Here is a 72,089-nt window from a genome sequence, read left to right on the forward strand (position 1 = left end):
GGTCCCAGGAGCAGAGAGTGAAAAGAGAAGAGTGTGGCCCTGAATCACAAACTGTTGGATGCTGTTCAGAATCAGAATCCCCTCAGCCTCTTTAGTGTTCCTGTCTCACACACCTCTGCAGGAAGAGGAGCAGAGAGGAAGCCGTCTTCTGCTTGGTGGCTGCCTTCTGCTTTTTAACTGAGTGTCCTTGGTACACTGCTCAACCACTCAATCAGTTTTCTCTTCCATGAAAGAGAGCCAATTATGCAGCATCTCATGGAGGCCCTGGGAGAACTAAGAACACGAAGTGGGAGCTGCCCTTTGTGTTTTTAGCACCTAGCTCAATGCCTTATGGGCTTGGCTGTTAACATCTGACCAGTCTGGCAGTGGTTCTAGAAATGCTGTGGGCTGCTCTGCAGTCCACAATGAACAGCTTCTCAGACATGAGGCTACCTCCTAAGACTTAAGCCCTGGAGATGCATTACCAATTAATTCTTGTTCTCCTAGGATTCTCTGAGGTCAGGCCTTTTGTTTTCATCCATTTAAGTGTCTAATGCCTGTTGTTGGACACGCTTTCATTTTATTTAGCTTTTACCTATATTCAGTTCAACTCAAACACTACACATTTTGGTACAATGTGAATATATTAGCTGTATGCTTCCTCCACTGCCCTATTTTCACCAGGAAATCCTCTCTTAGAATGACATGAATTACAAGGTATCGTTTAACGTGAACACAGGATTGTCTTGAAGCCCTTGCATGTCACCCAGAGGAACAATGGAACTGCACATGTGCAGGACAGATCAATGCACTGTGGGGCTGTCTGTACAGAGTTCCCATTGTCAGCTCTGCCTGAAGCACTGAGGTAGAAGTCCATTATTTTAACATTAAAGCAGATATACTGAAGAAGTAGAATATAACAACCCTGTAATTAAAAAAAAACCCCGAACTTCAAAGGATACAAGCACGTGTGCATTTGCAACTAGTCCCTTCTCTCTGTTGCAAGGTGAGTTTCACTCGCTGGAAGGGTAGGTAAGAGTCTAGCGGGCTTGGCAGTGGGGCAAGCCATCTCTGTTTTAGGGAACTTTACAACTGAGAGATGCTATGTGTCCAGCTCCAAGTCAAGCTCACTGCAGCTCCCAGGAAGTTCCACTCCTAATTAACAGTATCTGTCCTTGCATAGAGGTAGCAACACAGGCACCATTATGGCTAACATTTTACTAAGCAACAGTCTTGATTTCCCAGTACTCTATAATGTGGGGAGGCATCAGTAAACATCCACTCACATAATTTTTTTCAAGCATTAAAATAGTTTTGAAGTTCCATAATAGAATTTTGATCAAGTTGCTTCTGTTTTTAGATTGGATAAAAATAGCTTACAACTGCCACAAACCTTATAGAACACAGAACATTCTCTTAGCAGTTCTTGCCAAGTCCTGGCATTCTCTCTGACCCTTAGCCTTCCCCAGTCAGCTGAGACAACATGTCTGGAGAACGTTCTGTTGTGACCAAAGGGCAGAGGAGGTTAAGCAGACACCCTCACCTGACAGCATGTGAAGAAATGCAGAGAGATGGGTGCAGAGACCAGTGAAGACCATGGGAATGAAGCAATACTGAAATTACATATCATTGTAAATTGAAGCAATACTGAATTTACATATGAAAATGAAACAATACTGAATTTACATATCATTTCCAAATAAAAGCTCTTCAAATATTTTCATGAGAAATTTGATCTGGCGCCCATGAATGTAATTTTTAAACTATCAGATATTATGCTTAAAATGGTTACACTCAGTTCTTGATGAAGACTATTAACTAACGCTCTCATCTAGCTCTTGATGGTCATCCACGAAAAAAAGTTCATTTTAATTAAAAAATTTCTATTAATTGAGGTTCTAGCTTAGCAGTCCATTATTTTTCCTATGGACATACACACTATCGATGATTATGAAAGTGTGAGTGGCATTGAACCGTAAAGATTTTTTACAAGCAAAGTCCTTTTTTAGTGGTAGGAAAACCCAAGGTGGTCTCCCTCTAGGCAAGTTGGAGGTCACAACAAATACAGATGGACAGATGTCTCCAATCAGTGTGAAGATAGGACCAGACAGCCCAGCCTCCGGGGTCTCCCAGTCCTTCCTGACTCAACCTCAGCACAGCGCCATCCCTGCCTGGATTTCTGCTGACCTGGGACCACAGGAACTAGAAGTAGGCTGACAGTTTTCCTGAAAATTTGTGACTCCGTATTAAAATTTGTGACATTTTTACAAAACTTACAACTAATCATATTTAAAATAAAGGTAATAAAACTATCAAAACTTACCACAGGCTGATTATTCCACTATGGGATGGTAAACTATGCTTTAGTTTATCTCCATCTATTGTGTCTGTGTGATAAAAATGCCACGTAGTAGTATATTCCTGCCTCTGCCCAACTCTAGTGTGGAATGGCACTGAAGGCAGCATCCAGAATCCAGCAAACCCGCAAATAAGGACTTGATCTGCTTCTCTTCTTCCCCCATTACCTCACCTCAGCAGTGGTCAAATATCTGTAATTACATTGCTGGATAAGCTTCTGGGAACAAACACCTAGAGGCTCAAGCTGCCCCAAAGGTGAAGGGATGTGTACATGCTGGTGGCTGTCACTGGGAACCTCTAGAACTTCACAGAACACGTTGGGCCTTTTTGATTTTCCTCACCAGGCCCAGTGAGCCTTATGGACACAAAACTCTCATTTCACTTACAGTAATTCATCTCCATCAACAACAGAGCTAGCAGAAGGCTGAGCACCTTCTCCACACACTCGGGCTTGCCTGAAGTCACACAACGCATGAGTGCACAACCTCTGATTGAGCAACTTTCAGTCTTGTTCAAGTCATCTAATCCAAATCCAATCTCTAGTTGTTCTTGTAGGATTCCCATGGCCTGGGAGATCATGGAGAATGCTGAAGGTGCTAAGAGATAAGAGCCACAGTCACCCAACCTGAGACTCCGGAAAGAAAGGAAAAGGTTGATTGCTGATAAATAGAAAGGTTCCACACATACAAAATTTTTAAGGTGAAAAAACGAAGCATTACTGAAGCTCTGCTTTGAGCACAGTTTGGGGGATGAAAGACAAGAGTCAAATTCCCCCTGAATTCTTCCCCCAGAGCCTAGTCAGGGAGGAAAGGCTGCAGGCTCTGACACCAGGCTGCTGGGAGCTCGTGATTTTCATGGCCTTTTGCTTATCACTACAAACCTTCCAGGTATCTGATACCATCAACTCTTAGAGAGAGCAGCAAGCTGAAGCACAAAATTTTGCTGTTAACTTAGTATGCTTCTCATGAATAACTATAATGCTTCTTAGGATCAAGTATGTGCTAACGAATTCACATATATGAATCAAGTGTGTTCCAGTGAAGAGTCCTAAGCTCCCCCAGCCATTCCAGTACTGAGTGCATGTTTTAACGCTAGCTCCCACTAATAGACACCCAAGCCTATTAGTCCTCACAGTGTGTATTGCAGCCCAGCACTTGTGGAGTTAAACACAATGGGGTTGTTTCTCCCTGGGACTGTGATGGAGGCACCAAACTCACTAGGGGGTAGAGTTCCAGGAGTGACCCCAAGGCAGACGGCTTTTAGGTGAATCCTTTTCACCTAGATAGAGAAAATTAAAAATTAAAGGTTCTCAAACACCCTACTGCAAATAGACCTAACCTCTCTAGAAAAAAGATGGTAAGTATGGACATGATTAATTTGGTTCCACTCCTACCTCTATGGGGCCCTGAGGGCCTCCCTGGCAACCACAGGCCACCTCCCAAGGGGTGCTTGGAGTCAGGCCAAAGGCAATCCAGATTCCTTAGGAACACATAACTGAAACCAGTGTTTCTCAGTTTTTTTAAACTTTTGCCCACTCTTATAAAACAAAAAACAAGCTCTCTTTATTTGACATTTCAAAATAAATCATGACTGAGAATCTACCAAAAAATCTGAGAATGTATTCCACACCTCAGCCTCACCCTGACATTGTTAAGTATCACTTTTAGAACAGTAGCTAAGGGCTTAAGGGGTTATTGCAGCGGAGGGTTAGTACAAGCCAGAGAAGGCAGCCTGAGCCTGCCCTTGAGACAAGGCCCTGTCCCAGTTCACAGGCAGGCCTCGGGGGTGAGGCAAGTCTACAGGAACAGGACAACACCGCAGCACAGTCACCAACACTTCACTGGAACTAAAAAAGGCATTCCTGAGACAAATGTCTCACTTCTTCATGTTGACTGCTCATTTTAAAACACACATGTTCATCTTTTAGGAGTGATAACAGGTATGGAGTTTTGTAAGAAAATATCTGTATGTTTTAGAAAGTATGTCGAAGTAAGGGTGAAATTATATGGTACTTAGGATTATGTTTAACAATGCAACAAAGGGATAGAGGAAGCAAACATGGCAAAAATCTTGACAATGGTTAAATGTGGATGATAGGGTTTTGCTGTGTAACAACTGAAAAAAAAAAGTAAAACAGTAAATTAAGGCAAGCAGCTTTCTTCAGCTGCTTCTGGAATTTTTGCAGATAATTACTTCAGTCACCTTTTGTAACAACAAATGCTTGCTGTTCACAAATAATAATCACACATTGGTTTTCAAGCTTGGAAAAGTCACTTCCTCAATTTCATCTCTATTTTGTCAACAACAACCTTTAAGGATTTTCAGAAAGGAGGAAGGGAAAGTAGAAAGAAAAATACAAGTAAAAAAGGAAGGAAGCAGTCAATACTGTTTTGGAGTGGAGATCAGATGCTCCCCAAGGGACAGAGCAACCTCCCGATTGGTTATCTTTACTCAGGAGTGTGGCACATGGCCCGTCTCTACACACCACCTCTAGAACAGAGGCTCTTACACTGTGATGCAAGGATCTGTGATACAGTTTGAAATGTGTAGGTCAGTTTTCTAGAGAACATTTGGCTTTCCTTGGATTCTCATTCATGTACCAAAAAGTTAGGAACCTCTGCTCTTAATGAAAGAGACTCTGAAAGTAAACTGGTAAGACCGAAGCTCTAGCTACACATTATTACAAGAAAAGATTTTTATTTAAGAACATCTGATACTTTTGGAAATGGTCCTGCTCAATTCTAAAAACCTGATTGACACTCCATCTCCACCATCCACAAACAGAGCAGACTAAGTGCTGCAGACAGTACAACTTCTGTCTACAACTAGTCCTACTTCCACCACCCCACACCTTCATCCAGTGGCAGGGTGCTTAGTCACACTGACCCCAAACCAATTTCACAGATACAGGGCGAATGGGATCCTCCACTCTCAGGTCAACACCCCTGTTGGGAGCTGCTAACAGTAACACAGATGAAACAATAATGTAGACACAAACATTTATTGTGACTGTGACCAAAGTCAGAGAAAGACATTAGAATCGGTGTCCTGCAGTCTTCCCAGACTCAACAACAAAACAGCGATGGCTGGGAATGGCTGGCAATTCGTTATGTTATCACTTCGTAATCTCTCATGTCCAGGAAGGACAGTGCCTCTTGGGCACTACATGAATCTGTATAGCATTTTCCTGTCCTTTAAATAAGGATGAATTCTCTCTCACCAAGAATATCAGCTAAGATATTTTTTCTTACAAACTGTCAGGAGGAAGAAGGACTGGAGCATCTTTTAGTTATCTGCGGAGTCGCAAGATGTGGGATCAAAAGCCTCTCCAAAAAGGACAGAGGGCCCCTCACAACTCTTTCCACGGCACACTGACTTTTCCATCACAGCTGAAGGTCTGAATGAATGTCTGGTCTAACCCACCGTGAAACAGATAACTGCCTTTAGGTTGGTCTATATGAAGAATGTTCTCTAAGAGCACATGCTCTTCTCCATGAAGAGCTGCACTCTCCTCAGCGGCGGAGCCTCAGAAAGAATGCATGTTTACACTCTGTACTCTCCAGGGGGTAATATTTATCATAAAAATCTAAAACATATTCTTCAGTCTTGAATCCAAACTTCTGGTACAGCAGCATTGCGGGATTGCTTGCTGAGACGTGAAGGGTCACATCCTTGCCCATGCAGGTCTGCCAAAAGGGTGGAAAAATACAAGATAAAAATGAAAAAGCCTGAGGGAAAATGAGTAGGTGAGGGAACTCTTTTAAGTATAGGTAGTTAGCTATGGATACCAGAGAAACCAGAGACTGCAGCTGAGACATTGCAACACCTAGCAACAACTGGAAACAGAATGATTTCTTTTGGCTGATCAAAACATTCAAGAAAACATTCATCAAAACTAAAAAAAAAAAAAAAAAAGGTAGTAATCTGGGTGTTGGTTTTTCTTCTCTCTGAAGCAAAGGCCATGGGAGATATTTTATTGTGTACTTTATCGATTTATAACTCAATCACACTAACGCTGTCAAATATATCAAAATCAAACACTATGATAATCTTGAAGAAATAAAGAACAGGATGAGAAGTTCTGCTTTTTAAAGCTAAATGTTACCTTGTATCCTCATACTTGTAAAATTTAGATCTGCTAAAAACCATGCTAAATTATGTGGCCAGATGTGAAATATTGACTTTCTTTTAATTATAGCACCTGAAGATCTTGCACAGACCTTCTGAATCCCAAAGACCACTCTTCCAGGCCTTTTAACCTAATACAATTAGTTTCTCAGAACTAATATATTTAGAATATAAATTCCTATATTTAGCTCAACTTAGGGGAAAAGAGTAATAATCACTCCATAAGTACAAACCCTTAAATTCTTTAATCAGTACACAATACCTGAAAGTCATATAAATTAAAAACTTGCTTTTTTAATAAGGAACTATTAAAATGCTTAAGTGGATACTGTCCTTGACATTTTATAACTCATAACACAAGGCCTCTAAGAATTCCTCTGTGAAAGCTATTACCTTCTTTCTCCATTTAACTACACTCTGCATACAGGCATTTTTGGGACAAGAAAGCACTACCAGTATATAGACGACAAAGTGTTATGTTACAGCGTAGACAAGAATCTTGAGAGATGATATTACTGTTCTTCACACTAAATATACACATGGTCTAACCATGGCAACCACCGAGTACTGCTGACTGAAGAGAACTGTGTCTGGGCCTGGGGTTTATGATCTGCCTGGGGGCCAAGCACCCATATACTATACAAAGATAACACTCCTCTGCCCAACCAGTAAAAGTTCAGTAAGGACTGACTGCCAGGCTGCATGTTGGGTAGTCACATCAAAATGTCACCCCTGCCCTGCCCTCGGGCCCTTGCTGAGGAAAGAGAAGGCAGGCATCCTGTAAATGTTCTGCAAGGATGAAAGGATGATCAGAGTAGAGGCTCACTCTTTGACTGGGGAGTGTAGAAAAAGAACTAACTGAAGTCTCAATTAAAGATAATGTGACAAGGGAACACATATTAACTACCAAGTAGAGAGAAGAAAGCAATTATTAGGAAGATCATTCTAAGGTTCCTACCAAATGTGGGAATTACTAAGTCATTTTCACTGAAGCTCGAAAAACACAACTTTATCATCTCCATTCTCTATTTAAAAGGAATCTTGCCTATATAATGCACAAAAACCTATATACCAAAAGGTTTCTGAATAAAAGTTACCACGGAAATTCTGGAAGGAAAAACCCTTGCATATTTTTTGGATGTTATTTTGTTTCAAAGGAGTTAAAATATATAGAAACACAACTTGTAATTCAATATTTAAATCAAGTCTCAGAAGATTCATACCTGATCATACAGGTATGAGGACCCTGTATGATCCTGGTGGTGGTGACCTAAGAGCAGTGCTGGTGCCCAGCAGGTCAGTGTGAGCTTGTTCAGCTCTTACTCTCGGTGTTTTTCATTTAATTAGCAATACATGGTCATAACATGGCTTCTTTGAAACTGGGTCTAAATAACAGTCTTGTTTTAGAGGTGAAGATTTTTGTCTGTGTTTTAATAATTTCTGGAATAAGTGTGATAGGCTTTCTTTCATTTGATTTTCAAGGCAACCATTCCACTGGGCCTTGAACCAGTTTCATCCTGTCTTCAAGGCTTTCAAGGCAGCTCAGAGCAAGCCAGCAGATCAGTATAGGAAACTCACCTGAATCAGATGATAGATCATGAAAGTCGCAATTCCTGCTCTTCTCCATTCAGGATGAACAAAGAGAAATGAAATGTAAGCTTCATTGTACTTCACATCAGGAACCATGAAGCCAAAGGCAATAATGACTTTTTTATACAGGACAACAACACTGAAGTCTGGATACTGCAAGCACTCAGACAGGTCAATGCCTAAGGAAGAGATTGGAGATTCAAACTGTGCTTTTTAGGCACCATATATTTAGAAGTAATGAACAAACATCAAACTGGTTGGTCTGTACTTACAGCTACACCCCGGGGTGCTACACAAGTAACAACAACAAAATAGACACAAAGTGACATATACAGACTACTGATCTGCCACTGTGGGAGAGGGAAACCTACCAGGCCAGAAAAACTCCTGACACATAGAGTTTATCGTTGGAATGTGATTTGGCCGAACGTAGCAGTAATCAAGAGGTGCATCAGGCTCTGGTGTCCAGTGAGGGTCACTCCGGTGCTGGTGGGAACGAATCTGTGACAGGAGCTGCAGTTTGGGTGGTTTTGTTTCATAGTCACGCCTCCAGTACCACAGAAAATAAATAAATTCATGTCAAGAAAATATCCAATATTATCCCTAGCTTTTTGATTCTTACAAACTCTGTGGTCTGCTTGAAATTTTAATTAATTTGTGCTACTTTATATGGCAGCCAATTTTGTAACAGCTATAATACTTTTCTGGGATATAACTGAGAATTCACTCTATTAAGAGTCATTGAACAACTGACTATACCTGCCAGGAGCTCTACAAGGAGTGGTGACTCTTTACTGATCAAAGGGAGGAAATGCAAACAGCATCCTCACTTGACTCTGAGTTCTCCAATCCAGGACGAGGCCGGAGAAAGGGAAATGTAAATCTACGAATGTGAAGTCTAATAAACTTAACATATTCTCATCCCAGGGCAGCTGAGGAGCACTACAGACAAGAGAGCCTGGAGCAGGCTGACACACTGCCTGCCCAGGAAGGCAGTCTGGTCAAGGAGGCCCATGGATTAGTACTGCTCACCAGCATGTTCTCTCAATCACAGTGTGAAATAGACAAGGGGCATCTCTAGTCCCTCAGCATCCACAGTACTACTCAGACTAAAAGGCTCATCAGCTATAAGCCCAAATAAACCATCTCTCTCATTTTTTTAAATTGTACAAACTACTATATAGATCCATCCATCCTTAAAATCTAAAACAACACATATGATAATCACCATGACATCTAACAAATGGAGGATGAGAGTGGACACGGAACACAGACTTGATCCTGGCCAATACTTATGCACAAGTTTTGATCTTTGTTCACTCCTGTAGGGGAGGGGGCACAGTATTTCTCATGGCATACTCGCCATCACAGCTCTGTTCCATGTACCTGATATAAGGTTTCAAGATCCGAGATGTATAAGGGCTGACAATACTTTGGTCCACAGCCATATCTTCAGATCCCACCAAACGATACAAAAACTTAGTGGTCTGGTGCCTAAATCCTTTCCTGGATGGCAAGGCAGTCTATGAGAAAGAAACACTGGTCATACAAAAAGAAAGTTACTCCAAGGATTGGTTTGATTCCCACAGGTAACTCATAACATTCTCATGCATCAGAACATTCGTCATTTTACATTATTTACTTGGTAAGTTCAAGTTTCAACAGAAACTTCATAGGTATCTTTGTATAAAATTCCCTATGAAAGACTAACTCCAATTTCAAAAGCTTAAAAATCAAAATAATTTTTTAAAACTTTATTTAAAATACTTTAAATCCTTGAATGAAATTTCAGATTGAACACTAGATTTACAACTTTTCTAGTTTCTGTTTGTCTATACTATGCCTTTACTCCATTCCCTAGTATCAAACGTGTAACAAATCCATTGGTCTCTGTTAACCACAGAGCTTCAGGGGCCAGATGTTAGACCTACATATGGGTTTAGTAAAATTAGTTTAGTTTAGTTTCTATTCCAATGAGTAAATATAAGTAGGATTGATGTAGATTATCAACATTCAAACAAATCACCATTGCAGAGAGGCAGTGCCAGAGGTTCAATGATGTGTCTTCTTAGGAGGGCCCTAATATATTGAGAGCCCAATGGAGGTGTCTGAGTGCTGGTCATGTAGTAACAGAGCACATGCAATTAAGGTTTTATAGCGAAGAACTCAGATGAAAGATTAAAAGGCACATTTATAGAGTGGTTTGCATCAGGGGTTTGATGAAGTTTAGAAACTCAAGTTGTTTTGTAGAATCAGTTTGCTCTTATCCTAGAAAATAACTTTGGTGGAAAAGAGTCAGAATTCCTGCTTTTATAATATGCTCTCCTTACTTTCCCAAACTGAACACCAAAACTTTCAAAGGCCAATTCTGAAATTCTTCCAGGAATTTAAAATAAATTTCAAGTGAAATTCAAAGCTGTGGTATATATTTTCCAAATACAGCAACCAATACTTCCTCCCCTGTCTATAGGTTCAAACGGCTCCTCATGTCAAAAGGCAGAATCAACTTACTGTCCCTACCTTTGAATCTGGTTAGGCATTGTGATAGGCTCTGGCTAATCAGAATGTGGCAGAAGTTTTTCATTCAGAAACAACCGAGCCAGGCCTTAAGAACACTGGTGGCTTCCATTTCTCCCTTCCCAATTCTGACTACTCTGGTGTCCACACTGAACTACCAAATGATGAGAGACCACATGAAGACAGGTTCTGCAGGGAGACCCAGGTCCTAGCTAGGAACTGAAGGCAGCCACATGTGTGACCACTGCATTCAGCACTAAGTAGAAGAACCACCCTGGCCAACCCACAGAATTGGAAGAAATATTAAACTGTTATTGTTTCAAGTCACTAAGTTTTGGGGTGTTTGTAACAGTGACAGATAACTCAAATACTACTGACCCACTAGCCCATGATATACTATCTGGCTAATGTTTCCAGGTTCAACTTCTGTGGAGTTCCACGGATACTACACAGTACCCCAACTTCTTTTTCATCTCCACTGCTTTTAAGGCACCCTCACCTTCTGCTTGAAGGTGTCATCCTACTATTACTCTGATCCTATCATCCATTCTCCACACAAAGCAGATTCACTTCCATTGATCAAAATTCCTGCACAGCCTCTGTAATGTGCAGAGTATAACTCAGCCTCTTCATCAATGGGATCTGGCCCCATTACCTAGTGGGCCTTAGCTCCCACAACCCCCTTCCTTTATCATCAGTGTTCCATCTCCATAAGCCAAACTAGCTCCTGCCTTAGGACCCAACCTGGGCTTTCTGCCCTGAACTTTCTTCAATCTGAGTCACCCGCGGATCAGGATTGGTTTGGCATTACCTCCACAGAAAGGTGGCTCAAAGTGTGCCCTCTACTTCTTTCTCCACCACACCACTGCTCTCACAGGAAGGGATTCTGTGGTTTAAGGAGTCAGTCTGTCACGTGCTTCATAAGGACAGAGACCTTTTCTGTCTTAATTCACTGCAGTATTCCTAACTAGAATAGTGCTTGGAACATACAAAGTACCCAACTTATAGAACTTATGTTTGTTAAATGGCAAATGCTGGAGGACAGGAGGGAAGAGTTGGGGAGAAAGTATACCAAAATGAAACAAGTTTGGAAAATATAAAATGAATTTATTCAAACTACTAATTCTAAGCAAAATGGGTAGATTCCTGGATCCTTCACCTAAACCCAATTTGGAAGATGCCACAAAAAAGGAAGATGGAACACAAAGGCCATGAGAAATCCCATCAAAGGTGACTGGGTACAGGTCAGGGCAAACTGCTGCCTAGAGCAGACAGGCTCTGCACCACTGTATAGGGGACTAGAGGAGGGGAGGAGAGGACTGTCCAGGTTAGGCAGAGAGGCAATGATGCTAGAGCAGCACCGGGGCTTTCCAGAGGTGGAGGGTAGATGCCATTGGACAGCTCCTGAGCAATTAAAAATCTCAAGCAGTAACCAAAGAGGGAAGTAAAAAGGAGATATCCTGGGAGCTTCCCTGAGAGGTAAGGTTGCCTAATTGTGGAGAAAGAAGATGCGACTGGCTGAGCCCAGCGACCCTTTTCTTATAAAACCTGCTAAGAGAGTAACCAGCTGGGAACCAGGCTTTTGCTCTTTTCCTAGCTATTGTACCATCAGCAAAGGCAACTGTTAATACCAAGGGAATATCCATTCACAGGAAAAAACTTCAAGACATGTAAATGGAATGCAATACAACAAAAGAAAGATAACAAACTAAACAAACTGAATGGAAAAGGTAGAATTAGTTTACCAAAGATTTTATTTTTAAAGATTTATTTATTTGTGCATACAGAACTGGGGTACAGGCCAGAGGCTCAGGGGTGGCGAGAGGCTTCACCAGAGACAGAGTGAGGAGCAGAACAGGCAGATTGACAAAGTACACTGCTGAGGGGAGCAGCAGGCAGGTCAGGAGAGGTCTGCCACACCATGTGGTCAACTCCGGGGCAGGCGGGAATCGAACTCATGCGGAAGTGGCTTCAACTTCTTAGTACAGTGCTTTAACCCACTGAGCCACCATGGAGGGCCAACAGACAAAGGTTTTTAAAAAGCACAACAGACATCCAGGAACTGCTAACCAAGACTACAATGAAATGGATACCTACTAAGATGGATATAATAAAAAAGACAGGTAATAATAAGTATTGGTAAGAATATATGGAGACACCAGAATTTTTATACACTGCAGGGAGAATATACAATGGTACAGTCATTTTGGAAAGAAATCTGACACTTCTTCAATAAGTTAAACATCATGTTACTAGATCCATCCCTAGAGAATGAGGACCCAAGAGAAATGAAAACATGTCCACACAACAACTTGAACACAACTGTCCATAGCAGCATTATTCATCACAGCCAAAGGTGGTAACACCTCAAATGTCCATCAACTGATGAATGGCTTAACGCTGTGGTATAGTCATACAATTGAATATTATTTAGCTATATGAAAAAAATGAAGTAGGGGACTCTCCAGTGGCCTAGGAGTTAAGTCTCAGTGCTATCACCACAGCAGCTGAAGTTTGATACCTTTTCAGGGAGGCAACCCACATGGCACAGCAGACCTTTCCCATCTTGCCTGCTGCTCCCCTTAGCAGTGTATTTCAGTAGATCTGCCTTTTCTGCTCACCAGTGTTTCTGGCTAATCCTCTCACCACCCCCACTTCCAACTCACACCTCTGGCCTGGCACCCTAGTTCTTCTAAGTGAAAATAAATAAATAAAACCTTTTTAAAAAATTGTCCTCTTGGGCCCTCCTTGGTGGCGCAGCAGGCTAAAGAACAGCACTATGAAGCTAAAACCACTTCAGCATGAGTTCGATCTCCGCCCTGGAGGTGACCCACATGGGGCAGCAGACCACTCCTGACCTGCCCATTGCTCCCCTCAGCAGTGTACTTTGTCAATCAGCCTGTTCGGCTCCCCACTCTGTCTCTGGTGAATCTTCTCACTGCCCCTGCACCTCTGGCCTGTACCCAGTTCTGTATACATAACTAAATATTTTTTGAAAAATTGTCCTCTCTTCCTTTATAAAAAAATTAAGTACAGCACAGATAAATCTTAAAAACATCATGCTAAGTGAAAGAAGGCAGTCAGAAAGAACATATCTTTTATGATTCCACTAACAAAATATGTGTAGAACAGGCAAATTTACAGAGAAACTATATAAATGGGGGAGATCTTGAGGGAGGGCTTAACAACAGCAAAGGGCTTAAGGGTTCTTTTTAGGGTAATAAATGTTCTAAAACTGACTGTGGTGATGGTCACAGAGCTCTGACTATCTGAGGAACCACTGAAACCTTAACAATTTAAATGAACAACATGGCATATGAATCTCTATTGATATTTTTAAAAATCACAGTAAGTAGGCCCAGAGGTAATTAAAAAAGTAGAAACAGAATGAGTAGTTATGAAGCATAGCTTTACTCACTACATACTTAATACATGATTGAAATAAAGCACTCAACAGCACTCAACCCTACTGAAAAGGCAATGAAAGAGGTTCATTCATTCATCCAACATCCGTATTTGGAGTTCAGAAGGGGAGTGGAATATAATTAAAGAACTGATGGTGAGGAATTTCACAAACTAAAGAAGCATAAGAGGACAGCAGGTTTCCAGCCCAGCATGTTAGGAGTTTGGAAAGCATCACTCTATCCTAACAATTGTTCTTAGATCAGCAGAGAAGTAAAGTCACAAAGCAAACCACTGTCCTCCAAAGTGTTAAGAACAAGCGGGTACAAAGAGCCACAACTTATTAGATTAGAAACCTTAGGAAGCAGAGGGCAGGCAAACCTAAACTGCAATGGATGAGCTGCTGGAGGGCTCCGTGTGGACAAATCTGAGAAACAAACCTGTGGGATGCAGGGAGAGCGGTGCACAGGAGCTCTACCAGGTTCTCACAGTAAAGAGCAAAGACAAACCTCTCTTGCTTCTGCATGGGAAGGGAGAAAGCAGGCATTTTGAAATATGCCAGACCATTCTGTTATTCTTAACAAGATCTTGCCCTCAGTGGAAACTATTTTGCTAGAATCTAATCTATTGGGATTCTAGCAGAACCTAATCAACCAATGGGAAGGAAAATAAGCAACCCAGCTTCTTCTGGCCATCCCTTTTCACCTAATTGGGGAGAAAAAAACGCAAAGTACTAACTAGTCAAGTTCACAGACCAGCAACACAGGCTCACAAAGGCGGAGAAGTTATGATAGGATTGTAGAATCCTGTGTGTGTTTCTCACCCTGTAACTTACCACATCACTAATGGTGTGTTTTCCACATTTCCTTTCACCCAGTACAAATTTAGCTTTCAAGAAAGTATTGCAAGGCATATTAAAAGGCAAAAGAAAAAAAAGTTAGACAAAGCAAGCAAATGAACCAGATATAGATGTGGCAGAGATGCTGGAATTACTGCACTGGGAATTTAAAATAATGATTTATATGTAAAGAGCTCTAAAGGACAAAAACAAACAATATATAAAAATAGGTGGATAATTTACGAGGGAAGTAAAGAGAGATCAAAACTCTGTAATAGTAATGAATTATCACACTGGTGATAGCAAAGAAAAGAATCACTGAGCTTAAGGATATGTCAACAGAAAACACTAAAACTGAAAAGCAAAGAAAATAATGACTGGAAAAAAAATGGAATAGAACAGAATATCAAAAACTGCAGCACAACTACAAAAGGTAGAACCTATGCATAGTGAATATACTAGAAAGAAACAAAATATTTGAAGTAATAATCGTTAGAGGTTTTTTTTTTTTGGCTTTATTGATACAACAAAAGGGCTTTGGAGGGAAACCGAGCTTTGTGGGAAACCAATCAAAGCTCGTGGTGGAATACTTATTGTGGCTTACCCAATAGGAGAGGGGTGGCAGCTGCCCTGAGCCCACTCTTGAGCAGAGAGCAGCGGCTGTCCTCCTTTTACAGGGTTGATCACCAGCGTAGAGAAAAGGAGAAGCAGGGACAGTGGCTAGCCAAGGTTTTGAGGTTTTCAAAACAAACAAGGACCAGATTCCAGAGGTTCTGTATCAAAATGACTGAGCATTTCCCTAAACTAATGAAGACACCAAAGCACAACCATACGTGTAGAAAATGCAGAGAACACAGGATAAATGTCAAGAAGCATGTGAGACTCCTCTGACTGGAAGAATAGAGTTGTCAAATAAGCTAAACATGACTAAAAATACTTAAAATCAAACACTGTATTTAAAGAACAAAAACAAAGAGAAAAAGGAGGCCACCTACACAAAAATGAGACTGACATGAGGCACTCAGGGGCATCATATGCAAGATGATAGACATGTAATTTCAAATGTAAAGAAAAAACAAAGTTACAATTTTCTATTCAATTACGGTATTATTTAAATGCAGGAGTGAAAGGAAAATTTTTTAGGTAGATATGTTTTCAAAATTAGCCCCCCAAAGACCATATTTTTTTTTAAAGATTTATTTATGCATACAGAACTGGGGTACAGGCCAGAGATGCAGAGGGTGAGAGGATTCACCAGGGACAGAGTGGAGAGCAGAACAGGCAGATGGACAAAGTACACTGCTGAGGGGAGCAGTGGGCGGGTCAGGAGAGGTCTGCCGCGCCATGTGGTCACCTCCAGGGCAGGCGGGATCGAACTCATGTGGAAGTGGCTTTAGCTTCTTAGTGCAGTGCTTTAACCTGCTGCGCCACCAGGGAGGGCCCCCAAAGACCATATTTTAAAGAACTATTAGAGAAAGTAGTCTAGCATGAAATTAAGGAACAATGGGAAGAATGAATAGACAATTTAGTAAGATTTACTGTTATCTTAAACAAGCAAGACAAAAGAAGAAAAGATGAATGAAAGCATGCAAAGTTTTTATTGTTTGAGGAGAAAAGCACATGCTAATTTTGTTTTATTAATAGAGAGAAAAAGTTGTCTTAAATTAGAAACTGTAATAAGAACAGAAATAGAATATATAACTTTCTTTACAGCAAGAATCAATAGTAGATAGACTATTTCTCTAACGATAATATACACTAAGTTAATTACTGATAGAATCTTAGGAATTTCCATATATCTGAAAAACAACACTGGATCACTCTTGGGTAAAAGAGGAAATACAAAATGAAAAAATGCTACAAATGAAGAAAAATCCCACCATTTCAAATACACAAATCATAGCTAAAAAGCATATTATAGGAGTTTACAGCTTTGAATATATTTATCAGACAACAAGGAGTAGTATGACTTGAACAGATGCATTAAGTGCTCCCCTATGTAACTGCACTAAAAGGATACTAAAACTCCAGGGTAAAACGGGGGGATCACTTCCTCTTCCACTAAAACTACTGAAACAGACTTAATGGGAGGTGGGGTGGGTGGGTGGGGAATGATAAACAACACAAGAACAGAAAGGCCAGCAGAAGAAACAACAGTAACTGGAAATCACGTGCACAAAATAGTAACTGATTTAAAGCACAAATCCCTAACTAGTTTTGGGAAAGGTGAGAAAGAGCCCAAACCAGTCTGCAGAAATCTAAAGCCCAGCTGTTAGCACCAGATTCTTCTGAAACTAGGAATCAATGACACGGTAAAATAAGGGCCAGGATAAAGTTGTGTGTAGAGAGCAAGACCTCCAAAGCCCACCTCAACTCCTTGCAGTCAGGTGGCTGTACTCCCCACAGTTTAGAGGCCACACCACTACAAAAGGTGTAGTGGGAGCTCTGAAGAGGGATGCTCTGGGGTATGTGCAAGTTAAGGCTAGAGATTCCCCTTCCCCTACATGTCACCAAAGGTTCTGAGACCTGGACATTCTATGGGGACTCTGAGTAGTCAAAGAGAAAAGACCTCAAGGAAAATACATGGGTCCTCAAGAGAGTAGGGCTTGCCTAGATAAGCAGGCTATGGACAAACTTTCACATTCAAATTCATTCCCTCATAATCTGCTCCAATGTCTGCTTGATTGCATTATTGCTGATGAGTTGGCTTTCAGCTTTACACAGTGGTGATTTGCGATTTTTGTTTCAGTGCAAGGTCTTTTCTTGCATGTATGTTTAAATTTTACTTCCCATACAGCTTTCCTCAGAAACCCAGTTTACAATTGTGCCACTAAAACAAGGGAGTAAACCAAAAAAAAAAAAAAAAAAAAAAAAAGTAGACATGAAGCACAGGAAACAGAAGATTCAATAAGGAAAGAGGAACATGAAGGGCCAGTGAGGCAAGATCTCAGGACCCCTGCTATGAATCACACAAAACAAAAGGTAGTAGAGAATGACAGTGTGAATAAAGGGGCAGACAGACTGAGGCTATCATCACTAAAATATCTTTCAAATCTAAGGAATCTGGTACAGAATCTCATGTGTGCTCCACCTGACTTCCCCACACACTTCAAGGTTCCTCCTCCTTTTTCCTCTGCTCCCTGGGTAGCAGAAGACACTCATCCCTACAAGTAAGTATTTAGATCTTCTACCAGTTGGAAGGAAGTGGTGTCAGCCTAGGGACAGGAGACAGGACTGCACTCCCCCTACCAGATTTTTGCCCCATTCCCTGGTGTACACTGAAAACTGCCCGACACTCAATAAGCCTTAACTTCCCTAGGGACCTTGAACAGACTTTTCATGGAAACTGAGCCAGGAGATGCCTGCACTGGTGTCCCACAGCTGCTGTTATCAATGTTCCATAAACTGGGTGGCAGAAAACAGAAGTTGCCTCCTTCATAGTTCTAGAGCCTACAAATCAGAAATCAAGGTGTCTAAAGGGCCATGTTCTCTTTGAATATTAGGAAAGAATCGGTTCTATCTTTTAGTTCCTGGTGTTGCCAGCAATCTTGGATGTGTCTTCACTTATTGACATCATTCTAATCTCTTTTTCCCTGATTTCTCAGAACACTGTTAAATGAGGTTAAGCATCAACGATTCACCCTACTCCAGTATGACCTCATCTTAACTAATTACATCTACAAAGGCCTTACTTAAAGATACAGTCACATTCACAGGTAGAGCATTGCCCCTTCATAATTAGTTTTACGGTTTCAGTCACCTAAAGTCAGTCTCAGTCCAAGAATACTATGTCTAAGATACTTTGCAAGAGAGAACAGGTAGCAAACAGAAGGACTTCTAAGGGGTTTGTAAGTTTGTAATGCAGATTCTTAACCCAGGAGACAGATACACGGGCATTTATTTTACTTACTAATCTCTAAATTATATCCATATGTTCTATAGGTACGACATATTTCACAATTAAAGTATAAGGATTTAAAAGACAAATCCACAAGAACAAAGGACAAGTGAAGCACTAACTCCAAAAAGAGCCTATGAATAAGTGGTAAACAAATTAGACCAGTGAGTCCAAACCTGAGCCAGCAGCAGCAGCAGGTTAGGGACAGGGGGCTCCCCCAAGCATGTCAGGAAAGTGCAGCAATTGCAGGCATCAGGTCCTGCCAAAGTTGAAAGCAGGTATTGAAGACTATGGCTGAAGTCACTGTTAAGAGGTGAAAGCCTCCAATCACATCCCTACTGCTCACATCCAGAAAGGGTTTTTCCCTTCACAGGTTGCAGACTAGAATCTTTGGGAAGTCTCAAAAGCGACCCTGGGAAAAGGCAGCACCTAACACAGCCACGGCAGGAACACTGTCCTGAAACAGAGACTCAGCAGACAAACCAGCTCCTGTCATCCCTTTTTGCTTATTGGATGCAGACAGGTTATACTTCTCAGGAAAGAGGGTAATAGGAACCAAAAAAGGAGAATTAAAGGGATTCTTCTAGAATTGGGGTTATCAGCAAACTATACAACCTATAGGTCAAATCCAGTTTAACTTAGTAAATAAAATTTCACTGGAACAGCCACACTCATTCACTATGTTTTATCTCTGCTGCTTTCATACTTCACCAGCAGAGTAGAGTCGCTGCAAAGCTGCAACTTTACAAAAAAATTGTGCCAGCACTCAGTATAGAGGGTCCAACATCTACATAATAGAGGTTCTCTAAAAAGAGAAAACAGAAGATAGGAAATTAAGAATACTCTCCAAACTCAAGGAGAGTTTCACACACCAAATGCCCAGCATGATAAAAGAAAAATCCCCCAGTACCTCACAAAAAAAGCAGCACCTCACAAAAGAAAACTTGGAATAGAGAGCCCACTAGTTTCCAAAAGAAAAAATATGTAAAGAATTTAGTCAATTCACAGATTAAGCAACAATTAGGAAACAACTAGGAAAATTACTCTATAATCTATAATCAAATATAATCTATAATCAAAGAACTACCCATAAAAAGCAAAATTTCACTTTAAGGCCATCAATTTAGCAAAAGTAATGAAAGGCTTTCTAGAAGCAGTAGTAGAAAGGGACAGAAGATCTGTTCCTGCTGTACGAAGGTTATTCTGGAAGTTCTGGGTGGAATCAACTGTTCCCAGGAGGACTCAAGACCTGGGCCCCAGTGAGTGTCCCCCAGCACTGCTGACCCTGGTGACTAGTTCTCATATCTTCTTGGACACTAATTCTACTTATTGTCTCCTAACTACACAGATGTGTACACATTTCCGATCCTACAGAAAAGAATGTCTTATACACTGTACAGTCTCAACAAATCTGTCAATCAGATCTATAATATAAATTGTCTCAGGATGACTGCCCAAAGATGAGGAAAACCCTCAGATATATGAAAGGGTATTCATACTGAATAATTTAAAAAATCGAGTTCAGCAATTTCCATCTTTCTCTCTTGTTTTTGTTTCAAAATCACTCAGGATTTTAAGTCACAGCCTAACCATCAAATGTTGTTGCCAGCCCCACCTCTACCATAGCCCAAGCGTTTGAGAATAGGTGCTAGCAATTACCTGGTATCGGTCAAGGATTCTGAAGTCTTGACAGGTTGTTCTGTATGTGGCTTGTCCAGATGGAAGCCGGGAAACTCCTCCTTCTTTGGCTCCATAAATACCATCAACTAACAGAAGAGCAGCATTAACAACTTGATCCAAGTCAAAGAGAGGTAATCCCCTCTCCCTTTTTGCTTGTCTGACTATCAATTTACGCTTTAGTCTCCGAGCTTCTGGTGTCATGGCAACAGCACTGGGACAGGCTTCCAGCCTCTTTAGGAGTAGCTTTTCCTCATAGATGCTCACAGGGGTGTACTTGGGCCCTTTAGGTTTCCTGTCCTTCTCCAACTGAGGCTTCCTCTTTTCTCGAGCTCTTGTTTGCAAGGATGTGTTGGAATCTGTGTCTTCACTGTCAATGTCCATCCTATCAGGTTTTTCCTCCTCACTCTCTATCTCCTGCTTTATCTGTTCAGGTGCTCTGACCTTTCTTCCTCCAACCACTGTCCCAGAAGTGGCTGATCCAGCTGGAGGCGGAACATACTCCATCCCTGGGTCTATGACTCCATCACCTTCTATCTCATCGTCATCTGTGTAGAGTAAAGTAGTGTATTAAGATACAGAAAACATACAAGGCATCCTGCCCACAAGGTGGAAACTTACACATTTATACTATGATCACACAGAAGACCCAAGAAAGTTAAGTCTTACCATGAAACAAGGCTTGTGGTGGCATCACATCTGGAATCAGATCTGCTTCAGAAAGCAAGCTAGGCGTGGCTGAGTGAGAGGCAGGGGTCCCTGGGGCAGAGAAATCCAGAGATGGAGAAGGAGATGGGCTTGTTAGCGGGGTTCGGTCAGAAGAGCTCAAGGATGAAAAGTCAATCACTTCTCCTTTTTCAAGAATTGAGTCTGCCCTGCGGCCTCGGCTTATAAACTTTACCGGGGTAGAAGAAGTGCTCCTGTCAAGAAAGCCAGCTGCTTCCTTCTGGGCTCTTCTAATGTCTTTGGCTTCTTGAGTACGAGACCTTTTCTCCTTTAATTCCATGGCAGATTCTACAGGATTCCGACTCGCCCTTTTTCTAAGTCCTTCAACTGTAATGATGGGATCCAAAGTTGGCTTTGAGGCTGCAAGAGAAGAATAAATATCTAAAAAAATTTAAATAATTATTCAACTTTAGTTCCTTTTGCTAATTTATTTTTATGAAACTACTACCTTGACCAAAATAGAGAATGTTCAATGAATGCCCTGAACTAAGTTTGGATAGCCCTTTAGCAAGAAAGGAAACCGGTGTCTGTTGCCACTGCCACCTGCCCCTATCTTTCTGAACTCCAGCTGAAGGAGCGGCAGGTGGGTACGGAGGTTTCTACACTATGGCTCATACCAAACAGGCTGCCTATATATTTGTAGACACGGGCTACAAAAGCCACTTGCAAGAGTGCATCTCTACTGAAGGGGTGAAGAAACTTCGTCATTGCAGGCCTAACATCATTGTGGGCACTGTGAAATCAGATGTTATCAAAAAGTCCACTGAACTTCTGGTTCACAAATGTCCCTTCCAGATCCAGATCAATAATTGCTTCTTCCCAGATGTGCACTCCCAGGACTTTGCAGGAGGCAAGTGAGAACTATTTGGCTGGCTTTACTAAAGATACCAACATCATGTGTATTATAAATGTCAATTCAAAATTAAGCCAAAAAAAATCCAGCTAGCATGCTTAAGAATCCACTGTGATGAAACATTTCATTCCAAAAAACAAAAAAATTATCTTCTTTCTGTTATTATTGGTAGTTCTGAATTTAGGTATTTTCCCCCCCATGGTGTCAAAATGTACCTATGTATGTGATTGCAAGTGGAAAACTAGGGAAGAGAAATCAGGTTTAAACAGTTTTTCCATTTCCATCTGTTTGTGAATTTTTTTTTGATAAATAATACTTTATTTTTACATCATTTTGTACATTTTTTTTTCTTCATCTCAATTGTAATCCCCGTGATGTTTACGAATTCTTAATGTAAATACAGGGACATAACATATTAATGCAAGTCAAAATGTTTCATTGAACAAGTTCAGAAATTCAATTTTACAACAATTATAAGTAAGCCTGCTCAATTTTTTTGGACAATGCCAGCATTTGGATTTTTTTTTTAAACAAGCAAATTTCTTATTGACAGTATGTGAATGTTGCTTGTAGAATTTTTATCATACTGTATGTAGGTCCCATCCTCTCCCTATACTTTTCAGAGCAATAGGACTTGCATGTAGGCATGCAAGTACATGTTTTAATGCTGCCTGCCTTCCATGCTGTTCCTTAAGTTTACTATTAAAATACATTAAACTATAACCAAAAAAAAGGGAGTTATAATGCAAATTTAAACAAATACTATCTTTTGCCTACTATAATTGGTAAACATGGAAAGTTAATAATACTTAGCATTAAGGGGAAATGAATATTTTTATGCCTTTTTAAATAGGACATAAATTTTATTACTTTTTTTTTTAAAAGGTAATTTGGCAATACAATACCAATACAAATTCTGAATGAATATGCCCTTTGATACAGCAACCTGTTTCTAGGAAATTACCATATAAAATCTGTGCATGGACACAAATTGGTATAATTGTATTATTTTTTAAAATAGCAACAAAAACAGAGCAGAAATACCTAAAGTGTCTATCAACAGGAAAATGGCTAAATTGTAGTGTACACGTTAATGGAAGACAAAGAAATAAAAGAACATAAGGCAGATCTATTTGTACTTTTGTGGAGGAATGGTGAAGGTATACTCATAAGCAAAGGAAATAATGAGAACAAGTATTATTTTTTTCCCAATAAGGTGCTTAATTATGCAGAGCTGGTTTCTAAAAGCATTCATAAGCGACAACAATTGCTACTCCGGAGAGTTAACTGAAGATAGAGAACTTTCCGTCTTTATAGCCTTTGATATTATTTGGTTTTTTGCAATTTTATTTTTAAAAATTAGAGAAGTCATTACAAAGGTTTCATTAAAATATCAGATCAACATGCAATAGTAAGCAGTTACTGTTTTTTTTTTTAAGTATAAGAATTTCATTACAGTTAGGCTACCAATAAAGAGTTCTTATCTCTTAGAGATACATACTGAAATATTTAAGAATAAAATGTTAATGCTTTGGATTTATTTCTAAGTAATCCAGAGCATATTGATGGAAGATTGGGAGAAAAACTCAGGAAATCTTATTTCCAGCATTTAACTGTTGAAGTGAATTGAGAGGTACATGGAGATTCATTATATTACTTTCTTCACAGCAGTTTAAGTTAAAAAATTTCCATAATAGAAAGTCTAAAAACAAAATCAGAATGAAAATAAAGCAGCTCTGAGATACCAAAGTAAGTCTATAAAACTGGTAGCTTGATTAGGAAATGTTTTTTGTATAATATATATTTACAGCATATACAAAATTACCTCCTGAGAGGCAGATGGGCTGGCTCTCCCTGGCAAAGCAGGACTGTCTCCTAAACTCACACCTAGCACTTTTCATACAGCTCTCACACAATACCTTTTACTTTCAAAGTAGAAGCAGACAACTTCTCTCCTTCAGGTTTCATTGTTGGGGGCCTATTGTGAACAAGTTTCCACCATCCCGGTTCTCCGAACTCTTGAGCGCCTGAACGGAAGTACATGGGACTTCCCACACTGAGACAACCTGCGACTGTGCTCCACCAGGTTGATGTCTTTTTCCTGGGGAATTAAAAAATTTAAAAATTATTGGCTTTTCTTTCTATCAACATTATATAAAATATACTCTATGTACACTCTATGACTCTTAGCCTGTTTGAACATCCAATACCATTGAACATCCAATCTATGAAAGGATTAGAGCAGGAGAGTCAAGAGAGACTTTGGAGCCCATCTGGCTTGAAATCTGGGCTCTAGTACTGTCTAGCTGCCAGAATTTTTTCATCTTAAAAAGCAAGATAACAATTTACCTCACAAAGTTTGCTGCGGTTATTAAATGAGATAACTCAAAACAAAGCTTATAAAACACTTTTCATCACAATCAACATGATTATGTAGTTCTGTGGGCCAATTTTAATTAACTTGAGTTGCCATTATATGTGGATTAAACACAGCTCCCCAGAAAGGAAATAAGAGAATTATGTGCCACGGTAAACAGTGAGTTGACAGAAACATCTCTTGGTCTGTTCCCAAAAGAGCTAAACCTTATAGCAATAGCTAAGTTTGGCCCCCACAAAGGGCAAGCATTTCAAAATACAGAAAAGTATATGTAACAAAATTTTAAAATTATGTATATCAATTATGCAAACTTCTGTTGATAATTCTAAAGGCAACTGTTCTATTTTCACAATAAGGTAATTATCAGAAATTCTAAAAAAAAAAAAATAAGAAAGGCTTTCATGTACAGGAGTCTAATAGTTGGAAAATATTGCTAAAGAGAGGTAAAAGGAAAAACCATTCTTAAGAACAAAGATGTACTAGAAACTAAAAGATGTACAGTAACTAAAAGCTATCAGCATGTTCAAAAAGGGAGAAAGACACCTCAGCTTCACCCTGAACATAATGGTCTCACTGCACTTCTCCTTGCCTCTTTCAGGTCTTTCTAAGCTCTCCCCCTTCTTGGTCTTGCTCAACGAAAAAGACCATGGCAGGAACCATACCACTGCTTTATTACATACATATGCTGATCTGGTTGATGATACCCCACAGATACCTTAAATCTGCTCACTTTTCCTTAATTTTTTGCTTTTTGTTTCTCAAACTGATTTCTATTGTCCTATCCTCAAGTTCACTGAATCCTTCTTCTTGCTCAAAATCTTCTGAATCCTTGTATTTGATTTTTTATTTATTACACTTTTCAGGTCCAAAATTTCCTCTTGATTTCTTTTTAGGTTTTCTATCTTTACAGATATCTCCATTTGGTTCATAGATCATTTTCTTTACATCTTTTTTTAAGTTCTTTAGGCACATTTGTTTTTTTGCTTTTTAAGACAGTTGTTTTAAACTTTGCTAATGGATTTGCTATCAGGTCTTTTTAATGGGCAGTTCTGTTAACTTTTTTTTCCCTTTGAATGGGCCACACTTTTCTATTTCTTTAAATTCCTTGTAATTTTTCATTGCAAATATGAATTTGAGGGGCCTCCCTGGTGGCACAGGGATTAAAATAGCACTCAGAAGCTATCCACAGTCATTGCAACATGAGTTCAATCCTCAGCCAGGGAGGTGATCCACATGGCATTGCAGACCTCTCCTGTCTCACCCACTGCTCCCCTCGGCAGTGTATTTCAGTAGATCTGCCTGTTCTGCTCCCCACTCTGTCTCTGGTGATCCTTTCACCCCCTGTACTCTGGCCTATATACCAGTTCTTGTACACATAAATAAATCTTTTTTAAAAAGGAAATATGAATTTGACAACTTACCACAACTGAAATTAGATTCTCTTCCTCAGCGTTTATTGGTTTTGTTTTTAAAGATTTTTTTTTTTTTATTGTAAGAGGCTGCCTCTGTGCCAAAGATCTGTCTAAGGTATAATCTTAAGATATTCTCAGGTCATTTCTGCACAGTGACTTTCTAATTCTCCTCTATATGTATGTGGTTGCTTCTGAAAATCTTAGTCTTCAACATCTGGCTCCAAAGAGGGACAGATAAAGGGATAAGGGGGAGGGAGGAAGTGGTAAGCTCTTTAAATTTCTTAAAATTTTTAAATTTTTAAAGTTACGTCAGTCAGAGTGGGAGATCTATAATAGGGGTTAACAATGATAGCTGCCTGCCTGTTTGTCTATTAACTCCGTGATGAGAAAGAGCAATAAGTGATCAGAACACAGATTCCCAATATTTGGAAGACAAAGTCCTTTTGTATATCCTAGCTCCCTCAAGTTGTGTATAAAACAGCTGGCCACAGGGCTTAAGGCTGTGAAATAGTTAGATTCTACTGTGGGAAAGAGATGAAACTGACCTAAATTAACTATTTACTTATCCAAGCCTTTCTCTGGAAGTTATAAGTTTTCACTGGAGCCAGAGATCCCACATTAGCTTCAACAGATACTCTACCAAGGCAACTATCATGGAAGGACAGATTTCTTGTGCTTCCTATTCTGACATTATATAGCTCATCATTTAATTTTCAAATTTTATTTTTTCAATGAAGGATCTGTACTTTTTGACTTTTTAAATTTTCCTCCCACCACCTTTATCCCATTGCCCTTCCTTCTTTCTTCTTCTTTTCAATCTCACAAGACTCACTTAATTTATTAATGTCTGCTAATTTTTATAAGCATTCAGTTTTGCTAAATCATCTGCTATGTAAATGCTTAGTATTTGTCTTTTTCATTCTGATTTGCTTTACTATACTTCAATCCCTTCCATTCTGCTGTAATGGCAGTACTTCCTTTTTCCTCTTGGCTGAATAGTAATGTGGATATACCACATTTCCTTGATCTAATCCTCTACCAATGGACATTTAGGTTGCTTTCATGTCCCAGCTATTGTAAATGGTATACTGCAGTAAACATCATAAAGTATTAACATTTTTTGAATTGATGAATGTACATTCTTTGGACAGAGGACCCAGGAGTGGGACTGCCCGGTTATATAGTATTTCCATTTTTAGTTTCTTAAAGATATAGCCACATCACTTCCAAAATGGTTGCAGGATTTACATTCTCACCAAGTATATAAAGAAGTTTCTTTTTCCATGTCTTATCCAGCATTTGTTGAAGAGTCTTTTTAATACATGGCAATCTCAGTGGGTGTAAGATCTCACTGTGGTTTTAAACTCTATTTCCCTTACTAGAAGCAATGATATACATTTTCCCATGTATATTCTGGCCTTCTGGATATCCTTTTTGGTGAACTGTCTGATCTGCTGAATTTTAAACATTATGAATATGCTTTATCATATTTCATTAAATATAAGATTCACTGACTTTAAGATATACCATTTTACTTACAAGTTGGAAAGGAAATTAGCTACCCATTAAATTATCACACATCTTATTGTAAGATAGTCAGTTGTCAGAGATACGAAAATTTGGGAAAAAAATGTGCATCTTAAATAAAATATGGTAATGGAAAAAAAATTTTAAATTCTTTACAAGTCAGTAATATTCTCTGTAATAACCAAAGATCAGAAGTCAGAACTATAAAGGCAGATTAAATAGTCACGTATAAAATGACAATTAAATGGCAGCTTTTGTGTGATTTTCAACTTGTTTCTACAATAGTTATATAAAGTTATTTAGATTAGCCCTAAAATAAACTTTTATACATTTAAACTTTAATGAAACACTAAAGGCATAAGAGAAAAAGCGGTAAACATCTGGAAGAAAATATATTAAAGTTTAAAACTGTATTATACAGTATACAGATTCCTTGGCAAATGAGAAATGGCTATCTTTGTTAACTGCAAATACTACAGCACTGCTTTATTTTTAGTGCACTTATTTTTATAGTTACATTATAGTAAATGACAAGGTTTTTCTAATAGTGATGATGATTTGAGGTTTCTTTTAAAAATTATGAATAAGCAAATGATAATTCAAGTGATATACCAATAAGGCTAGAAATCACTAGTTTGATGATTAAACTATATAGAAGTTGGAGAATCATTAATGCCTTTCAGTAGAAATATTAAAAAGAAAAACCTTGAGCTGGTTTCTCTCAGAACATGCTCTAGAAATGAACAAATAAAACAACTGAAGACTTGGTTAAAATACAGCAATATTCTTAAAAATAGGCTATTTAAATCCATTCGCTTCTAGAAGACAATCCACTGAACAGAACACCACTGACAAATCATGAAAACATTCCAAGATCTAATTTTATCAGTTTATTCCCTTCTTTGTGCCTTATAAATGGGATATATTAAGTTCCATAAATAGTGCTACATCATTAAACTAAGACAACAGATTTCCTTTCTTAAGAAAAAGAACCAGTTATACTGTCAATTCTTTTCTTAGTACTACTAAATAACTCAAGAACAAAAATAACTCCTTTTGTAAAAATGTACTAATCTATTCTATTTTTCCTCACAGCAAACCTTCAGAAGGTCGTCCCTCCTTTCAACAGCCTCTCTGAGCTCTGGTAACATTCACAGAGCTCTGACATCTCAGCATCGGGGAGAAACAAGGCTGCTGTGAGCTCAGAGTGAGAATAGGTACAAATTCCCTGCTGTGACCTCAGGTGCTCAGCCTTTATCATGTCTATATCGACCCAAGTATGGAAAAATTGTGAATATCACATTGGATCTCAAAAAGAATTCTTAATTCACTAATCCCTAATAGCAGTAAAGATCATGTTTGATCCATATTGACCCTTAATTACGACATATGGCTCAAAGCCCGTGCACACTGGCATCCCTAAATCTGATGAATAAAACAGACACCGAAGAGGAGCACCAGGCAGCAAACTCAAAGTGCCACCATGAAAAGAAAGATGAATGAGACATGTCTTGTGGCATGCCTAGACTCTACTCTGCAATATGACACTAAAAAATATGTAACAGTTTCTACCTTTCAGCACCAGAAATGTCAGGTACTAATAACACAAGGCTCTAGAGCTTTGTTGGTGGCCTAAGTCTCTGTGCTATCATCATGAAAGCCTGAGTTCAACCCCTGGCCAGGGAGTTAACCCATGCATGGCACAGCAGACAGATAGAATGTACCTGTCTTGCCCGTTGCTCCCCTTACAGTGTATTTCAGTAAATGTGCCTGTTCTGCTGCTTCCCACTCTATTGCTGGTAAATCCTCTCATACCCTCTACCTCTGGCCTATACCCCAGTACTTCTACATATAAATAAATCTTAAAAAAAAAAGCCTCTATTAAAGAAAAGATATTTAAATGGGTACAGTTAATAACTGCCATTATCTTTCTTTTTCTGACCTCCCAATAGGCACTTATTTCAATAGTATCTGAAAATCCTGTATCCTCAAATAGTTATTCATCTATTAACCAGCCAAAACACTGGATTTTTTTTAACATTCTAAGAATTTCTTCAAAATCTCTTTGTACATAGCAAAACCCAGTTTTGTCTGGATATAGGATGAGAAAATTATGGAAACCTACATGTTTAATAATATGCTTTCATTATGATTTTTCACAAACAAGTTTTTTCTTTTAAAGCTTTATTTATTTATGCATACAGAACTGGGGCACAGGCCAGAGGTGCAGAAGCGGTAAAAGGATTCACCACAAAGTGGGGAGCAGAACAGGCCAACTGACAAAGAACACTGCTGAGGGGAGCAGCAGGCGGGTCAGGAGAGGTCTGCCACGTCATGTGGTCTCCTCTGGGGAGGGGACTGAACTCATGTGGAAGCGGCTTTAGCTTCCTAGTGCTGAGCTTTAACCGGCTGCGCCACCAGGGAGGTACCACAAACAAGTTTTTTTACTTAAAAAGTAATTATTGGGGTCCTCCCTGGTGGCGCAGCGGGTTAAAGCACTGCACTAAGAAGCTTAAGCCACTTCCGCATGAGTTTGATCCCGGCCTGCCCCATCCCCGCCTGCCCCGGAGGTGATCACATGGCATGGCAGACCTCTCCTGACCAGCCCGCTGCTCCCCTCAGCAGTGTACTTCATAGATCTGCCTGTTCTGCTCCCCACTGTGTCCCTGGTGAATTCTGTCACCTTCCTCATCTCTGGCCTGTACCCCAGTTCTGTATGAATAAATAAATAAATAAATCTTAAAAAAAAAAGGTAATTATTGGATCCTCCCTGGTGGTACAACGAGTTAGCACTGCCCTGCAGCTCTGCAAGCTGGCGCAGTTGCTTCAGCACAAGTTCAATCCCTCACCCAGAGGTGACCCACATGGCCCAGCAGACCTCTCCTGACCCGCCCGCTGCTCCCCTCAGCAGTGTACTTCGTCGATCTGCCTGTTCTGCTCCCCACTCTGTCTTTGGTGAGTCCTCACACCATCCCTGCATCTCTGGTCTGTACCCCAGTTCTGTAGGCATAAATAAATAAATCTTTAAAAAAAAAAAAAGTAATTATCAGGATCAAAAATTTCCGTTACTGCCACAAGTAAATGCTCTTATTCTATAAGGATGTGCATTAGACTGTGTCAAATCACATATACTTCATTATCTCCATTTAGATAAGATTTTTTTTTAATCACATTACCTATTCCCCAATAAAAAGGTCCAATGTTTCTCAATGAAAGCACAGATATCTTCTTTCCACCTGAAATAACCTTGACGCCCACTTCCTTCCAGAGATAAATTGTACATTGCCAACATGACAACCTGAAACACAAAGGAAATAAGGGCTGGGAGATAAGCATGATTAAGGCTGTTACCATTTAGAAGGGAAAGTTCTATTCTGAGTAGGAATGTTGGGGAACAGAGGAGGTAAAACAAAGGGTGAATATTCTGAATACTGAAATTCTGAATTTCACTTCCTTTTTTACTTTTATTAAATGAATATCACTAATGCATTTTACTATGTGGAGTTGTTCCTTGCATGTTTATATATGCAGGTCATGCAGGAATGCTGTGTGCTGGACCTGATTATGACAACGAGCCACTGTCCTAAGCAACCCCCTCCATCCTCTATCTCTCCATCACACATAATACAGCACAATACAAACTTAACCACTGGACATCAGGAAGCTTTAAGTGCCTGTTCCAGTCAGCATTTTCTGACTGACAGGGCTAAACTTTATTAGTATTTTATAAATCACCCCATACATGTAAACTTTTAAGCTATTTAGAGAGGGAAAACAAAAGATTCGGAATTTCAAAACTAAAAACATTAAGACACCATTTACTCAGCTATCAGCAAGTTTTTAGCTGTGGAAATCTTCATTCACATGTTATTAGCCATTAGATAATGGGCAAGGATCCAAAAGGTCTGGCTGTTCAACCCATTCTTAGAAGACTCTAAGACACTCCCTAGCGCTCAATGTGAAAACTCCTAATTTAGTCTAACCATGTTAGATAAATATGTTCACTGTAAAAAATTTTAGTAATAGGGAAAAAGTAATTAAAAATCACTTTGGGGGCTACCCTGGTGGCACAGCGGATTAAACTGCAGCACTAAGAAGCTAAAGCGACTTCAGCATGAGTTCGAAACCTGCCCACCCCAGAGGTGATCCACATGGTGTGGCAGACCTCTCCTGACCCTCCCGCTGCTCCCCTCAGCAGTGTACTTCATCCATCTGCTTGTTCTGCTCCCCACTCTCTGGTGAATCCTCTCACCGCCCCTGCACCTCTGGCCTGTACCCCAGTTCTGTATGCATAAATAAATCTTTAAAAAAAAATCACTTTGAATCCATCATCAAGAAGAAATTATCACATTTAATATTTTCAGTGACTGTCCTAAACATCTCTCTGCATCTACATAAATTTCGTAGTTACGTAATGTTGAAACTATACAAGCTATTCAAAACTATGTCTGCAATCTAATAAAAATGACTGATATGGGCAAGTGACTTGAAAAGGAGTCAGAGAACCTAAGAAAAGAATACTTAAATAATGCTTTCCATAAGGAACATCCTGAAGCAAATCAGAAATTCCTTGGGGGGACAAACTCGTGAATTCTACAGTAAGAACTTTTTACTCACTTGCTGCCATGTCAGCTTCAGTCTTTCATACTGCTCCTTGCCATCTTCGGAGCAATCAGAACAGGTAAACCTAAAGAAGTTATCACCCTTAAGGTAACTGAGCTGATCCCTCAGTTGACCTAGGAGAAAAACAGAAAGGCACATCAGTTTTATCTAGACCAATAGTATTTCAAAGGCTTAATCTGTCCAAACAGATTTACCTAGTTGCACATGCTTTTCTATTTTTTTTTTTTTAAGTTAACCCAAGGTAGCATGATGAAGTGGGGGAGTGAATTTCTATTCTTCTAGCTTCAAGCGTATGCCCACTAAAATGTTTTCTCTAAAATTCCCACTGGATTTCTCAACTGTTAACATGTCTGAGTCCTCTGGGGGTCTCTTCATGCATTTTTTGTTTCAAAAAATATGAGCTGTACCATGTAATAGTCACTGGGGTCAGTACAGGGAAGAAATGCTCAAGATAGTGCCTACTCTTCGCGGTATAATTATTCTGAGAGGATGGCATACAAGGACAGAGGTAATCACAACAGTAGTGCTGCTTCATCCTCACTGGGCACCAGAATCATCCAGATTTGTTTTGTACTTTTTAATATGCCTGGGCCAACCCCACACAAAATGGATCAATCTCTGGAACTAGGGCAGGGCCCTATAAGTTTTTTATAGGTCCCCACATGATGTTGATGTTCATGTTGATGAGACAGGAAAACCAGAAGTGGACCAATGTGTGACATGCATTGTAGGGCACATAAAAAGGGTATTCAGTCTGTATCAGAAAGGTAGGAGAGCTAGAAAAAGAGGGGCGTATAGGGGGCCTGACGTGTGACAGACCTGACCAGGTGAAGAGAGGTACCTGTTGTGTTTGGAGCAACGGAGGGGATGGAAGCCATAAAGATCTACTTTCCAGAGAGGAAATTAAAATGTGCAATGTCCCAGGGATGAGAACTGTTGGTGGAGAATCCTAACTACAAATGTGGGGATAGGATACTAAAGAGAGGATAAAGAAGCTAGCCTCTGAGATTTTCAACAGAAACCTGAATTACTAAGCAGAGATAGCTCAGAAGTGGAAACTTAGTATGTAGGACATTTTGGGCTTGTTTGGTGAAGACTTAGGATGGCTGGCAAAGCATACACCTTTAGAGCTACAAAGCTGGCAGTTGAAAAGATACAGTTGAAAGACTAAGGTACCAGGGGAACATTGGTGTGTATCTCTGGCCAGTAGATCAAGGCCAGCAAATGAAAAACAAGAATGGTCCTAGAAATAGGTTCCAAAACACTTTTAAACTAAATTAATTCTAATTTAACATCAACATACAACAGTAGTTCCCCTGTAGGTTAAGTATTAGCAGTGGTTTTGAGGAAATCTTTAATTCTATAATGGGCCTTCCATTTTGTTCCAAATCCATGCTCCTGATAGAAAAAAATTCTTAACAGAAGATTTCCAATTTTCTAATATTTATTGGGTTATCATCAAGAACGTTGATTTAACAATGTGGTAGAGGTTGACAGTATTTTTATTAGTACACATCTGTTTTATATAAAATTGTAATTAATAAGCTAAGCTAGTAATATAATTATCTTTTATTTAGGGCTATTTTACAGGTTAGAAAAACAAACCTTCACATAGGAATTGTCAAATCAAAGGAATTGAGAAGCTCCTTACTCGCCGGTATCCATTTTTGGCACTTGTCACAGAAGTAGGACAGCTGTTCCTCCATCCAGGACACATCACCTTCATCACTATTGAGTGAATCCCCGCTCTGATCATGAGATAAGTCCACAGAAGCCTGATCCTCCGACTCCACAATCAGGAGAGTCTCCCCTTCCACTTCACCTTCCTCCAGTCCTTCTGAGGTAGATGTTCGTGTGGCTTCATCATCATGGCGGCTTATCAAACTACTCAGGTGGATGTTACTATCCATCCCTCTCGGTGCACAGGTGCAGAAGTGCTTTTCAGTAACAATCCTAAGTTCTAGACACCAATTTTAAAGGGGCTTTATCGGGATCACACACAACAGAAACGCTTCAGAAGAATATTTATCACATAAGGATTTTCTATAGCAACTATTTAGAATATCAGATCCATTATCCCTTTTCTGATCAAATTCAAAAGGACAGTGACAAAAAATTGTTGAAGATCTCACTAAGCTATTCTCCATCAACACACTCTCTCACACAAACAGAATTAACACCATTCGTCCCAGCAATATATCACATTCACGTCATGTTTTTTGAGATCCTTTTGCCAATAACATCTTCTCTCTTTCTGCTTCAAGTTGCTCAGTCAAAATAATCTGTTCTCCCAAAAGACGAATATTTTCTTTTTTCCGATTCTGTCTCTCAATGTCTCTGATCACTCCGTCATGAAGTCTCTAAAAAACGTAAGACACAGACTTCAGTAATACCCTGAACAGGTGGTTCCCAGCTTTGTGACATTCAGATCCAAATAACAGTGCCATGGAAAATCACTTAAACTTTCAGACTCCAAATACCCAATTACTATTTCAAGTTTCTGTACATATGTAAAATGTAATAAAGAAATCAACAAATTAATCTAGTAGTGTACTTTCACATTATCACTGAAATGACAACTTAGCCATTGCTCAAGAAATTCTTGAACATGTAGTACAGAAAGCTCGATGGGAAATGATTTAAAAAGGAAATACCGCCATCACATTGCATTGTAAAAGGTTAACTGGTATATGCTTTAAAATGAGAATGACTATAATAACTTTCCTGCTAGCAATTAGCTAAACAATAAACATCAAAGAAAAAAAGTTATTAAAACTTAAACCAACTGTAAAAATGCAGTATAAAAGCCTGACTTCTTCTAGTATGTAAAGTGAAAATTATATAGAATTACTAACAGGGAGGGGAAAGAATGCTACTAAAAGGGAAAAAAAAAGAAACATCAAGAATGCTACTACCACAGAAATAAAGGTCCATCGATGGTAGTTACTTTGATCAACACTAAAGACAAGTAGAAAATTACTGCATGTGATCCTGGCTGGACCTAAGATGAGATTCTTTCTGGGTGGGGAACCCCACTCTATTACAGACAAAATCAAGAGCACCGCGATTGCTCAGGCCCAACTTAGGTCCTGGGCTGGGAAGAAGCCGTAACTTGCTGAATGCACCCCAAAAAAACCCCTCCCCGCCTCTACTTTGTAGAGACCCAAGTACTAGCTAAAAGGTTCGTTTCACTGAAGCTGGCAGAGACTAGAAAACAAACCGCGGTCCCCGACCCTCCCTCCGCACCTCCCGGGCTTGCGACCTCGCGGCGCCGGGCTCGAGGGCGCCGGCCAGCAGCCGGGGTGACCCGGGCCTCCAGAAGCACGCGGCCGCCCTGCAGCGCGCGGGGCCCAGGAGACCACGGCCCCGCGCAGTCGCGAAAGGGGTCGGGGTATCCGGCCGTTCCGCCGCGGAGAGGACAGAGGTGAGAGCGCCAGAGGAAAGAAGTGGAGACGCGGGAACCCACGCGGTGAGTGATCGGGGGCCCGAGGCCGCCGCGCTGGCCTGGAAGAAACGATCATGTGACACCGACCTGCTGGTCGAGCCGCTGCTTCAGATGCACTCCGACCACGGTGGCCGTCGTCAGCAGCACCGAGAGGCCGAGCACCGCCTTCGAGCGCCTAGACATCCCCGCGCCGGCCGCCGAGGCCGCCCCCTCCCACCGCCCCAGGCCCCAAGGCCGCCACCGATCCCGCGTCGCCGCCTTTGCCAGCCAGGCTCAATCCCTCGAGCGCAGAGCCCTACCCGCCGCGTGCGCTGCCGGCAGCTACCAGGCACTAGCAATCGAAAGCCGAACAGGGATCCCGCTCCGTAGAAGGGGCAGCATCCGGTGGGGCGTTATAACCGAGAGGACTCCCTGCCCACTCTGCGGGTTATAGGGTAGTAGACCTCTAATTTTAATTTTAAAGAGTTTGCTTCCAAGATTGGCTCCCGCACTTTGCCAGGGCGTGTGGCTGCTATTCCAGAACCACCTCATTTTAATCTCCGCTGTGGTGGGAGGCTTCTGGAGGCGCGGGATTCTCAAGAGGTGACCTTGCAAACCCCTCTCGCATACCGGTCGCTTCTGATTGCCCAGCTGACCTAGATGCTTTGCTCAAAACCAGCGTCACCAAACGCAGCCTTTTTATTTTTGCTCCTTGTGTGTGGGAAGTACCACCAGGAGATGGAATTTTCTTGGGGATTCACCTGCATTTGCTTTGGCCCTTTGGGCTGGTTGTTTAAGCTCTGATTTTTCTGAAAATCGAAACGTCTTCTAACTGACGAGATACAACTGGGCAGCGACACCTTGCCTCCAGGTACGAAAAGCGCTGGTTCCCGCTGCTCTCGTTGTGGGTGTCATCTTGCACTATTGCACCCTTAGAGCCTCAGTTACCTATAAATTAGACGGAATTCCTGAAGTCCACGTCACTGGGAACATAGTGATAGAAAGAAGCAGAGTGTTGAAAATGGCGTAAGGCATTATGCAGAACGCCACTCTTTACTTTTTCTAGGTTTTCCAGAAACTGCAGAATATCTAATGGGCAATACTGGTTAGCGTTAGGACTGGGTCTCTGTTAGCCTCAACCAAGAGCTTCTTCCACATTCATTTTTGCTATCCCAGTCTCTGTCGTGGCAGTCTAAATGGCATGAAGTGAGGATTTTTCTCTAAGAAGTGTAATAAATTTTTAAAAGCCTTTTTCAAATGTCATTCGTTCAGCAGCATTTTCCTAAAGCAGAGGGAAATGTATCATTGGATTTGAAAACAGGGTTTCTGCCCTAATAATAGAGCTTGGAGTTTAAGCAGTTTAACTCAGAGCATATTCACACATTTTTCTAAAAGAAAATAACTACCATCTCTTTTACTTATAGTGAACTCTAGTTATTTTTCCCTGTTAGTGGGAAAACAGCTGTATGCTTTCATCCATCCTATTGTGACAATTTTTTTCAGTTTTTCTTAAAAAGCATTTTTATTATTTAAAAAATCCCTTATGTGTTAACAGTAACAATCAAAAAGTGGGTTATCTATGTAAATATTTATAATCCTATGTTGAAATCAAGGTTGGGTAATTGGACTTAGATGAAATCATGAGTGAGGAACCCCCATAGTGGGAATACGGTCCTTCTAAAATGAGACAAGGCTAGAGCTTGCTTTTTCTACCATGTAAGGACACAGTAAGAAGATAGCCAACTACAAACCAGGAAGAGGACCTGGCTGTGCTGGCACTCTAATCTCAGACTTCTCAACTTCCAGAACTGGAAAAATAGATGTCCACACTTAAGCTATCTAACCCTTGGTATTTTTTATAGCAGTCCAAGCAACTGAAGACAGCAATGAACTATTCACCAGCGTTAAATCTGGACGTGACTTTACTTCTCCAACATCACTATCACCAACCACCGAAGATGTAAGACTTGGTTCTTTGTCAGACCCTTCTAACGGCCTCCAGGAACCAGGTGCTCACAGTTCTTGAGTTCCTCACTCTCTTTCTCTCCATGGTAAATCACCACTAAGACCCACTAAATGGAAAAGTCCATTGGAGACTATGGGTGAGAAATACTTCTGAAATAAGATAAGGCTGAGATTCTACTATAAGGTAGAAAATTTTAAATTGAGGCCTATTCACTTACAGGAGAGGTAAAAAAAAATCATTTTATAATATTAGCAAACACAACATATTTAGATACATGCACGCTTTAAAGTTGGTCAGCCTTTGACCAGCATCTCCCCACTTCCCCAACCCCTAGCCGCTGGCAGCCATCATTGTCTCTCCATGTGAGAGTTCAGTTTTTTTAGATTCTACATATAAGTGAATTCATAGGATATTTGTCTCTTTCTTTTTGCTCTGATTTAATTCATTTAGCAAAACGTCCTCTAGTTTCATTAATGTTGTTGCAAAGGGAAGGATTTCCATCTTTCTTAATTGCTGAATCATAATCTTTATTCATTCATTCTTTGATGGATGCATAGGTTATTTCCATAACTTGGCTATCGTGAATCACATTGCACTGAGCACGGGGTGTAGATATCTTTTCAAGACTTCATTTCCTTCGAATATATACCCAGAAGAGGAATTGCTGGATTATCTGGTAGTTCTGTTTTAATATTCTGAGGAACCTCCATACTGCTTTCTATTATGATTGTACCAATTTACCTTCTCACCAACAGGGTCCTTTTCTCTACATCCTCACCAGTTCTTATGTCGGGGTCTTTTTTTATTTTTTATTTTTTAAAGATTATTTATTTATTTATTTGTGCATACAGAACTGGGTACAGGCCAGAGGCTCAGGGGCGCTGAGAGGCTTCACCAGAGACAGAGTGGGGAACAGAACAGGCAGATCGAGGAAGTACACTGCTGAGGGGAGCAGCGGGTGGGTCAGGAGAGGTCTGCCACACCATGTGGTCACCTCCGGGGCAGGCAGGAATGGAACTCCTGCTGAAGCAGCTTTTAGATTCTCAGTGCTGTGCTTTAACCCGCTGTGCCACCAGGGAGGGCCACTCTCAGGGTCTTTTTGATGAAAGCCATCTTAGCTGGTGAGAGATGATATATCATTGTGGTTTTGATTTGCTTTTCCCTGATGATTGGTGATATTAAGCACCTTTCCATATATCTGTTGGCCATTTCAATTGAATAAATGGTGACTGTAATTAATAATACTGTCTACCGTATTTAAAATTTACTAGGAAAGTAGATCTTAAGTATCACATACTCAAAATAAGTATGTGAAGTGATAGATGTACTATTGAGCTTGATTACAGTAATTAATTCACAATATATAGCTATATCAAATAATCATACGGCTTTACTATATGTAATTTTTATGTGTAAATTATGGCTCAATAAGCCTGGAAAAAAGAAATTTCAGGAAGACAATTTAAAGCTCTAAGAAGAAAAATAAATTATATAAAAAAAAATAGAAGTACTGTACATACTATCACATGGATGAACCATTATATCTTGAAAGTATTATGCTAAGTAAAAGCAAGTCACAAATGACACAATTCTATTTTTATAAAATGTATATAATAGGCAAATTCATAAAGATAGAAAGTAAATTACCTGTTGTCAGTGCTGAGGGTCTGAGGGTTGAGGAGTGACTGCTTATGGATTTTTTGGGGGAGTAATAAAACTTTCTAGAATTAGATAATGATGATGGGTACACTACTCTGTAAATCTACTGAAAACCACTGAAGGATACACTTTAAAATGATAAATGTTATGATATATGAACAACTATCTCAAAAAGCTGCTTTTAAGAGGTGAAAAAACAAAGTTGTTTACGTATCGAGTCATTTCATCTTCATAACAACCCTATGAATTAGGTGCTGTTACTGTCCCAGTTTTACAGATGAGGAACTGGGGCATAGAGTGATACACCACTTGCCCAGAGTTCATGGGCAGATGGTTACAAATCTAATTAGTTTTAATTTTATTTTCAAAAGACCTAAAAGATTAAATTTACCTGGTTTAAAATTTACAAGAGAGAATACATATCTTCAGATAATAGGTACAAGGACAATGTATCTAGAATCTTCTGATTTCATACTTTAGCTACTGTAAAAAAAAAGGGGGGGGGAGCATTTAAGACAGTAAAAAGAGGGAAGAGATATGACTGGGTACTCAGATGGGAGAGGAGAGAGAGGCCTAAACAGAGAGAACTGAAAAGCTGGTGGAGGTTCTCAGCTTCTGAGATGATTGCATCCCCCTCATGGGTACTCACTGAAAATGGACAGCAGAAAGAGAAGCCCCGTTCACGCAGACCTTGGGAATTCTGTTTTCAGATCCTCTTCTATTCTTCCTCTTGAATAGGAGTGCCCTGAAACCCTCTAGCAGTATGTTCTCAGAAGCTGACCTCTGTGAGCAAAGTCATGCAGCACAAAGAGGTAGGGAGCAGAATTTGTGGTTTCACTTGATATGTAATGGAGACCTGCCTTTATCTTTGGCGTCTCAGTTTCTTTCTCTGTACTATGGGGACAATAATATGTCTGCTGGTTTCTTCTTTCGCTGGTTGTGACAACTGTTAGTAGCATGACTAATCATGCTAATCATTCCCAGGCCTGTGGTAATAATGCACATCAGGGCTTCCTGCCAGTGAGCCTCCAGTGGTCTGCCCTCCAGAGGGAGGGGAGAGCTCCTGTCACCACAGCTGGCAGCACTGGCTGTGAGTCCTTGTCTTCACTTGTTAAGGAAATGTCTGTTTGCTTGCAGCTGTGTAGGTCTCTTGGTGACATCTCAGTTGGCAGCAGTGTAGACTCTCTCCTGGTACTTGCCCAAACTGGGGATTAAAGCTCTCTCCCCTATGCTGAGACTGGGGATTAGAGCTTCATTGTTTCAAAATAATTGTAACTCAGTTCTTTTGAATTCCAGTCACATAATCAGAAAATATGTTAACATTATTGTAGAGAGTGGGAGGAAACAGCTGTTAGATCCTCTACATATAAGTTTTGCTTCTGTAAATTTGTGGATCCTTGTTAAAATATGATTTTAAGTCCTGTGGAGCCTTGTTAAAATATAATGATTTTAAAACACAGTCCCAACTGTTGAAATAGCTAGAAGGTATCAGGTGAACCACTTCAGCTGTATCTGCCACATATGAATGTCTAAGTACCCACATCCTTACAACTTCACCTTCAAATATACACCCAGCTAAAACACATAGGTATGTGCACTGAGGGACACGTACATCTCTGTATATTCCACTGACAGAAGTCAGTTCCATGGCTACCTTGTTGGGAGGACAGGGAGTGTGCTCATGAGCAAAAAGCACAACTGGGGCTTCTTCAGGGCTGGTATTGTTCTGTTTCTTGATCAGGGTGATGGAACTGGTGTTTGTGGAAATTAACCAGCAGCACACTTGAATTGTGTGCTTATATCTCTATCCATAAGCTATACAAAATTTTATGTAAAATTATGAACAGGAAAAAAAAGAATGGCTTTAAGTTTTTTCATCATTACTTGTATCAAGAAAGTTTCTTTCAGAGCCTCTCTGGTAGTGCATCTGGTGAAAGCATAGCCCTGTGAAGCTGTCCACAGCTACTGCAACGTGAATTAGATCCCCTGCCAGAGAGGTGACATACATGGCATGGCAGACCTTTCCTGTTCTATCCACTGCTCCCCACAGCAGTGTATTTCAGTACATCTGCCTGTTCTGCTCCCTACTCTGTGTCTGGTGAATCCTCTCACCCTCCCCCCACCCCACACCTCTAACCTGTACACAGTTTAGTATGAATAAATAAATCTTAAAAAAGAAGAAAATTTCCTTCTCCATGATGATGAGCAAGAACTAAAGATTACCACTTAAAATTTCTTACTAGCATTTATGTACAGAAATTTTAAGCATAAAATTGGGTATGAAAAAGTTAGACACAGAAAAAGTTAGTTTTTCATAAAATAAAGAAAATCAGACAAGAAGTGTCTCTGTTGGAGGCGATTGCCTGACAGAACTCTGAGGAAAATCTGCCACCAGGCCCATGAAGTTCTGCCAGCAAAGGCGAAGGAGACCCCAGCAAGCTGGGGAGCAAGATGTGCTCATGAGCCTTCTCCATGCAAACCTGCCCTGAGGGGGACAAGAAGCAGCACCTGGACTCCTCTATCGACTTCACTGAGTTCTCCAAGAAATGTTGCAAGAGGTGGAAGACCAGGTCTGTTAAGGAAAAAACAAAGTTTGAAGATATGCCAAAAGTGACAAAGCTTGCCACAGGTGAGAAGAAAGAAGATCCCAGAGCTCTAAAAGTCTCCATTAGCCTTCTTCCTATTTTGCTCTGAACATCACTCAAAGGATCCACGAGAGATACCGCAGAGAAATTGGGTAAGATGTGGTTTGAACAATCAGCCAAGGATACACATTTAGTGTACGCACCTATGAACAGAGTGGTTAAGCTAAGCTCTCAGGAGAAGCAGAGCAAGGTCATTGCTGCCTATCACTCTGTGGGTCAAAGAGGCCAAAGCAGGAAAGAAGGGCCCTGGCCGGCCAGCAGGCTCAAAGAAAAGGAGTAAACTAGAAGGGGAGGAGGAGGAAAAGGAAGAAGTGGAAGATAGGGATGAAAAGGGTGAAGATGAACAATAAATAGCTAGTCTGTCGTGAGATGTGGAGTCTGCCTGTGTTCTCAGCCCACTGTTTTGCTAAGAATGAATTCAAGTGCAGTTCAATATAGCTTCAGTATAAAACTGTATGTATTTTTGTATAGCTGATAAGATTCTTTATAGAGAAAATGCTTTTTTAAAAATAGTTTATAGCATTCTGAGATGCTTCTCCACACAGTCAAATTTTAAAGTTCCTGGTGTTGAATGTTCTTTCATTTCGTGGCTTGTATATGATAGCAGTGAAAACTTGTAGGAATTAGTATTGATAGAAAATTTAGGGTTTTTATAATGTTATGTTTTTAAAATGATAATACATTTGTGTATCTTCAAAATAATATAAATGATTAATTAAAAATCAGACTTGTTATTAGAAAATTTAATGCACACTGAATACTTAAATCTGCCCCAATACTTTGGGCTTTTCCCTTGTTTTATTGAGGTATAATAGATCTCTAATGCTGTGTAAGTTTGAGGTATAAAATACAATGACTTGGTTTACATATATGGTAAAATTAATACCACAATACGTTTAGCTTGTTTTTCTTTTTATAATTATATAGCATTATAGATTATTTTGGGGTTTGTTTTTATGTTTTATAAGGCTGTTATAGCAAGAAAAGGTGAATAATTATTATTGTCATTTCTCGATTTGGAATTACACAGGTTTTCCCAAGTTGATGCCAAGGCACTTTATAAATACCCATTTTTATGTCTAGGATGGAAGAGTCAGAAGCATGGCTAACTTAACAGAATTGACATTTTTCGGCCAGAACTTCTGAACTGTGTGTATCTATCTATCTTTATTCTCATCTTGATCTCACATCAACTCCCATCCCGTCAGCTTTGGGTTGACCCAGGTTTGCCTAGAGTGACCATAGCTCTCCTGAAGGGGACCACGAGCCAGTTCTCAATGGACAACCCCTAGCCCTTCAGTGTCACTTCTCATGGGAGCTGGAGAGGAGCTGGTGGTGACATTAAAACTGAAAGCCTTGGGGAGTGGGGGGGAACCTGAAAGCCTTGGGAGCAACTCTGCACATCCTCAAGTGTAGGTGCCTGGAAGCTTTAGGATACCTCTCCCCCAACCCTCTGAAGGTGTTTTCAAACCTGAAGTTCCTTTGAAATTGCTTGCATGATAGCCCCTCTTATGTAAAACCTCTGAGAGACATAACCATTGCCATCAGGTTGATTTTAAGATAAGTAAAGCTGACCTCAAAAACATCATCGTGGTTCCAAACTAGAATCTCGTACTGTCCTCTGCCTTTGCCTTCACTGTGTTCTGAGTAAGAGGAAACATCAAAAAGTACAGTTCGAAGTCAGGGGCTTGGAGAAGAACCAAGAAATGAAAACTAAATGGAGAGAAGTATAGCTGTCTCCCTATGTTTGAACAACATGGTCACAACATGGAGCAACGTTGGTTCCACCTTTGGTCATAGAAGAGCCAGGGCGTGACTTGAAAAAAAATGCCTTCACTACTGAGTGTGTGATTTGGCTTGTGTTACATGGGCTTGAATCAAGGCCAGGTCCTTCCTTGCTGCTATTTGGGGAAAGCTGGATTTCAAAGTAACTTCTGTCATAGAGGATATTAATCATCTCTACTATAGTGGAGGTATTAATAGAGAGGCATAGGTTTGAAGTGAAATAGATAGTGGGCAGAAACATAATAGGTGAGGGTGGAGGCCTAAGGCAATTAGAAAGTTGTTTGGGGCAGGGCTCAAAAGAAGGAAGACAGGAAAGAGGGAAGTCTGTTTAGATAAGGTAGAGGGTGTCAGCCAAAATGGCACCAGTGGTCAACTTTTGTGTAAATGTTCCCCTCTCAGCACCTACAGTTTGGAAGCATACCACATGGCACCTCATAAAGCACTATTATGACTGTTTAAAAAACAAACAGTCTTTCCTTTTATATAACCCATACCAGCCCAACAGACAGCTAAGGCAATGGAGCCTGTTTCCTTCTAACTTAGGTTCTAAAGCCAGCTGTCAGCCTGGAAGGTAAAAATCATAACCCACGCAACTCTTTGAAAATCACTTTGGAAAGCGCACCTTAAAGTTAGTAAATACATATTCTTTCAGTTTTTCCTCTGGCAATGGAACTGATTGCTGTGAATTCAGTGTAAGATCTACATAATTCAGTTGGAATTCTGTGCAGGAAATTTGTCTCTTCTCCCCATCAACTAATTTATTCAATTGTTTATATCCATATAGACTTGTGTATACTAACTTTTTTTGAATAGCAATTTTGTACTTTAGATTTTAAAGCAGTATTACTTTATTGCCCCAGCCTTGGCCAATGGCAGCTCTTTCAGTTGGCTATTAAACCCTTTCACACATCCCCATCAATTCACATTTCTTTCATATTCTGGCATTGCAGGATGTTCCAGGCTCATCTTATATATTTCCTCTCCTGTCCTACACTTTGCCGTTTCTCCAAGGTACTCTACTTTCTTTTATTGAAGAATGATATTAGAAGCCAACGCCTGGGTTCTATGTGTGCTTGTTGCTACTGGGTGTTGTTTCTTGTTGGACCTCTCAACTGATAAATATATGCATGCATAATAATTTGTGATATATGTATGTCTCTATAAATACTTCTACATATATAATCATCTACATTCAATAAAACAAGTTATTGGGGCCTCCCTGGTGGGACAAAGTGTTAAATAGAAGCACTATGAAGCTATCTGCAACCACTGCAGCACAAGTTCCATCTCCCACCAAGGAGGCGACCCACATGGTGTGGCAGACCTCTCCTGTCCCTCCCAGTGCTCCCCTCAGTAGTGTATTTCAGTAGATCTGCCTGTTTTGCCCCCCACTCTGTCTCTGTCTCCCTGCTGTCTCTCACCCACTGCATCTATGACCTACACCCCAGTTCTTGTATGCATAAATAAGTAAATCTTTAAAAAAAGTTATTACTCAGGTTTCTGGACTCTAATTCACTGCTCCATGGATCATTCTATTGTCTTCCCTGTGTTTATCTCTTAATTCCCACTCCACTAGAGGGAAACCTGACTCCCATCATGCACCATCCATTCATGAAATTGTTCAATTTCAGTATACATATATAGAAGGACAGGAGTGTCAGTCCAAGCCCTCACAGGAAACCAGTTAATCAACTAGAGTCCCTTGCTTTTTTTTTAATGTTCCTTTGCTCTGAGTCTTGCAGACTTTAGAAACTTCCAAAGTTACCAAGTCAGCACACTTTCCTCCACCCTTGTTGGTGACATTGTTTCATACTTTTGCAATATAGTTAGATTCTCTTGTCCCAACTTGCATTCATTCCTGGGATCTTCCTGATATCTTTGTTCTCCATGCTATAAACCATACAAAATCAATAAATCCACTGTCCCCAACATCTGATTATAATAGATACTGCTTTTAACTTTACCTCTATAGATTGACATGTTACAACTCTATGCTTGGCTTATCAACTGCTACTTTTAAAACATGGAGGAAATCAGTGTTCTTTACTCTGTTTCCCCCCATCTCTCTTTCTTAACTTCTGTTATGTCATTTCTTCACTACCAGTTTATAGGATTTACATTTTGTTCTGTAACCATTATTCCCACCTTTGTTTTCATTTTAGTTCCACGTTTAAATAAATCAGTCATCATTACTTGTCACTTTTAATGTGATTTCTCCACTTATTCTCTAATAGCATCTTTAAGAAAGGATAATAAGAATGTATTTCTTGAATTATTGCACATTCAGAATGTTTGTGTTGGTTTATATAACACATAGATGGTTTATTCAGTCTTAAAAAGAAATGAAATCAGAATCATGGTACAATATGGGCTCTATACATATAATATGGTCACTGTGTGCTGTAACATGGAAACTGCATGAGACACTATGCTACGTGGGAAAAAACAGACACAAAAGGTATGCTTCGATTTATATGAGATGCCTGTATTATTCATATGAGATACCTGTAGGCAAATTAAAGTAGGATAGAAGTTACTACAGAGTTTGAAAAAGAGGCAATAAGGAATTATTATAAAATGCGTACAGAATTTCTGCTTGCAATAATGAAATAGCTCTGGAAATAGTGGTTATGGTTACATAACACCATGAATGTACTTAATGCTACTAAATTGCATACTTAGAAGAGGTTAAAAATATAAATTTATGTTGTATATATTTTACCAGAGGAAAGGATGAAATATAAATTAGTAGGTTCAGATAAAGCAGTACAATTTCAAAAGAGCATCTTTTGAAAGTTAGTGTCCAGTGACAATTCCAGATTATTAATCTTGAAGCAGAAGACACTGCTGAGAATAAAGTGACACATCTAGGGAACAGAGTTGAGGAAAATATACAAACTGTAATTGAAATGCCCATAAGCTTAAAAGAAAAAAAAAAAACCAGAAAGAAAGAAATGATAGTTGTGAAAAAGCAGGCAGAGAAAACTCAAAATACACATAATTGCCATCTCGAAAGAAGAAAACTGAACAAAACAAAACTTATTTACAGATATAATTTAAAATATGTTCCAGGAATAAAGAAGTATAAAAGTACAAATTGAATGAACACAATATATCCAAGGAAAAAAGTATTCCCAAAAACATACTTTAGTAATGTTATTGACTTAAAAGATAATTAAAACACAGTAAGTAAGCCTTCATTTAATGTTGCTGAGAGGTTCTTGGATACTGTGACTTTAACACTATAATAGGAGCTTTTGTTCATCACTGACCTGGGCTTCCTCACCAACCCTCATCAGTGTTTTAATGAAACAATGCTGAACAAAGTTGAGCAGGTTATTGACCCTCTGTTTACATGAGGCAAGCATACAAAGTAATTAGTGTCTGAAAGGGAAAATTAGATTGTCTCAAGACTCCACAGCTATTTCATATTAGAAAACAGATGAAGAAGGTAAAGTCCTTGTAGAAAGAAAGTGACCCCCAAGACATTTATACCCAGCCAAACTGTTTTTGGTACTGAATCAACATTAAAACATTTTGAATGCGCAAGAATTCAGGAAATACATTGGTTTATTCTGCTTTAATTTTTCGATAATAAGTTTTGAGTTTTTATTGTCTAAGTTTTTTTCTTAAGTTAAATTCTTTCCTAAGTGTTTTATATTGTTGATGCTATAAGTGGACTTACAGAAATGAACTGTGTTTTGTACTTTGATTTTGTGTCCTGCAACTTTGCTGAATTTATTATCTCTGTGTTTTTGTGTGTATACTTTCTAGGGTTTTCTATATATAAGATCATGTTATCTCAGAAAAGAGGTCATTTTACTTCTACCTTTCAAATTTAGGTGGATTTTGTTTCTTTTTCTCACTTAATGAATCTGTGACATTTCCCAACACTATGTTAAGTAGAAGTAGCAAAAGTAGGCTTTGTGTCTTGTTCTGTATCTTAGGGAGAAAACTTTCAATTTTTCTTTCTGCACTAAGTATGATGTTAGCTATGGGTTTGTTCATATACGGTCTTTATTGTGTTGAGTAAATTTCCTTCTGTTTCTAGTTTGTTATATTTATTCTTGATGGATTGTCTTGCCAGATGCAGATTTCTTCATCAATAGTGCTATTGTTTTTCTTTCTTTCATTAAACACTTTACATTTGTTATTCTTCTGCCTTCTGGCTTGCAAGACTTCTAATGAGCAATTGGTGAGTAATACTATTGATAATGCCCTGTGCATGAAGATTCATTTTTTGCTGCTTTAAAGATAGTTTGATGATAACGTGTCTCAGTATGGCTCTTTTAGGTTTGGATTAACTAGAGTTCATTTAGTTTGTAGATTCATCCTTTTTTTTTTTAATCAAATTTGGGACTTTTTAGCCATTATTTTTTCTTACTGCCAGTTTTTCTCTCTTATCCTGGGACTCTCATAATGTATACGTTGGTTTACAGGAAGGTATCCCAAAAATATAGATTCTGTTCAATTTTCTTCACTCTTTTTTTCTCTTTCATAGACTCAATAATTTCCATTATCCTGTTTATAAGACACTCTTTTGTTTCTTTCCCAAAGCTGCTGTTTAACTATTCTCATAAATTTTTCACTTTGGTTACTATGCTTTTTATCTCCAGAATTTCTGTTTCATTCCTTTATGTAATTTTCCTTTGTTTATATTATCATTTTGTTTATATCTCATTTTTCTGATTTCCCTTAGTTTATTTGCTGGTACTTTACCTTTGTTCTTTCAGCATATGTAAGACAGTTGTTTTAAAGCCTTTGTCTACTAAGTCTGATGTTCAGGCTTCATTAAAGATGGCTTCTAGAACTTTATCTTTTGAATAAACTATATTTTCTGGTTTCTTTGTGTGCACCTTGTGATTTTTGTTGTTGTTAAAATTGGGCATGTGACTATTATAATGTGGTAATAATGGAAATAAGCTTCTATCCCCTCCCCAGGATTGAAAGTTTTGTTTATGTGTGTATTTGGTGAAGGTTGTAGTAGTCCATTTTGAGACTTTTCCAAACTATTATTGCAAAGACTATTCCTTGTTATATGTAGTCACTGGAGTCTCTTATTATTTTGTTTTTTTTTTTAAGCCGAAATTTAAGCTAATGTTTTCAGGAAGATTTCCTTGAAACCCAGGAATTCAAACAACTCACATACCCTGACCAAAAAAAAAAAGATCAAAAAGAGAACAACTATCTATGTCGTTCATCACTGATTATGTATGTAGACTTGCTTCAAACCTCTGGTGAAATCAGGTTTTCTCAGGCATTTTCTGCATACACATATCTAGTCTGGCTATGCACATGACTTTCTAAATTTCTGTATAAATGGCTACTTGAGAATGTGCTAATTTCCCAAATAGTCTCATTCCAATTTTCCCTATGGGTCTTAGAAAGACTACTGTATGTCTCTTTCTGTACTTTCTTATCTTAGACATCTGCTAGTTTTAGTACTCTTGCAGATTTTCTGAGTAATACCTGCTGCTTTTCTGCCAATATTCCAAGTTACATGAGGCAGTGATGGGGTAGTCATTTTTTCCAGTATCTTACAGGTAGGTGAGAACAGATATAAACAACAACTTGCAAATAAGATTTGATCTGTTTGCTCTGTTTTGGGGGTGGGAACTTGAGTCCAGACTGCTGCTGAAGACCAACATCATTGCTGCACTGGGAAGGAGGTGGGACAAAAGCATTGAGAAGGTGACTTCAATTGGCTGTTTACTTGGTTTTTGTAAACCTTGATTGTTTTCTATACCTCTCACAGTTTTTATCCTGGTAGCTGCTAGTTGTTTTCTCAATTCTCTATGGGAGAACAAGGCTCCTGAAGTAAGGGCCTCCCTGGTGGCACAAGGGGTTAAGTCTCAGCACTATCAAGCTAGCACAAGCTACTGCAGCACGAGTTCAATCCCTGTCCAGGGACCTAACCCACATGGCACAGCAGACCTCTCCTGTCTCACCTGCTGCTCCCCTCAGCAGTGTATTTCAAAAGATCTGCCTGTTCTGCTCCCCGCTCTGTCTCTGGTGAAGCCTCTCACTCCTGCCCCCACACCTCCAGTTCTTGTATGCATAAATAAATAAAACAAATCCTTCAAAAAATTAAAAAACAAGCAGACAACAATTAAAGACTCCTGAAGTAAGAAGAAAGATTCTTGAAGTATGGATTTGGAGACTGCCATTTGCTTTTCATCTTGTTCATTTTCTTTTATTGTATCCTTGAAGCTTCCTTAATCTCTTGTAAGTTCTCATTTGTGTTCTTATTTTGTAGAGGGCATTTCTTCATTGAGTGATGTAAGTCATGGCATAATGTCTGATCACATATTCATCTACTTGTGGGCATTCTTTTTCTATTTTTAATGTTATTTTATTTTGTGGGGTTTGTTTAGGTACTTTACCATTCTTTTTTCTATAATTATTACTGAAATAATAGATGGATGAATTCATCTTTCTGGTGCCATTTGCAGGAGAAATGTATGAGAAAGGAGGTTCAGGAAAATAATAGAGAATGTTGGAAATTCTGTTCATGACTTAGGTTTGTGGTTAGTGAATTATTTTAACCTATTTTTCTATGCAGCCAACCAAGATTAATACTGGTCGGTCATAATCAGGAATCTCTCTTTAACCCCTCATCTTCCCCAGCGTATCTGATAGACTTATTTTACAAATAAGAATTAGCTGATCATTTCTCTGTCAGTCCCACTGTTATTCATTTATCCAACAAATATTTGCTACTCATTGTGGACCAGGCACAACTATTTACAAATACTTGGGATATATCTATCTGTCTATCTCTATCTCTATTTTCCAAATCCTGCATTAAGTTATTAATTTGAGAAATCAGAGAAAGCATGTAGATTTCATAAAGAGATAACTTGTATTATGTATCTGAAAAATGGAAATTAGAGCTAGGTAAGAAGATTAAGAATGCAATTGGTAGGGGAAAAGGATGTCCTGAAGGAACTCTGCAGTTTTGTGGACTCCATCCTCTACTCCAGTTATTGTAACTACAACTCCCAGCAATACCAAGGGGAGAACCATGAATATCCAAGGGTGGAGCTAAGCAGGCTTTCTGGGACTTATGGGGATATATAAGGGAGTCATGTTCGATGTACCCTCTCTCTGGACCGTGTGCCTGGTGGCTGGTCGTTTTACTCTTGATGAGCTTTCAGTGTGTTACTGGAGTTCCAAGTCAGCACAGCTGGTAGGATGTTCTAGTTAACTTGTATCTCTCTCTCTTTCCCTGGGTTGTACCTTTTCCTTTCCCCTTTGTAAATAAACCCATTATTGACCCTTTTTGTGTGTACCTGAAGTATAATTGAATTTTAAGCGTGTAGGAAAGAACCCAGACAGGCAACCCAGTTCACATTGGGTTGCCCTCTAACATTACTAGGGAGAAGAACTCATATTATAATGGCAAATATGATGATTAGGGTAGGCCTTGTTGACAGTGTGATTTTTGAGCAAATGTGTGAAGGGGCTGAGGGAGAAGTCATGTGGGTATCTGGGAGAAGAGTGTTCCAGATTGATCAAAAAAAAAAACCGTTGAAAACCTTAAAGGGGGCATGCTTGATATATTTAGAGAGTATCCAGAAGGCAGTGTGACTAGAACAGTGTTATCAGAGAAAAGAATGACAGGAGAGGGGAGTCACAAGCAATTATGGAGCCAAATCATTTAATGCCCTGTAGAATATGGGAAGGATTTTGACTTTTCTACTAAGTGAAATTGGCCTACTACAGATTTCCAGAAGAAGGCTGGCACACTATAACTTACTGTTTAAAAGCATCACTCAGGCAGTTGGGTAGAGGATAAACTGTAGAGGGTAAGATTAGATGAAAAAGAAAAGCAAGGGACTCATTTAAGTAATTTGGCAAAATATGCTAGTGACTTGTTCCTGGTGGCAGCAGCAGAGATAAGTGAGTATGTTCTAGATATGTTTTTGAAGACTGAACCAGCAAGATCTGCTAATGGATTGTATATAGGGTATAGGGAAAGGAGACCATCAAGGATAATTCCAGAGTTTTTGGCTTGAGTAATTGAAAGGATGAGGTTGGGTCCTCCCTGGTGGCACAACAGGTTAGGATGCAGTACTGCAGGCTGGCCACGGCCACTTCAGTGTGTTTTAGATCCTCAGCCCTGGAGGTGACCCACATGGCACAGTAGACCTCTCCTGTCTTCCAATTGCTCCCCTCAGCAGTGTACTTTGTCAGTCCACCTGCTCTGCTCCCCACTCTGTCTCTGGTGAATACTGTCACTGCCCCTGCACCTCTGTCATGTATCCCAGTCAGTAGGCATAAATAAATCTTAAAAAAAAAAAAAAAGAAAGAAAGAAAAGAGGGAAAAAGAGGGAAGCCCACAAGGATTACAACTGAGGTGGGGAAAAAGACACAAAATAATTTAAAAATAAACTATTATATTATTTAAAAAAAAAAGGATGAGGTCACCTCATCCAACAGAGATAGGAAAGGCTGTGGATATAAAACGTTGTGGAGAAAGAACAATGTTTCAGTTGTATGTTATAAGCATGAGGTTTGTGCTAGACATTTAAATGGGGACACTGAGTGAGCATTTGGATACCAATGTCTGGAATTTCAGATTGAGATCTGTATAGATAAAAATTTGGGAGATTCTCTATACATGGAATTTGAAGGTATGGGATTAGGTGACATTACCAAGGAAATAGATGTGAATAGAGAAGCCCAAGATCAGAATCCTTTCATCATGAAGTGGGTGAAGAGAATATGAAAGATCAGCAAAAGAGACTGAGAGGAAATGACCAGTAAGGTAGAAAGAAAACCAAGAGACTAAATGTCCCAAGAACCAGTAAAGGAGAAGAGAATAATAAGCTGTGTCAAATGCTCATAGTTCAAGGAAGAGGAAGACAATGACTGATTTCTTCATGTGGAAGTTATTGGTTACCATGGAAAGAACTTCTTCAGGAGTTTTCTCTGTTGGCATAAACATCAGAATAGAGTGAATTTCAGAGAGTATAGGGAGAGAAACTGAAGATGATAATAAAGACAACTTTTCAAAGGCATATGGTTACAAAATAAGGACATAGAGTAGTTATACATATGTCAAATTGTTTTTGATGTACACCTTAAACTTACAGTGTTATGTCAGTTAAATTGCAAGAAACCTTTGTGGGGAGATAAAATGATAGATGATGGGAAAACTGAAACTAAGAGAAATATTTTGTTTTCTTTTTTAAGATGTGAGCAACAGCCACATACTTGTGTCCAGGTGAGAATTACCCCATTGAGAGGGAAACATTGGTAGTGTAGGGAAGCAGGGGTATGATTGCTTGCTGGAATGGTCTTTAAGCTTTATTTTTTAACTTTTTTTTTTTAACGCAAAAGAGCTTGGGATCTGATGAGAAGCGTGAGTGGTAGCTAAAGCATCTATGGTAACAGAGCATGTGGTACAGATGGTAAAGTTGCGTAGATGAGGCAATGGTAGAGTAAACAAGCTGCACTCTGAGATTCCAAAATTTCTGAAGTCAGAAGCAAGATTACTGCTAAGAGTGATGGGATGGTCAGAAGGGCTATTTGAGGAGAAAGACAGTATAAAACCACATCATATGGGATGATTGGGCAAAACAAATAACAAATATTTTCCTCCATTTAATTAAAAAGACAACCCACTGCTATAGCTGTTAACCATCCTACATTTACTGGTGTGTCACTTCTGTTCTTGATGTCCTTGCAGGAATTAAAAAAAAATAAAATCTTATATAGTGAAATGCAGTTTATTTAATTCTTGTATTATCTTATTTTTTATTTATTATAAATTATTTTCAAGTTTTATTTATAATACATTAGCCTGTACTTCTGGACATCAGAGGGATTCATTAATACCTAATTACAGGTATTTCTCACAAATTATGAATTTGGGAAATTGAGGGATAAGATTGAGAAGATTTTTGTTGTTTCATCCATCTGCATTTTAAATTTAACATATTTTTTATTTCTATTTTAAACTTCATTGTGTATTTGCCATAAAATTCCCCCACTAATTCACCTGTGACCATCACCATAGTCCCTTGTGCTCTTTTTTTCCCTTCTCTTCCCTCGCAGAAGGTCTCTGGTTTATGGTTGCCGACTAGTTCTGTTGTTTAATTCTTATATTATTACTATTTCAATTGCACACTGTAGGTCTTTCCCCTCTGTCCTATTTTTAACTTGCAGATGAAGTCTGTGACTTATTTTGCTTCACTAGTGCTTTATCTATTGCAGTGCTTCCATATGGTCAGTAAAATGAGCTAAATTGAAAAAGATGGTGAACAAATTTTTGTGGAGTGAGTTAATGTTAGAAAAACGTGTGCAACACCTATTCTTTTCCATTAGTAACTGACTTCATAAACACTGTGCTTTTTGAGTCATTTAAAAAATATAGTTGCCTCAGTTTTATTTCTATTTGGAATGATGTTTTGCATTTTAAGGATAGGCTGATAGTATTTGGGAGTTTGGAAAAAGATAAGTGTAAAAATCAAATAGAATGTGACTTAAACCTAACATGCAAAGAACCTCCTAAAGTAAATGAGTCAAGGTTTAGTAGTTTTCTTATGAGAATGGGCTTAACTTTTACTTGCAAACTTTTGGTAAGGCACTTGAAGGCATAAGACAAAGCAAGCATAAATCAAGCTAACATGGGGACAAAAGGAAAGAATAGCAGGTTTTCAGGAAGCTCCCTTAGAAGCCAAATGTCAACAACAGCAAAAAAAAACAAAACCTCTGGTGGCGCAACAGTTTAGAGCACAGTACTGTGCAGCTCTCCATAGTCACTGCAACACGAGTTCTATCCCTCACCAGCGAGGTGACCCACATGGCCCGGCAGACCTTTCCTGTCTCGTCCGCTGCTGCCCTCAGTGGATCTGCCTGTTCTGCTCCCCACTCTGTCTCTCATGAATCCTCTCACCCCCCACACCTCTGGCCTGTACCCCAGTTCTTGTATGCATAAATAAATAAATAAATTTTTAAAAACAAATAAACCCTTGCTCTTCTCATCATTTGGGTATAAATTCTGGCCTGTGCCTTTTCAAAGCAAGTTTTTCCTTTAGAAAAGGTATGCAGTTGGGTTGTTTATTCTCATGCAGCTGCGTTTTCTCACCAAGTAGGACAACGTGCAACCCTAAACTTGGTGGTTCCAAATATCATCATTCCCTTTGTTATCACCGGCAAATATTTACCAAGGGCGGGGTCTGCATCTTTGCTCTCATGTGTCCCCAGAGCCTAGCACTGAGACCTGTCTCTATTTGTGGAGTGCAGATAAGAAATGACTGTCATGCAACCTGCACTCAACAGTGAAGTTGAGCACTTGTACACCACCACCCAGACCAATACAGATTGAATACAGATTGAAACCAGTACAGATTGAAACCATTTAAAATTGAGGCATTTTCAGGAAGAAAAAGAAAAATACCAGCTGGTCTCACTTATAGGATTGTAGGGAGCCCAAATAAAGGATCAAGGGGAAATAGTACTTACAATAAAGTAAAAATCAAAATCAACAGGCAAAAGCCAGAGACATTCTTCAGGGTTTGGAGAAAGAATATGATTCAAAAAGGGTGGGAAGAACACAAGGGACTATGGTGATGAAGCATGGGTGAACTGGTGGTGGGAACTCCTTGGGATCATACATGATGGATAAAGCATATGATGTATGAAAATGAAGAATGAGGAAAAATATATAAAATTTAAAAAATAAATACAATTGAGGCATTTTAAAACACTGTGGTATTGCTTATATAAGTAAAAGTATGAATCTAAAGTATATGGTTTAATGAACTTTTACAAATCAGTGCTTCAAAGCCAACACCCAGCTTCTGATTAGTTTTGCCTGCTACTGAACATTATGTAAATGGAGTCATACTATGTGTTCTTTTTTGGTGTCTGGTCTCTTTCACCTAACATCCATGCTGTTACACATACCAGGAGGATGCTCGTTTTTAGAGCTGAGTCGTGTTATGTAGTATGAGCATGCCATGACTTTCCTACCCAGTCTCCTGAATGGACACTCAGGAGGCTCCCCATTCAGGCTGTCTTTAATACAGCTGCCTTGAACATCCTTTTACATATCTTTTTCAAGCTCTTTTTTAAAATTACTGACTTTTCTAGTGTCCCCTTCTATGAATGTTTACACGTGTATAGATTCAACCACCCATCAAAATACGATTCCATCATCCCAAAGCACTCCCTGCTATCCCTCACCCTAATCCCTGACAACCTCTGCTCTATTCTCCACCATAATAGTTTTATCTTTTTGAGACTCACATAGGATGTAACCACCGGAGAACTTTGTTCTCTCAGGCAATTCCTTTACTATCCTCTGTTGTGCCAATTGATAAGTTCATTTTTAATTTCACAGACGGATAAAGAGAGTCCTGGAGCCCTAGGTGATTTTTCGGGCTTTTAATGCTCTCTCAGGGCACCAGGTACACTGGCACATCAGGCAGGGAGGTTGCAAGGAGGCAGGCAGGTGGGGGTAGGAAGCAGGCAGGGAACCGAGCTTCTTGCCCTTCCACGAATCTTCATGCTCTGTCTCTGGTCTCTCTCTGGCATTTTCTCTCGAGTGAGTGCACGTCATCTCTCGAGTGAGTGCACGTCATCTCTCGAGTGCACATCTGTTGTCACGCTGCTCGTTCTTCTAGTCCCGCCTCTAGGCTCATATATGCACACTTCCACATTTGTGCACACTTCCACATGCATGCACACTCATAGTCCAGGTGTCCACAATCAGTCACGCATGCCCCATACCCACGCACCTTCTGTGTTAACATGATCAAGGCCATAGGTGACAGCTCCAGAGGCTAGAGGCGTAAAAGCCTGATTAACTTACTCACTCTGAACCAGTGTTGGCACATTTCTCTTTATCACTGACATTACTATGTGTCTTTTGGTGGACCTAATTACTGTCTTCTATTGGTATACTTACAAAAGTGGAATTTCTTGAGTATAGCCTCCCCTTAACATTTAACTTGCGCAAACCTACCAAATATTTTCCAAAAGTGGTAGAGCCAGCAATGAGAGAGAATTGCATGTGCTCCCTATCTTCACCAGAATCATTCAGGTCAATGTGTCTGTAATATTTTAACCATTTTTGTAGGTGTGTATGTAAATTAGACTTTAAAGTTTGTCATAAATCACGGAAAGCACTAGTCATCTTCTGTAGTGGATGCTGTTGGGGGACCTACCCAGATCCCCTGGGACCTCTTACTGTCCTGCTGCTGCTGCAGGTGCTGTTGCTAATGGCTCACACCTGCAACAGCCTTCAGGCCATTAGAGCTGCTCTCAATTTTCATCCCCTGGCCCAAACACATGCTTTCATCTCGCGTACAGGCACTGGGTGGTCATAGGCCATGATTGACTGTTATGAGGTAACAAAGCCTGTTACCTTGCCTACAGGCAAGTGTTGCGATTTACACTCCAGCACTCCCTACAGAATCAGTTGGAGATGGACTTCACCTGAAACTACATTCTCACTTAGCTTTTCCTCCTGTCCTGTCATGCTTCATTCACTCCCTTACTCCCTGAGGTTTTCCTGTGAACAGTCCCCTTCATCCCATAAAGTACATGGGTAAGGACCCCCATGTTTGACTTCTGCTTCTAAGGAATCTGACCCAAACCAGCTTTGAAGCATCCATTTTTCCCTCCTCCATCTCCCAGAGTCTCCAATTTCTGTAAACTGTTAAAAAAAAAAAAAAAAAAACTAGATATTTGACTACAGCAACAGAAAACCCAATAAATGAGACAGTCAGGCTTTTGCACTGCTGGCCAGTGTGGCTATCAAATGTAGCCTTGATTATTTTTCTTTTTAATGTTTTACATCATCGTTCATTTTGTGCACTTTTTTCATCTCAGTTGTAATCCCCAATGGCTTCCCACCACCAATAGCCTTGACTATTCTAATAATGCAGGAGGCATATGAGAATGTGGGCTCAGGGTACACACGCCTGATGGTGGACAGCTGGAGTATGGTAGGGGGCTGGGGGAGCATGCGTAAATAGGCACACCTGAGCCGAGAGACTAAGGCTGTGCAGACAGCGTCACACAGCACGGTGCCTGGAGGAGAGTTGGCGGAGAGCAGCTATGTTCCCCCTGCCTACTATTAGAAAACCTATGGGGATGACACCAAGGATTCCTGGGGTCTCTTTTTTAGCTGCCTGAACCAACAGTGAACCTACCCGACCTGGAATGGTTGCAGTGACCAAACAAGTGCTTGGTTTTTGCCTCAAACATCTTTGGACTGAACATAACAGGTACCCAGAAGGAATTTCCTTCTGCAGGTTTCCAGAAGGAATTACGAGATAAGTTTAATTACCCTTGACCATCCCACTTGATCTATCAGTCTGTTCCCTGTGTTGACCTCTTACTACTCCCTGAGGATTTTAAGGTTCTCAGGGTGCTTCATAGATATTAGACACATAAATTAGTATTTTATGACAAGCAATGGAAATGTTTAAATCTTGAGTTTTTATCACTAGGCAAATTAATATCTAGGTAGTTAACATCACTAAACTTGACAAAATACCCCTCTTCGTAGGAAGTGGTCAAATAAAGCTATTTGCACTCAGGTATCTGATAGTCACTAATTTGTTTGTTCAATTAATGTTTCTAGAGGGCCTTTCTCAGCTTCTGAAGTTTATAGGTGTGTTATAAACATGAATATATCGACTGCTTTTTTAAATACCAATGTGTACACATATTGTATTATTCACTCCATTGTAGTTGGTGATTTGCTGGTGTATCTTGTCTTGAGATTGTAAGCTTCCTGAGATCAAGAACTGTTCTATGTATTTATAATTAACATTATGACTCGAACATCTAGTAGGTGTCTGTTGAAAGCAAAGTGGTGGGGGAACGAGGAAGATAGAGAAGCAATATGCTTCCTAGGAAGCAACGTGGAGCAGATTAAAGATGATCACCACTTTGTTGTTATCCCCACTTAGAGGCAGAGTCTATTTCTGCTGTGCATGAATTCAAGGAGGCTGGTAATTTACTTTGACCAGTCAAATGCAGCAGATTCCAGGTCTATGCTTTAAGAAGGTCTTTAAGATGTAATTTAATGCAACTTAAGAATTTAATGCAGTTTGAGAATACAACTCCAGGCCTAAGCTTTAAGACAGTCTGGCAGCTTCTGCTTTTGCTCCCTGTCAGCCTTCTAAGCAGGCTAACTACCTTGAAGACTATCTCTTTGTCAGAAAGCCCAAGATAACCCCACAAAGGTGTCATGCAAAGGAAAACTGAGGATCCCAGCCAATGCAAGGGTTGAAGCCTGATATAAGATCCCAGATGGATTTTTCCAACCAAATTCTTGTTCTTTGAGCCAGTCCAGCTGAGGTCCCCAGATATAACCAGATATAACTATCCGTACTGTGTTTTCATCAATTTACTAGCCAAAAAAATTCATGTTCAAATGCAGTCTGTAAAGTTACTAAATTTGGGGATGGCTATACCACAAAAGGTATCTGAAATCAAGTAGAACTGTCTGATATCTTTCTTTTTCCCTTCTGGCTTATTGCACTGACTATAATCCCTTCTAGCTTCATCCATGTTGTTGTAAATGGCATGAGTTTATCTTTTTTGACTGAATAGTTTTCCATTGTGTATATAGACCACATTTTCTTGATCCAGTCTTCTATTTTTGGGCATTTGGGTTGTTTCCATATCTTATAGAAGGAATATGGGGGAACCAAATAAAGGATCATAAAATAATAATAATAAATTAAGTCAACTAAATTGACATGTAACTATAAGTTAGAGACATCCCCCAGGAGATGGGCAGGGAGAAGGATCAAAATGGGAGGGAAAAGCGCAAGGAACTAAGGTGATAGTGCACTGGGGAATTTGTGATAGCAGTTTTACAGGGACTAATCTGAGAGGAGAAAGCAAACAATGTACAAAAATGAACAATGATGTAAAAATTATGTAAATAAATAAATTTTAAAAAATAAAGTATTTTGATTAGGGAAAATAAAAGATATCTGAAATAGAAAGTACTTGCCATCAAAGGATAATTTACTGTTTCACCATTCCCATTACTTTTTAGTTTATTTAAGATAGTGTGTGGGAAGTAGCAATTCTTAACATATGGTAAAAGTGGTAATAGTGAAAAAATCTAGGAGCAGAGAAAACATTTTTGATATGTGCCTCATGTACTACCTCATGTACTAGCGCATGTTAGATGCCTTCATTGGGGCTAGAAGAGAAGCTGGGGATCTACTACATATTTTGAACCTCAATTATCTCCTGTAGGCCTGGAGCTAAGGTCAATGAATGTAGTGGGTCAGTCATGGTAACATTAGGAAATGGGGCCCTCCCTGGTGGCACAACAGATTAAAGCACAGCACTTTGGAGCTATTGCAGCCACTGCAACATGAGTTCGATCCCCAGCCAGGTAGGTGACCCACATGGCACGGCAGACCTCTCCTGATCCACTTGCTGCTCCCCTCAGCAGTGTACTTCAGGGCATCTGCCTGTTCTGCTCCCCACTCTGCCTCTGGTGAAGTCTCTTATGGTCCCTGCACCTCTGTCTGTACCCCAGTTCTGTATTCACAAATAAATAAAATTTTAAAAAATCTTCTGAAATGCTTTAAAAAAAAAAAAAGAGTAGGAAATGGTTGGGATGGTAGATTCAAGTTATCAGCACTCCATTCCAATCACTTATTGTCATGGGCAAATGTGGGTCTTGTGTTGTTGGAGCTTCCTTTTTTTTTTTTTCCAGAAGCAAAATAAGCCTATTTTTTATATGAAGTCTCCACAGCTATACCCGAGATTGGGCAGCCAATCTGAGCTCCAGGGTAAGTGAATGAGAACACAGGATGAAGTGCCTTCTGCATCATGCATCCAGCTACCCATGACTTTTGAAAATGGAAGTTGGTCTATCTGCTTTCTTTTTTCGTTTTTAAGATTTATTTATGTACACATACAGAACTGGGGTACAGGCCAGAGGTGCAGGGGCGGTGAGAGGATTCACCAGTGACAGAGTGGGGAGCAGAACAGGCTGTGGGGAGCAGAACAAGCTGAGGGGAGCAGTGGGCAAGACAGTAGATGTCTGCTGCTTCAAGGATTGAACTCTCACCGAAGCAGCTGGGGCCAGCTACGCAGTTCTGCGCTTTAACACGCTGTGCCAGCAGGGAGGGCCCTCTATGTGCTTTCTAACAAAGTCCATCTGGATTCGACTCAGTGCTTGAAGCTTGAAGTGTTGGGGATATGGAGCAATCAAAACTCTCACACATTGCTAATGAATGTGTGAACTGGTTCAACTATTTTGAAATAGTTCAACTGTTTGGCAATAAGTCAGCCTACACCTACATTCTCTCTATGACCCAGCAATACCACTCAAGGTAAAGACTTCGTATAAATGTTAATACTTGTTAACTAAGAGACATACACCATAATATGCATAGAAGCACTGTTTTGTTTTGTTTTTTTAAGATTATTTATGCATACAAGAACTGGGGTGTAGGCCAGAGGGATGGCCAGTGGGGGTGAGAGGACTCACCAGAGACAGATTGGGGGAGCAGAACAGGTAGATCTAATGAAATACACTGCTGAGTGGATCAGTGGAAGAGACAGGAGAGGTCTGCTATGCCAAGTGGGTCAGCTCCCTGGCCGGGGATTGAACTCATGCTGCAGTGGCTGGTGATAGCTTGATAGCGCTATGTCTTTACTCCTGCACCACAAGGGAAGCCCCCCATATTACACTATTGATAATATTAGTAGAGTGCCCATTAGTCGTGGACTAGATAGACCAAGCATCCATCAGTTGAGTATTAGCAATGCAAAAAAGAAAAGAAAAAAGAAAGAAAAACCACAGACGAGAAATTTACTGTTCAGTTGCAACAGGCAACAACATGGATAAATCTCATCCTCCCAAAAATGTTCAATGAAAGAGTTAGATATAGAAGAGTCCATCCAATGTAATATCCAGTGAGAGTTTCCGTTGCTTTATAGCTGTACTTGGTATATAGTTCAAAAAAATCAGCAAACTAGTGTATTAGTTTTATAACCTGGTAGTTTTGACGCCACTATGTTAGGATAGTTTTCACTCTCGAAAGGAACATGTGGGGTGTAAGGGAGCTTCTGGTGCACTGCTCATGCTTTGTTTCTTGTCTGATGAACTGGTTACATGTGTTATTCATTTTGTGAAACCCTCTGAGCTATACACTTTTTTTTTTTTTAAAAATTTTATTTGTACATACAGAACTGGGGTACAGGCCAGAGGCTCAGGGGCAGCGAGAGGCTTTACCAGAGACAGAGTGGGGAGCAGAACAGGCAGATGGACGAAGGGCACTGCTGAGGGGAGCAGCGGGCGGGTCAGGAGAGGTCTGCCACGCCATGTGGTCACCTCCGGGACAGGCGGGGATCGAACTCATGAGGAAGTGGCTTTTAGCTTCTTAGTGCTGTGCTTTAACCTGCTGCGCCACCAGGGAGGGCCTGAACTATACACTTTTAACTTATGTACTTTTGTGTTTGCTTGGGTGCCCTCCCTGGTGGTGTAACAGGTTAAAGTGCAGCACTGTGAAGTTATCTGCAGCTCGATCCCCACCCAGGGAGCTGACCCACATGGCGCAACAGATTTCTCCTGTCCTGCCCGCTGCTCCCCTCAGCAGTGTATTTCCAGTCCATCTGCCTGTTCTGCTCCCCACTCTGTCTCTGGTGAATCTTCTCACCCCTGGCACCTCTGGCCTGTATCCCAGTTCTATATGCATAAATAAATAAATATTTTAAAAATAAAACCAAAATTTTAAAATGTACCACTTCTCAGACCATCAGGGCCCTAAGGTGAGGACAACACTTACCTAGAATAAGCATCTGTGACTTGGCATAGACATATGTCATGAGGGAGAACTAAGCCTTTGTTTTCTGAAGTCATTAGACTATAGCTCAGTGCTCTGGGGCAGCTCACCAGTCACCTTCTTCTCTGTATTGCTGGATAGAGGGCTGCCTAATGGGAGAGCATTTCCTGGCCTCTCACACTGGGTCAGTGGGAAGGAGGCAGAGGCAGGCAACTTCTGGTTAGCTCTAACTTAGAATAAGCTGCTAGCTGTGGGCCATTCTCAGAGGCCTGAATGTGAAAATGGCCATCTTTGACCATGCAGAGGATAATAATATGCTAGGGAATGGCAGAGTCAACCAAAGAAAAGAAAGCAGGTGTGTGAATGACTATGCAATTCAGAATCCTCCTGTCATCCTGAATCAGCTGCAATATTGACCTGAGAGAAACAAACATTTTTTTAAAGATGTATTTATTCAGTAGACGTACTGAAATATACTGCTGAAGAGAGCAGCAGGCAGGTCAGGAGTAGTCTACTGTGCCATATGGGTCACTTCCCAGGCCAGGGATTGGACTCATACTAAAATGGCTGCAGATAGCTTCATAGTGCTGTGCTGTAACTCATTGTGCTACCAGGGAGGGCTTGGAACAAACCTCTTTCTTTCCTATATTTGGGGGTCAACAGCTAAGGCTCTGCCCTTTCCCAGACTTTCATAGTTCAGCTGTAACCATGCATCCACAAGCAGCAGGGACTTGGGGCTCTTGGAAGCAGCTGTGGAATTACCTAATGAACTGAAGTCACTCAGAATTGCCATGGGGTCTGGGCACTACAGCCGTAACTACAGAGTGGAGCATTGGGAGAAATGGCTTCATATTAGGGCATTAGAGGTTAGAGCAGCAGCTCTTAAAAGATGGCCCCCAGAGTAGCAGCAGCAACATCACCAGGAACTTGGTGGCAATGCAAATTCTTGGGACCCACCTGGATGGAGTAAATTGGATATTCTGGGAAGGGAGTCAGCAATATGTACATTAACAATCCCCCCTGGGGATCCTATTGCACACTCAAGTTTGAGTACCACTGGCTTAAAGGACTCAGCAAACATGTCCTGTAAAGGGCCAGATAATAAATATTTTAGGCTCTGCAGCCATGGACTTTTTGTGGGTAAAAATATATGTTTAAAGAGCAAGAGCGAAGTTTATTATAGGAATTGGCTCATGTGGTTACTGAGGCCAGAAAGTTCCACAATCTGGCACCTGCAGGCTGGAGGACTGGGAAAACCAGGGGCTTCCTTCAGCCTGAATCTGAAGGCCTGAGAATCACTACTTCCAATGTCTAAGATCAGAAGAAGTTGCACATCCCAGTCAAGAAGAGAGTGAAGTCACCCTCCTCTGTATTCATTCAGGCCCCTACTGGGTTGAATGCTGTGGTCCCAGTGCTGAGGGCGGTCATACGTTATTGAATTAAACACTAATCTCGAGAAGCTCCCTCAACAGGCACACTGGAAAAGTTTCACTATACCTCAGTGTCTCTCAATGGGCCACATACTGCCCTTGAACCAGCCCCAGTGTCTAGTGAAAGATCTGTACTGGTTGACTAGGTCTGATCTACTTCTCTGGAAAGAATTTGGAAGTGCTGGCAGCAAACAGACTATAGTGCGTAGAGGTGAACACCAAAAGGGACCGTGTCTGCTGTAGGACGTCAGGATAACAAATATCCTCTAGCCTCCCCCAACCCTGTCAGCCAGGGGCCTTTACACAGCCAGGGCCTTCTCTGGACCTACCAGTTAGGACTCCATCCCTCCTCCTGATATATGAAGAGAACAGCAAGCTCATAACAGAAATAAAATAGTGCTTGGAGCTCCCTTTGGCATTTACGAGACCTTATTTCATGGATGCTGCTGTGCAAAGTAAGAGAAGGTTTACAGGCAGAGTCCTGGACCACAGCAAACAGCTCTCAAAAAGGCAGGGTTGCTTCAGGTGACTGAACAAGGGAGCTGAGTTAGGATCATCACCCAAACCATGAGATCCAGGAATGGGGAATGTGGACCTTAAAACAGAGCTCACACCTATTACTAGATATAACGTGGATAGATACTGGGCCACCTCCCCTCCAAGTCTCCACAGATGCTGGCAGCAGTGTTAACTCTTCTTTGCTGATATGCCAAAATGGGCAACATCCCTAGTTCCTCAGTATAAGTATGACAATTTAGCTTCTTTACATTCCCTACATCTGCTTCTCTTCCTCCCATTAACTTATTTCTAAATCCTTCAACTAGTTACTTCTGTAACTTTAAAAGGAAGACATATGTCTTTCTTTTCTTTTCTTTTTTGGCTCCATGAAGAGATTTTCAATTTGTTTGCTTGTTTAAAAAAAAATTACTATAAGACCTCCCTGGTGGTGCAGGTGTTAAAAGTTCCAGTGCTATTAAGCAATGACCAGCAACTGTGGCATGAGTTCAATTCCCAGCCAGGGAGGTGACCCATGTGGCACAGCAGACCTCTCCTGTTTCACCCCCTGTTCTCTTCAGCAGTGTACTTTGGTAGATCTGCCTGTTCTGCTCCTCACTCTGTCTCTGGTGGAATCTGCTCATTTCCCACACCTCTGACGTATACCCCATTCTTATATGCATACATGAACAAATTAAAAATCTTTTAAAATTTTACTATAGTCTTTTCACTTTGTTCTGAACCTTCTGGTATGGTTCAGAAAAATGTTTGTTTGACTCTTCTTTTTTATTTAATTGGGTAATTTATATAGCGTGGGAATGAGCTATCCTTCATAACCTGGACACTTGAAGGATATCACTGGTAAATTGTTTAGCCCTAAGTCACTTTCAAAAGGTACTTTTTAAACATTAAAAAAAAGTTTAGGTGTGTTCTTTTTGTAAGAAGTTTATAATTGACTTGGAAACAAAAAGTAATTTTCTTTAAAATGGAGACATACGGCCCTCCCTGGTGGTGCAGTGGGTTAAAGCACCACACTGAGAGCTAAAGCCACTTCCGCATGAGTTCGATTCCCGCCTGCCCCGAGGTGACCACATGGCGTGGCAGACCTCTCTTGACCTGCCCACTGCTCCCCTCAGCAGTGTATTTTGTCTATCTGCCTGTTCTGCTCCCCACTCTGTTTCTGGTGAAGCCTCTCACCACCTCTGGGACTCTGGCCTGTACCCCAGTTCTGTAGTATGCTCAAATAAATAAGTCTTGGAAAAAAAATTTAAATGGAGACATACAGTTTAACTCTTGTAAAGAGGAACATTATTTAGAACCATTTTAGAGTCACAGAAAAATTACAGAAGTCTCTGAGTACACAGACTGTCATATAATCCTGCAGTCAATTTTCTTTATGATTAACATTTTACATATGTGGTACATTTATACAATTAATAGATCAATAGTGATACAAGTTCTGCTGCACCGTGTGGGTCACCTCCCAGGCTGGGATCAAACTCATGCTGCAGTCACTGCTGATAGCTTCCTAGTGCTGAGTCTTAACCTCTTGTACCACTGGGGAAGCCCTGATATTATTAACTAAAGTTTATACCTCATGCAGACTTTCTTAGTTTTCATCTAATGTCACTTTCTGTTTCATGGAATTATCTGAGGTTTTTTCTCATGATTAGATTGGGGCTATGTTTTCTGAGAGGAAGACTATGGAGGTCAAGTGCAATTCTCATTATCAAATGTACATGTTGTCCACATGACTTGGATGTGGATGTTGACCTTGATCACCTGGTTGGGGGCATGTTTGTCAGGTTTCTTCTGTAAAGTTACTCTTTCATTTTCCCTTTCTATACCATCTCCTTTGGAAGTCACTGTGCAAACCACACTTTAGAAGTGGGAAGTCACGCTTCACCCTCTTTAGGCCCGTATCCTAATCCCCGGTATCTTCCCAATATGAGACACAGCAAAAAGAAATTGTAGCTATTCAAGTGGAAAAAATGAATCTAAGATGACCATTAGGTGTCTTGCTGGGACTGCTAAATGAATATCATATGTTGAGGTCATGAAGGTGGTGAGGGATACAGGGAAGGACAAATTAAGGGGAATAGTAGGATTTGTTTGAGACTAACTGGTACATTCAGGAGACATTCAGATGGAGATGCAAACTCTTCATGAAAGGTCATGAAGGTCTTTAAAGGTCATGAAATGTAACACTCAGTAATGGGTGAGATCTCCTTGGGAAAGAATACAGGACAAGAAGATGAAAGGAGCCAGGACCAAGGAAGATTTAGGAACAAAAGCTGGGTAAGAGGGTCTTATGAAAGTAAGAGTTGTGAACAAACACCAGAATAATTGTAGGTACATATTGTAGAAAGTGAAATTTGTAGGTATATTTGTAGAGCCCATGCTGTGATTCTCAAACTCAAGTGCTTATGAGCATTACCTGGAGAGCTTGAAAAACCCAGATTTTGGGTCCAGAGTTTCTGACACAGCAGGTCTCCTGTGGTATTTGGGACTTTGCATTTCAAGAAATTATTGCATGATGATGATAATGCTAGTCTGAGTTGGGGGGCCACAGTTTGAGAACCATTTTCAAAATGAACTGTTTTCCCTGCTTGGCTATGAATGTGTGCTAGAGAACTGGGACTATGGATAAATGAGGAGCAATGATGAAATATAATACCACAATTGACTTTTGATGGGAGTTGGAGACATGGGTGATGCAAAAGGGAAAGGAATCAGTGGGGCAAAGTAACTTGATACTCAAAAGGGAACTGGTCCCCATTCTGGGGACTTTGACCTTTGGCAGGAAAACGAACAATTACTTCATGGTAGCAACTATGCTTAGGTTTGGAGGATTAAAAATTGGAGACTGAGCCAGTTTATGTCAAGGAGCTTCTGTATTTTCAACAAAGAATGAAGAGTTAATCTGGAAGCATCTATATTCCATATTCTTAAGGAAGAATGAAGAAAATAATGGAGGAAGTTTGAGGCAAGGGGAGAGAGTATGAATTAGTCATTCTAGGGAACAAAAAGTCAAATTCCCTAGGTCAGTATGATAACTTTTTGTAATCTGGGTAATGTTCTATTATCTGCATTGTAGAGTAGGATAACCACTAGCCACATGAGACAATTTATGCTTGAGTTAATGAAAATGAAACCAAAAAAAGGAATTGAAGTTCTTTAAACTCACTAGTCACATCTGAAGTATCAATGGTATATTCTAGAGAAACAGATCTGGGCTGTAAAGCTGTGTTGAGGGTGTGCTTGCTGTTTGTGACACCAGCCAGATTTGTAATTTTTCTCCTGCAATCTTCACCAGCTCAGCAACAGGTCCAGAGAGGAGAATGATAAAGACCTTTCAGATGGGATTTTCCCATATAAGTTGGACAAAAGGAGAGCGGGCTAAAGCATCAAAGGAATTGGGAATGAAGTGACTTTAATGAGAGACTGTGGAAAGTCCAGAGTGGAATGTGTTTTCAATGTAAAAATAGCCCTCCCAGAATAAAGCATTCATCTTACCTTTTCTGTAAATTGTACTCAGGGATAAATTGTTGGTAAGAGGAAATTTCCTCCTTATACAACATTACAGTTAATATGGAAAGAGTAACAAAATCAGAGCATCAACACTGCAAGCTTTAGTGAAATAATGGAGGTAGACAATGCTCATCAATGACTGCTAAAATCACTAAAAGGAAGAACAAGTTATGTGTACCTCTTGATGGAAGGACTCAATATTACCTCAACTGTCCTATCTAAAATAATTGACCCTGGGTCCTCCTTGGTGGCACAATGGGTTAAAATGCAGCACTACAAAACTAGAAAGCTAGCGGCAGCCACTGCAGCATGAGTTCAATCCCCAGCCAGAGGGTGACCCACATGGTGCGGCAGACCTGTCCTGCCTTGCCCACTGCTCCCCTCAGCAGTGTACTTTGTCAATCTGCCTGTTCTGCTCCCCACTCTGTCTCTGGTCAATCCTCTCACTACACCTGCACCTCTGGCCTGTACCCTAGTTCTGTATGCATAAATAAATAATTTTTTTAAATAATAATAATCGACCCTGATAGAATTAAAATTCTAGACCCAAAACCCGGGGGATACAATTTCATACAGCTAGACTGTATGAAATTCTACCAGATAGACAACTTGGTTTATTTAGAATAGTAATTACAAAGAGAAAGAAATGGTGAGGGTTCCTGAAGATTTGTGAGACATGTCAAGAGTGATGATATTATGGTTTTATATTTTAAGTGTCTTTATATTTTAGGAATATCTACTAAAATATTAACAAGGAAAATTATAGACTTGGGGTTTATTTCAAAATAATTCCAATCACAGCATATATTATAAAAGAGGTGGCCACATAATAATTACGGTGGTTGGTGATAGGTGTTCTATTATTCTTTCTACTTTTATGAGTATTTGAAATTTTCCATAATAAAAAGGCTAAGTGAAACTCTCTTTTCAGTTTGAATCTGCCTCTTTCCCTCATTTCATAGCCAAACATCTTGAAGGAATCATCTCTGTTATTTCTTTATATCTTTATTTTCTGCTCATGCCTCCAACCTTGCTGTCTTGCCTCTGAGATCTTCCACTGTCAAGGAAAAATTTTCTGCTTTCAAGTCTCTTGACACTGTTGGATACAACCTCCTCAAACTGTCTCCAAAAGAGGGTGACTATAGTCAGGGAATAAAAACTTAACATCTTGACTGGCCACATCTTGACTTGATCTTGCTGCAGAACCTCTCATATCCTCCATTGCCCCATCCCTAAAGTGACAATAATATTAGGGTCTATCTGTCCTGGGTACTTACTGCTATGTAGCAATTTTCCCCTAAATTGAAGACTTTGAAGAATTATTATCCCCTATAGTTCTGAGGGTTGATGATCTTGGTTGACTGTTGGCTTGGGGTCTCTCAAGTGGCTAGTCAGATGGTGCCCAAGGCTTGGTCTGTCTTCACTTATGTGCCTGGCCCTGACTGGGGTGACTGAGCATCCAGAGTTGGTCAAGCATCCTCCTTCTCTGCTTCTGCACCTGGCTAGCCTGGGCTTCCTCTCAGGATACTCGGACATTTTACATGACATCTGGCTTCCCCCAGAGTGAACATTTAACAAGATAGGAAATAGAAAATTCCCATCTCTTACAATCTGGAAATTTGCACATAACTACATTATATTCTTTTGGTCAAAGTTGTCACAGAGTCTTCCAGGATTCCAATGGAGGGGACTTAGTGCAGTACCAGAGAGACAGTCTCAAAGTCTGTCATTCTGCTTTGAAATAAGTCCTACTCTCTGTAATAAAAGCGTGCTCTGACACTTTTCTCTTTTTGCAAGTCACCTCTTTCATCTTTATAATGTGGCCTATCTTGGTCCCAGAGGTATGCGGGGTTCTCCAGACTCACCCATATTCTAGGATAACTTCAATAATAATGTTTTCTTCTTGAATAGTTCTTAGTTATTCTTATGAGGGGAAGCAAAGTCAGGAATGACCTAGATCACCATCGTGGTGATCTCTTTTCAGTTTGAATCTGCCTCTTTCCCTCATTTCATAGCCAAACATCTTGAAGGAATCATCTCTGTTATTTCTTTATATCTTTATTTTCTGCTCATGCCTCCAACCTTGCTGTCTTGCCTCTGAGATCTTTCTCACAGAGACACTTGTGAATGACAGTTAGCCCTTCTCCCATATGATCCAGAATAATCTCCTCAGCTCCATATCACTAATTTAATTATGTCTGCAATGACTCCTTTCCAAATATTACTCCATTTCCAGTTTCCAGGGATTAGGGCATGAATATCTTTGGATGTGAGGGCGTTTTTCAGCCTACTCCAGTGGGAGAGAGGAAGGACTGGAAGAAAAGAAGACATTGGCATGTCAGCCTCCCTAACTTGAAAGGCTAGAACAGTATTGCCCCCAACTGTCTCTTTCTGCTATCATCTACAGGATTTAGCTCAGTGCGCACACACCAACCATTCTTGTATATGGTGGCATGAGAATGTGCCACTCATTCTCTGACTTCAGGAGTGTGATTGGCCCCAGGCCTGGGCAGCTGCACCCTGAAGCCTTATCACAGTGTTGGGACAAGACCATACTTCTCATGGGTTGCTTCAGCCAGTGACTGAACACAGCATGGATACTGAGGCAGGCCTCGGAGATCTGGGATTCCACAGACAGGAGACACTAGTCAAGGACTCCCTAAAGGCTTTGCTAAGTCTTCCTGGGCTTTGCCCAATCTATCTGGGCAGGCTCCCTGACATTTGCACCCAGTTTCCCTTCCTTCCTTTTCACCTTCACGGGAGCAGACATCCATCCAGTAGAGAGCTCTACAGACTATTCCCCGTTCCTGATGCATTTTTTCTCACAAGTATATCCCCTACTCAGTTTCTTTCACAGTTAAGCCTCCTTAGTATCTGCTTCTTAGACAATCTCAACCAATACTTATTACCCACTTACATACATCTTTAAATAAGTTGTAACTAAATAAATGTATTCAAAAAGGAAGTTTTACACTCACTACTAGAAATAGAAAGCTAGAATGAATTGCCATAAATAGAGGGAAAGCTGAAAATATAAAGATTTAGATCATCAAAATGATGTTATTGAATTTTAGCCAAGTACCTGTTGCTTGCTTGCCTAAAGCATAAAGTATGCTTTCTTGTTAAAGGAAAGCTCACCATTATTTCAATGGTGTTAAAGACCTATTAGTCCCAAGGTAAGACTTTCTCCTGCACCTAATCAGAGGATTGAATGAGAATAACTTTCTTTCGTGGGACTTCCACACAAATGTGTCTCATGGATCAGTAAATACCCCTAAAACATCAGTGACAGACATCAGTAACGAGATCATTACTGGGAAGCATTGTGGTAGGGAAATTATTGAGATATCAATTTTGTTTTATCCTAGCAGTAATTTATCTCCCATCTGTAGCAATCAGGAAGGTGTCTCTTCACACATTACTCTCTTTGAAGAGGTCTGTGTTAAGAAGTCAACATCTTTTGAAAGAACCTCTCCTGCAGTCTTTAAAAAAAGACAACGTCATGAGTAGGGGAGAGAGTTGGGGATGCAGGGGTGTGGAGGAAGAGAGGGAAGGGTATGCAATCTGGAAAGGCTCAGGATTCAAAAACAGTGTACCTTGGTGGTGGGGTGTGGGGAAGGTGGGCAGGATCCAGTGAGGGAGGGGAAGAAACTATGAGTTAAATACATCATACTGGATGGGACCTTGAAGTCAGATTAAAGAAAATAAAATCTTGTGACCTTATCTACACACCCCAGTTTGTGAATTGGATTCTTATATACATATAAACATCTTAGGAATATTGTAAGTTATTCTTTTTTTTTTTAAAGATTTATTTTATTTGTACATACAGAACTGGGGTACAGGCCAGAGGCTCAGGGGCGGCGAGAGGCTTCACCAGAGACAGAGTGGGGAGCAGAACGCAGATCGACGAAGCACACTGCTGAGGGGAGCAGCGGGCGGGTCAGGAGAGGTCTGCCACGCCATCTGGTCACCTCCTGGGCAGGTGGGAATCGAACTCATGCGGAGGTGACTTTAGCTTCTCAGTGCAGTGCTTTAACCTGCTGCGCCACCAGGGAGGGCCTGTAAGTGATTCTTAAAATGATAATCAACTCATTCTGAAATCATCTGCTCACTCACATTTGTATTTTATGGTACCCCAAATGATGAAGGTTTGTCAATTCACACACATATCCTTATTTACAGAACCGTATCCTCTGTCTCATAGGAGTAAACTAGAAGTATTTATGGTCTGGTGGCCTTTAGAAAACCAACTTGTGGGTCTCCGTGATGATGCAGGGGCTAAGTCTCAGCACTGTCAAGCTATGACCAGCCATTTCAGCATGAGTTCCATCGCTGGCCAGGGAGCTAACCCATATATGGTGCAGCAGACCTCTCCTGTCTTACCCGCTGCTCCCCTCAGCAGCACATTTTAGTAGATCTACCTGTTCTGCTCCCAATTCTGTCTCTGGTGAATCCTCTCAG

General features: G+C 40.2%; 2 protein-coding genes across 2 annotated transcripts; both read right to left on the reverse strand.

Annotated features, from left to right (window-relative positions):
* Positions 1-5,055: 5,055 nt before the first annotated feature.
* On the reverse strand, positions 5,056-33,840 carry CSRP2BP (CSRP2 binding protein). The gene is made up of 10 exons (XM_004687149.2): positions 33,557-33,840; positions 31,900-32,018; positions 30,459-30,580; positions 23,886-24,067; positions 21,057-21,473; positions 20,370-20,935; positions 9,442-9,578; positions 8,427-8,602; positions 8,044-8,234; positions 5,056-6,023 (listed from the first exon to the last, which is right to left on the reverse strand). The coding sequence occupies exons 1-10, from the start codon at positions 33,813-33,815 to the stop codon at positions 5,850-5,852; spliced, it is 2,343 nt and encodes a 780-aa protein (XP_004687206.1). The 5' UTR covers positions 33,816-33,840; the 3' UTR covers positions 5,056-5,849.
* A 249-nt stretch (positions 33,841-34,089) lies between these two features.
* PET117 (PET117 homolog (S. cerevisiae)) lies at positions 34,090-35,596 on the reverse strand. The gene is made up of 2 exons (XM_004687150.2): positions 35,438-35,596; positions 34,090-34,265 (listed from the first exon to the last, which is right to left on the reverse strand). The coding sequence occupies exons 1-2, from the start codon at positions 35,531-35,533 to the stop codon at positions 34,116-34,118; spliced, it is 246 nt and encodes an 81-aa protein (XP_004687207.1). The 5' UTR covers positions 35,534-35,596; the 3' UTR covers positions 34,090-34,115.
* Positions 35,597-72,089: the final 36,493 nt, after the last annotated feature.

Source organism: Condylura cristata, unplaced genomic scaffold (assembly GCF_000260355.1).
Source record: "Condylura cristata isolate star-nosed mole 26May11 unplaced genomic scaffold, ConCri1.0 scaffold00022, whole genome shotgun sequence".
NCBI lineage: Eukaryota > Metazoa > Chordata > Mammalia > Eulipotyphla > Talpidae > Condylura > Condylura cristata.

What these genes read in the sequence shown, in the direction of transcription:
- CSRP2BP (XM_004687149.2), bottom strand. Translation starts at nt 33,815, where the DNA reads ATGGATAGTAACATCCACCTGAGTAGTTTGATAAGCCGCCATGATGAT. An exon ending in TTCTACTTTGAAAGTAAAAG is followed by an intron (nt 21,474 to 23,885) that starts GTATTGTGTGAG and finishes CTTCTCTTGCAG; the next exon opens with CCTCAAAGCCAACTTTGGAT. An exon ending in GAATCCTTGACCGATACCAG is followed by an intron (nt 9,579 to 20,369) that starts GTAATTGCTAGC and finishes TCTTTCTCATAG; the next exon opens with ACTGCCTTGCCATCCAGGAA.
- PET117 (XM_004687150.2), bottom strand. Translation starts at nt 35,533, where the DNA reads ATGTCTAGGCGCTCGAAGGCGGTGCTCGGCCTCTCGGTGCTGCTGACG. An exon ending in AGCAGCGGCTCGACCAGCAG is followed by an intron (nt 34,266 to 35,437) that starts GTCGGTGTCACA and finishes TACGTTTTTTAG; the next exon opens with AGACTTCATGACGGAGTGAT.